The sequence below is a fragment of the Egretta garzetta genome, unplaced genomic scaffold (genome assembly GCF_000687185.1).
Source record: "Egretta garzetta isolate BGI_Z169 unplaced genomic scaffold, ASM68718v1 scaffold30, whole genome shotgun sequence".
Classification (NCBI taxonomy): domain Eukaryota; kingdom Metazoa; phylum Chordata; class Aves; order Pelecaniformes; family Ardeidae; genus Egretta; species Egretta garzetta.
This window is the reverse complement of record NW_009258383.1, coordinates 1457878-1529966: the sequence shown is the minus strand read 5'-3', so window position 1 is coordinate 1529966 and position 72089 is coordinate 1457878.

Below are 72089 nucleotides of genomic sequence, written 5' to 3'. Positions count from 1 at the left end.
GGTATTCTTGTTAACAGAATTAGAGTTGTGAAATGTGATTTTCATATAGCCTATCTGGTTGATTCACCCGATTCCTCAGCCCCAAGTGGAATGGCTTAGACATTGGTGGGTCTAGGGGGCTGACATGGACAGTCTCCTCCTGTGCTTTATCCTGATATTCCCCCTTATTTACTGATTATTTCTCCTGGTCCTTCCTCTTGTATCTCCTTTTTGTCCCTTTCTTGTACACACCTTTTATTTTCTTCTAATTTCAGAGTGATACTTCCATGCTTTTCTGTTCTTGCAATTTCTGTCTCTCCCTGTCCATTCCACCCATTCCCATAATTACCTCCTAAACCCACTTCTCCTTCTGTTTCCCCCTCATTTCACATCATCAGTTCTTTTGTAGCCAACAGCTTCATCTCCTGCACAAGATGAATTCATTCCTTGAGTACGGTCCATCTTCAGTACCGAGTCAGGGAGTTTTCCTTAGGGAAAACAACATGCAACCTGTGACCGAAGATTTTATTAAAGAGCAGATATATAAAAGTATCAGATTATGTTGTCCAAGCAGTATTGATTCTGGTGTCTTATCACTTTCTTATTCTTGACTTTGCAAATACTATATACTTTTATTGTCATTTACTAAAGTTTGGGATTCAGAAAGAAAATTTCACCCCAATCTCTGAGAGCAATAGAAACCTTGGTCTTAAATATAAAATGTTTGGAAACCTTACTTATCACAGCTGGTTCTGTATCTAACAATTCAGTAGAAACCATGGGGCAATCTAGTTTGTAATCAAAACTAATTTAGGAACAAAAAGGATGAGTAAAAGGAGTTAATTCACAGGAAAAAATTCTGAAAGAACTTTTAAAGTTAATTATGGAAAGGCAGTGTGAGAAAATGAAAACTATTCAGCAAGAAATTATCAAAAACCTGTTCTTTGGGAACAGTTACAGTCAGAGTGGAAGTCATTTTGGGGAGTATGAATAAGAACACATGCAATGTATATATGATGAAAAGCTGAGAATGTGTGAAGCTGTAACAGAAATTAGAGAATGTCATAGGCATAAGCAACAATAAGAAAATCACTGGTTTCAGAGTGAGCAAGAGAACAGTGTCTCTTTGAGGCAAAAAAGATACTGAAATGATAGGTTAGACCTTAGAAATTAATTCTTTCTTTTAGCTTTGGTTTTCACACAGAAGAAAATAAGACTTATGCCAGAAATGTAAAGAGTATAATGTTTCCAAGGGAAGAGAATGATGTACTTAAAAGGAAAGAGCAGGGAAAACTGAATTGGTATGTGTATTGTAGAATAATGAATAAAGTAATAGTTAATTCTTCAGCATCAAAACCCCCAAAATTCAAGAGAAAATAAATATTGCGATGGAACAGAAGTATCTGACAAAAGACACAGAAGATCATTCTAAATAATTGTCTAATGGTGACGGTTAAAACATAAACTGGTAATAGATTTGCCTGAAGCTAAAATAAATGGTCATTTCACTGAAATTAAAGAATAATTTGTGGAAAAATCTGAGAAACCGTCGACCATATTGAATCATACCTTCAGTATTTTGATTTATGCATCAGAACCATCTAATCTGACTTAGGGATACTTATGATAAATGTTCTGAAGTTGGAAAAATAAATAATAAGTAATAACCTTCATCTCTAAAACCCGTCTCTTGCAAAACATCTGAGCAGCCTTCATTTTATGCATTTGAATATTTAAATTTATTTTTGTGGGGCTGCTTATAGACATACACCTTAGAAAGTTCACAACTGTTTTCATAGCTAGGCCGAAATTTACACCCTCCAAATTGCACACACATAACAATTTGTGTATGTGATAGTTGCTTTTGAGCATAGCAGACCATTGGTACCTAAAAATAGGAGGACAATAACTACCATGCATACAAAATTCCTTTATCACTTCAAGTCCACTCATAAACCAGCTGTTTGAGGGAATCTAACATCATATTACTGTTTCTCTTGCTTGACTCCTTTCATCTTTAATACAATTCTGGTTCTGGCTTTCTTACTAGGGATGTAACGAATGTGAACATTTTCTTAAAATTATTCATGTGCTTCTTAACAAGCATCAAACCAAGGTGATTTTTGTGAGGTTACAGGAGCAGAATGCTGATGGCTGCAGACAGCATCTCTCACTAACTGAGAGCAAGAAATGCTGAGGTCGTTTGCCATTCAGGTTATTTTCTGAAGAGGCCACAGAGAGTACAGACCTCATGTGCAAAACCTGGCATTAAAAACCCAGGCCCTTCCTAACAGCCAGTGTTCTGATGAGGAGAAACAGGAGCAGGGGCTGCAGGGAAGGACATTGGCCTCGTCCATGTGGGAGTACAAGAGGGGCAGTGGGTCCACCTATCTATCAAGGGAAAAAAGCTTGAGAGGCTACACAAGCACACATAGTAATGCACCTTCATGCTGGTGTAGCTGTTTCTGTGTGATTACCATGTTCTTACAGCTAAATATGTGATAATTTGTCCAGAAGAAGGTTTCCTGGTGTTGCTGGGTTTGCCTAATTTCCCAGATACCAAGGAGAAATCTCTCAGCTATTGCTAAACCAGTTTCTTTTCCTCCAAATGAAAATTGTTCAGGTAATAGGAGAGATGTACCTTAGAGCCATAATATTTTGCTCCAATAAACATACAGATGCTGGAAAAACCAACCTAAATATGAACAAACAAGATCTCAGCTTTACACTCATTCCTGGAGCTTTCTCTGTGTTCACTTATCTGTGCATTTTCTAGGCGGTAGAGGCAACGCTAGCTAAAACCTAAGCATATTTGCTACCTTTGATGTTTAACGGGAGCTAAATCTCTGCCTGAATTAGAGTTTAAATCCACAAGCACCATAAAGGCTTAATGGCAAGTACCCACAGCTGTACACACTAAATCAGACTTTCATGCAAAAAATATACCCAAATGCTAGTATGCATGGATTTAAACACTGATATAGGCATGTGCATGTGAACTAGTGTAGACTGGAAGTTTGATTCACCCACTTATACAGTGCTGCCTGTTTCAATAACACTAAAATTTAGATATTTTCTTTTTATATGAGAGAATGTTCTGCATTTAACTGTACAGCTGAATTTTGACAACAAAACTGAGAGACCTGTTTTGTCATCAGAAACCCCAAGATGGCAATACAGTCTTGTTTTTCTTTCCTGCTTATTTCTATTATTATCATCACAATTATTATATTGCAGTACAGGGAACAGATTTGTGATTTTTCTCCTTTGCTGACATCTAAAAGCCTTGCTGATTGCTAAGGATTATTTATACAAAAATTGAAAGCTCCAACTACTTTGACATTAACTGAATGTATGAATGCTATGCATGACCTGGAGGTATTAAAAGATTCCATTTAATAACGTTAACCAAATAGACATCTCTGCTCAAGTTTGGCTTCCTTTTATAGATGTACATGACTTAACAACCCTGTTAAAAAATATATACTTCCATATTATTTTAAGCCTGTAACATACATCCACATATATTACATTTTCAGGCAGCAGCCTGTATTGATTATCTATATACGAATCATCTTCGAATGAATTCACACCGGGACCCTTATCCTTTTCAGTGTTCAGATAGTTTTGACAGTGCCGAGGTAATCAGTTCTGATGCGGTTAACTTCTGTTGAAGAGAACATGGCAAGCAAGTGATAGCAAGCATCATTCACCTTGATGCTTGATGAGAGATACTGCAGACCTATCAAATGTGCTACTGCCCGTGACTGCTGCCCAGAACTTTATAAAGTCATAGATTCCATAGCAAAGCAAAAACACAAAGGAAAAAAGCTGTTGATTTCAAGTGGGTTAGCTGGTATTGTGCTGGGCCAATAAGACATGTAAGCACAGGGCTATAGGGCGATGGAAGACTAGGTGCTCCCAGGAAAGTCACCCCCACTCCCACCCCAGCCTTGTTAAGTATCAGGCTTAACAACAGAGAGCCTTCGAATCAAACAGATTTTCTGAGTTCACTTTATCCAGCCTTGCACTGAAAGAAATTAATTTCCAATAACAGGTAATATCAATGAAAAATTATTATAGGGTAGCGCATCAGGAAAGATGTTGGCAACATTAATTAAGATTAATGCTGTTGAGACAACCAAAGAAATGAGAGCTGCTTAATACTCAGACAATATTATTCAAGAATATACATATCATATTAGACCCCTGCAGGGTCATTACAGTGTTAGAACATAGTGAAGATATAAGCAGGGGAGATCTTTGATGTTCTGTCAAAGTTTCCTTTGGATGCATGTGTGTATATATGTACAGATACATGTGTAGCATTTTTACCTAAATAGTATGAATGTATGTAGCATGCAGAGAGAGAAAGAAAGTCTCTCTGAGTATTCTGCTTTCGAATAACCCAACAGAGAAGAAAGACCAGCTATGCAAACAACGTGAGATTGTCATCATCACATATTCTAGTCCTCTGACCTCAAGGAAGTCAATGGCTGATACCCCACCTGCTAGGTACAAGACTCAGTACTTTCTGCTTTAACAACTGGCTGAAATAATAGATAAGAAAATGGATCACAAAAATAATTTTATAAAACCATAGTATTGGGAGATTAGAGTTATAATTCTTTGAATAAAATCTGTTTCCTCTAGAAGAGAAACAAAAGCCTTATGACAAAGTGCTCAGCGCAACATCCTTTTTTCTGCCTTTGTATCTTCTCTAAAGAGCATTGCTACTTTAATATAAATTTCAAAGTAGTAGCATTTAAATAGGAAATCACATGGGAGGATGACACGGTATTGTTACTGAGATGTAAAGACTCCCTAACTTTAGTTTACTCTCCATTAGAGGAATGATGCTTAGAACATATCTGTGAGGATGACTAAAGGTACCCTCAAATTTCTTCTGGGAAACAGAAACTGTACCTTAGGAGAAAGAAGCTTTTCTGGTGGCTACTATCCCTCCCAGAACAAACACTTTGAAGCTAAGCTAACTAAAGCTACAGGAAACCATAAATTAACTTGTTTTCTTTTAAGATTACTCTGAAAAATGTAAAAAGAATAAAGGGTCTTCTGTGACCGATTGTAAAAGTCAGACAAAAGGCTGCATCCACACTACTCCTAGAGGCAAACTAATGCTGTTCCCAGACTTGGCTGGGCAGTCAAGAAGTGAGAGGGGGGAAGAGACTGAATTACCCTGTCACATCAGGAGGGTAGCTAGCTAATCCGGCACTAACTGAGCTTCTGAACTACATCTGAAAGGGCAGGATGCGATGAGCTTTTACTGCCAGGTGACATTCTGTGTGGGTCATGCATTTACATGCAGGCTCTTAGTTCCTAGTACTATGTCTGGCAGCTTCTAAAGCACTAAATTTACCTAAAAATTAAAAAGAGTTTTATTGCTTAAATATTCCCTTTCATAACGGAAAGCTGCCAAAACCTCCCCTGCACGACAACCCAATCATAGATGGTGCATCAAGCAGGCGGTTTTATTTTGCATAAGCTGCTCTTTGCAGGGGGAGTGTGTGAAGAGGCAAGGGCACAAATGGACCCATTTGAGTTCAGATGCATTTCTGACGAGTAAAAAAAAAAAACAGCTGAAGGGTGAAAAAAACTCTTTGTGCAGCAAATGGGGATTTAGAGGGATTAGAGTCACATGTTTAGGATCTGGAAAAGCATTAGTTTTGTATTATTATAACCATTTTTATGAATTAATTAATGGAATGGTGTTGTGAGGAATTTATTTTGGTTTGATACATAAATACATTAGAGGAATCCAGCTCTGGTTTGGGAGTAATGGGCCAAAAGAGTCCCATTAATACCCATGGATAGCTGACTCTGGGCTTGAATTCAGTAGGGTGGTTCAACATGAGGGGTGGGCAGATGCTAGGCAGTCTGTTAATGCAGTGCTGTGATAGATGCACACAGAAAATCCCAGGCCAATTTACATCCTCTATAATACTGCAAAAGACAGTAAGATTGCTTGCAGTGAGCGTGAGGAGTTTTGCCTTTAGCACTGTTTGTTTTACTCAGTATTTATTCTTTCTAGTCCTCTGTCAGAAATACCAGCAGCTTCTAAATCATTCATATGTTTGCAAGGTAGTTCCTGACCCTGGTGCACCCAGAAGTGTGATCACCCAAAGACACTTACACCCTGGCAACTTGAATGCACGCAGTACATAAGAACTTGAACTGTGCAATGCATATAAGCACAAGTAGAAAAACAGGAGAAAAAGGTACATCTATGGAATCCTGTTACACGTTCTAACTTCTTGCATCCTAGATTAGCAGATATGATCTGTACATCACAGGTACAGAAATGTTCATTCCAGAACTTTGCAAACAATTTTTTCCAAATTCTGAAGTGTTTATGTGAATTAATTGCATTTTCTTTCCATAATGCCAACTGAAATACAGATTTTGTTAAAACTGGAGGAAAACTAGTATGCAGGAAGCAGACATCAAAGGATAACAGGTATATACGGGTAGGATATACCTACCACATATATAGATCTGATAAAGTTGATACAAACCCAATGACAAACAATTAGCATCTATTATCTTTTCCCAAGAATCTAACATCTTGTTCAAAAGTAGCTGTTACCTTATACTATGTTCTGCATGCAAGGCAAAATGTATTGCACCCTAAGAAACTTTATGAGGCATAGATGTCAACTTCAGAAACATGCTTTTTTAAAAAAAATAAACTGCTTTTCTGCCCTTGAAACAGCATGACCAGCTTGAAAAAGTATGGTAATATGCCTTCTGCATCCAAAAGAGGACCTGGATATTTGCGGAAGTGATCCTTCCCCCTCCCTCTAGTTTATAAGCAATTCCAAATTTCAAATTCAGTGTGAATATTGGTATTGAGCATCTATTTAAAACTATAGATGGTTAGCTTTTAGTCATAGGGGCTTAAAAGAAATTGTGGTAAAGATTAAAATAATGAATATTTTACATTTTATTTTAATGAAAAATAGCATGTTGAAGTCAAAACCATCAAATGTTAAATTGTCTTCTACTTGAAGTGAATTTAGAAAACTCCCACAATCAAGGAGGAAGGAAGATGGACTATTGTAACACGCACAGACATTTGTCAGGATTACCTGCTTGTGAGCATGGTCGTAGGAATTGATGTGGTTGTCGAATTCCTGGTGTTTGTGGTACTGCTTGTCACATAGTTCACAGTAGAAGTTAGCTTTCACATCCTCCAGAGCCTTGGCCGCAGCTTTCTCCTTCTCAGCATAGTCCTGCAAAGGCAGACGCAAAGAAGACACTTTGCTACAGATCATGAGCTCATGCTTCAGCAGCTGTTTCTGTCATTTACATTAAAAACATTACACTGTCTAGGGCTGCTAGATCACCAGGTTCCATCCTAGTATCAAATACACGGCAAGGAGGTTTTGGTCTTAAGTTGGGTTTAATAAAATAGTTGTATTTCCTGAATAATTAATCCCACTACTTGTTGTAGGTACTGTGGTAAGAAAAGTAGAGAGGTGTGGGGTGTAAAGAAGCACTGTCAGGACACTGCATAGCTCCCAGGAAGGAGAGCCAAGCAGTGAAAAAGACGTAAGCCACCAGGCAGATGTTTGCAGGGTTGGTCTGTTAACTGTTGCAGCACTGTCCCAGTTTGCACCAACGCATGTCTGCTCTTTCAGGTATTATTGCTCAGAAGAAAGAAACCAGTTTTAGTCTGATACTAAGGCAGATTTTCTTTTGTGTTCTGCTTTCTACCTTCTACAAAATATTCAGCAGGGCCAGGCAGCAGCTGGCTATGGATGGCTGAGATTTCCCTGGAGCAGAGCCACCTCAGCAGGGGCCTTTTCCATGCCACCCTGTCCTTTCCCCATGCCTGCATGAGGGGACATGCCACCCAGCCCACCCAAACTGAATGTAACTGTCACCCGACCGACACAGACCATGACCACTGACATGACATTAACTTATGTCCAGGCTCAGGCAAACACAGCTGAAAACAGAGAAAACACAATTAGTTCCTCCATAGTTCCCCTCCATGCCTCCCTGGTGACTCAGGGGAGTGCTCTGGAGAGTCAAGTACTTTGATTTCAATATATATTATTAGGCAAAAGAGAAAACTTAAAACATAGGAGCCAAAAGCTACTGAGCTCCAAGTAATGCACTTAAACAAGGGACCCGATATTCAAAATTGGCAGCAACCTTTGCCAACCTTATTTCTTTTACAAGACCTTCATTATATTATGGTTGCGACATTTTCTTAAATATTTTACATCAGAGTTTAAAGAGCAAACTTCTGACATGGAAAACATGAACAAAAAAGTTGGTCAAACTATCTTATATTCATATTGACAAGTTGATATTGCTTGAGTGTATGTATTATATTGCCAGGGATTGCAGTAATTTATCATTTGCTATATCATTTTACTCACCTAAAGAAAGGGGTACTTTCTGCCACCAGGCTTTCCATGATGTGCAGGCAGTGCTGTCTGCTGTCTACATCCTTTCATCACCCTTTGCATGACAAACTCAGAGTACACCAAACCTAGGACATATTGCGCACCTGGGACACCCTGCTCCTAGTACTTCACACTGCCCAGCACTCCTGTGGCAACCATGCCGGGTTGGAGACAAACCTTTGGGCACAGCAGATCAACACCAATGCGTATTTTGAGCCTTTCAGAGCGGCAAGGACTTTCTTAATGAGCGTCACATGTTTTGAGTCTGAGACTTGACCAAGCAGCAGAGGTGCTGGTTGTCAACATGATACAGAGCTTTGGGCAGCTCTGTGCTGTGAGTCCTTCTGCTCTGCCCTGGTCTTTATGCCATCAGGTTGGTGACAGTCAGTCTTTCTCATGTGGTAGTTTAGTGGCTGCTGTGGCTAGTGAAATAAACTTCATCTAAACTAGACTGTCTAGACATTAGGTGTATGGTGTAAGGCAGTATCCTAAGCTGCTTCTGTAAGAAATAGAAAAATGATAGCCACTGCCAAATGGTGATTAATCACATCTATTTCCAAAACCTATTTTAGGATAAGATGAAACTCTCCAGAGGTGCCATGCCTCTCTGTTGACCACTGCAAAGCTCTAAATTACTAACCTGGCCTACATCCTTAATTCTTAGATTGCTGAACTCAGGATAAAGAATTCTATATTGTATTTCTTTATATTCAGTTCTAAATCTCCCCATGAAACTTACAGGAGCTGACCTGTTTGAAAACAGGAGGTCAAAGAGGAATTTTGTGCCTGGAATTTTGATTTTACATCTTATAGATGATGCCAATGACATGTCAGTCCCTCCCAGACATCCAAATAAATCTTTTTCCTGCATGCATAAGGCTGAGGAGGTTTAATTTACTGTGGTATACTCATATTGGCCGATTGTGAAAACAGGTATCCTGAGCTAACATTTCTCCACTTGAGTGGCTGCTCAGTAATGGTGGTTAATACTTGATTGTATCAGGGGGAAATACTCTCGCAATCAAATAGTTAAATAGCTTTCATTAGTTATTTAAATCTACAAAGCCCATTAAAAAGCAATACTTTTCAGCTTATGCTTCAGACCCGTTGTTTTGCTAACATTAATTATTCACCGGGCCTTTGGTATAATTAAAATGCATAAATTAGAAAGCGGATGCAATAGCATTAATTATGCAAAGATGTCTTCCCTGGAAGTCAAGTGTTGGGAGCAACGTATTTTTATTCTAAACTGGTAAAAATGTAAGTTTTGCACTCACTGGCAGCCAGCCAAAGCATAATTGTTTTTTTGGTGGTTGGTTTTTTTTTTTTCCTGGGTCTGAACTGTCAATTAAATGTTTACAGCCTGCTCCATCTTTGCTTCTGCTGAAGGAGAAGCCTAATTGTTTAGGGTGAAGACACCACATTACTCTCTGTGAAGCACAACTGAAACTGCTGCTCGTGAGCATTCCAAACTGCCAACTTTATCTTTCTCAGCAGAAATTAATACAGTTCCCTTAGCATAAAGATGTTTTAAAATAGCAACAAGGCAGCTCCCAGGTGCATCCTAAGATAATCACAACTACCTCCATTGCCTTATTGCTTAATTATGCTTGTCTACCATGGCAAAAGATATAATTTCCTGCTTGCTTATCGATCAGATGCAGGGAAATTGAATGCTACATCACATACTTTAGAAAGGTCATGGATTTTTCTTTCTCTACAAAGACATAAGAACTTCTAGCACTACAGTAAATTGTGCATAGTCAAATGAATTTTCACATCCAGACTGCTAATATCATCTCCCTAGGACTACAGAGGCTGGTGGTCAATTCTGGCATAATAAATGCAACCACATGAAAGAAAATCTGTAGAATTACATCTGTAGAAAACACATATGATCATGAACATTTGACTACACCAATGCAGACACAGGAAAGCAGGCAAGATGCACCAATGTATTTTGAACTGGGCACCACCAATGGTAATGAATATGTGTGTCACAGTTTCATAAACTTTATTCTAGATTGTACACTTCTTACAAATGACATATAGCCTGGGTAAGCATGTGTATACTTATAAGTTAGCAGTTCTATCTTTGAGCAATGGTCAACAGTAAGTGCAAGCTGATGTCAGGGATAATGCAGTTGTCATAGGTAAGAACTCCTAAATACCCTGGGTTAACCACCCTCTACGTTGCTGGCTGCAGATAGTATACTGTATAAAGATAAATGAGTGCAGAATATACCTGAATGCATTTTTTTCCTAGAAGCCTGCAAAATGGTTCCATATTATAGATTGTAATTACATTCACATCAATTTGGCCCACAGAGGCACATAACTGTAATAAATGTTTATACATTGGATTAATTTAAGAAGAATACTTCTATTGCATGTTAGGCTGGAAGTGCTTTTGCCTAGCAGCTACTTTTGCAGTATGCTTCTTATTGTGAAAATGCAATTAATGGTATCTGACATTTCATTTTCTAATATAGGGAAAATCAATGAAAAATCCCATGTAACTGAGTTTTCTAGAATGTTGCCACTGACACCTAGTCAATTAGAAATCATTTATTAAATCCCGAGTCTGTAAGAGATATTTAATAGACTGCATGGCCATTAAAGTATGCTGATCTAGACAAAACCATACCACTCAGTAACTGGTAGTAAATATATCTGCTATGTTCAAATGGACTAAGGTGAAAAGTAGGTCACTTGATACAGTCAAACTTTCAGAGTCAGTTTTCTACAAACCCATGGATTTCTACAAATATAGTGGAGTAAATGCATGGTGCTTGTACATAGAACATGAGAAAAATGTAACATAATTAGCCCACTTTTGGTCACCTAATTTGGTCATTTCTAAATGGGAATGCAAAATTAGTGACAGAATACCTAACTCACATTAACACAGAACTCAGTAAGTGACAGACTGGTCCCTCTTTGGGGACATAAGCAGTCAGCATTGTTAGAGTTTGATAACATAAATATAATTCTGTGAACCAGATTAGACTTGAGTGCAAGTATTAAATACTGATGCAACTACTGAGGTGCCTTTGGGGATTCTCAGACTAGACGTTGAAGAAGAAGTAGGACAAATACAGGCACATGAATATGCTACAGAATTATATTCTACATCTAAGAATTTTAAGTACATTTTCATTAGTGACTTAGATGACAAAATGAACTGTGATTATGTACAAAATCTATGAATGATACTAATTAACAGCACAGGGCATACAAATACTTTAGGGACCAGGATCAGGATTCAAAATTACTGTAATAATCTTGAGATACGATCTGAAATCAGCAAGATAAAATTCAATAAGATGTGTGTCAAGTGCTGCACTTTGGAGGGGGAAATCACATTCACCAATACTGGCTTGTGAATAGCTGAGTAAACACAAATGCAAGGGAAAAGGTCCAGGAGGTTAGAGTGGAAAAGAAATTAAATGAAAGTCAACAATGAAAGTCAAGGCAAATCACTTTCTGACATGTTAATAGTAGTGTTATATGTAAGATGCTGAGGGTAATGATTCCACTTGATTCAGTATTGGTGAAATGTCAGCTGTAAAATACTATTGGATACATCTACACCAGCAAATAACTTGGTTCCTGGAACCTGGCCCTCCATCATCCCCACTCCATGTGTGATAGTTCATTCTCAGGCTTTCATTTCAGAGTAAACTTGCTAGTTCCCTTTGAGATAAAAATGAGTGCAGTTCTAGAATAACATTCAGTTCAGGGACCACACTCTACAGGCAGCAAGGATGAAACTTCACCAGGCTCTCCATGCCCTGTATAGTCTTCCAACAACCATCAAACTGCATTCCCTCAGGCATCCCTGACTCATGGCCTTCCCCAAGGCAAGCAACACCTCCATGCCATAAAAACGCATGCAGCATCATGGCACAAAAGAACTACCCAAGTAGTGTTTTAACATAGCCCTCCCACCTTTTCAGAGAGACTGAAATAAAAAAAAAAATGTAAAAATTATACCTAAGGGTACCACATAGAGACATAGGCCAAGCACGGACATAACCTGTTTACCCTGGGGTGCAGGGTGGCTGACAGTTTTTTCTGCATCACTGGGCCGAAGAGACTAGGCCTGCTTGTTGGGGCAGATCAAAGTGCAGATGTAGCCTTTGAGGCAGTTTTGGTCTCCACAATTTGAGAAAGATATAGGCGTGCTTGGGAGATCCTTGAGCAGGACAGTATAGGGATAAGGGGTTTAAAAGTGAGTTACACGCTACATGGGCAAACTAGATTTCAGTCTGTAATTCATCTTTTCATTGGATCATACATGTGAGCACTTGTAAATAACATTTTTCTGAGGGACATCTGTAGAACTGCCCTGGCTGGTACAGAACATCTTTGGGTAGTCAGGACCTGTACAGGGATGTGGAGAGACAGCAACTGTAGAACCTTCATTTTGAGTACTCATTCAGCACTTCTTCCTCATCCAGCAATTCTTGGGATAACTGCACATAATTTTTATGCCCTTATATCTTTTCTTCTGCAGCTACAGCAAAATAGATTTTAAAATATCTCTGAAACTCAGTAGGCAGGTGATAGAATGCAGGAAGTAATCAAAGTACTTTTGTGCAGTGTGAAACTTAAGAACCACACAAATGTCCTGATATTAGGATATACAACTGAACAGCAGGATGGTTAAATTAATGAACTTTTCCCTGAATGCTCTCTTTTTTACCCTGGTGGTGCTGTCTTACCTAAAGAATTTGCTAGGGAAGTTTAGCTGTGGAGGTAGAATAAAAAGAAAGTAATTTTGTTCAGCTGCAGTAGCCAGCAATACAGAAAGTTTTCATTTACCTCACGTGTGTTCTGCCATTCTCCACCTTGAAAACTCTTCGCATAGTTTCTGCCAGTGTGGGAATCGACACTGAGGAATTACAGAGTTATCTATTGGAAAGGAATTTTGTCTTCTTCAAAAGTAGTAAATACTGTCATTCTCAGCTGACTTATAAAGGGGAGCTCCTAACCTTTGCAAATAAATAATCTTCATATTTTTCATGCTCAGCCAATTACTGCAGGATTTTCAGTTGTATGCACTACCATTTGCTACTAGAATGCTGAAACCTCAGAAGTGCAATGCTTTTAGCAGGTCCTACATGCCTTTCAGAGTACAAACCTATTGGAACAAATGGGACAGATAGAGAGCTGTAACTTTAAGGAATCATGAACCTATTCCTAACTTATTTAGTATTAAAATCGTTAGCGCTGATTGGAATCAGCCTTATAGGACATATGGATTCAAAGAAAAAAGGGTTATTCAGGTTTTCAGCAAATCTTTTATATTCTAAGACGCATTGCTGCTTTTGATAACTTTCTAAGGGACTCGTACTTTGAGATTTTCTAAACACTTTTTTAACTTTATAAATGGTGCATATAATCACCAAAAATCCTTGCTGTGGATATAGAGGGCATTTTTCAAACATCTCAGTGTGGTTCAACATTTTCCCCCTCATTTTCAGAAATTGGTGGAACTTAAGCAGCTGCATCTTTTAGATTTTCTGAAAATGTGATCAAGAGTTGATCTGCAAAGGGAATTAGGTACCTAACTGAAAGTTACATACAAAATTGTATGTGTTCAGTTTAATTTCAAAAGAAATATATAATAAAGTGCATTTGAGAGTTTAGATCATTTTTCATTGCAAAGGGATATATTTAAAGAGCTTAAAGGAAGTAATTAAGCTAAATGTAATTTCTTTAAGTGAGCAAAACTGCCTGGAATGACATATTGTGCAGAAACAAGAGTTCTAGGATAAATAACCAGCTCAAAGAGGATATTGGAAATAGAATGGAAATAACATAAATAGGAAAGAAAGCTAAATCACCCATTTCAGAAAACGAAGGTATAAAGTGGAGATCAATGATGAGTGGTGTCCTCCAGGGGTCTGTATTGGGACCAGTACTGTTTGATTTCTTCATCAGTGACATAGACAGTGGGATAGAGAGCACCCTCAGCAAATTTGCAGATGACACCAAGCTGAGTGCTGTGGCTGACATGCCTGAGGGACAAGTACCATTCAGAAGGACCTGGACAAGCTCAAGAAGTGGGCCCATGTGAACCTCACAAGGTCCAACACGGCCAAGTGCAAGGTCCTGCACCTGGGCTGGGGCAACCCCCGGTTGAAACAGAAGATGATGAAGGATCTTTTCCTACAGATTAACCAACAAGTGAGACACAGATGAAAAAAAAAGAAAAAAATATTACAGGAAATGTGGAATTTAAAAAAGAGACAGGGAAATATACTTAAAAAGACCAAATGGTACATAACATAAAGCCTTTACTATATTTATGCTGGAATCCAGAAGGTTTCTCATCATCAGTGGAACAGACTTAAGAACAACCTTCACACTGAAGCAGGGGGCGTCACTTAAAGACAGAGCATGATACATTTATGAAGGGGAATGTATGATGTGGTTTGGTTGACTATGCTAATAGAAAACTAAATCCGATGTGAAGATTTAGGAAAATCTACAGTTGTACTAAATCTGCTTAATGATATGTGATGCTGCCTGATTTTTATCTGAGCTTCATTGTTAATCTATGTCCTATATTAGTGCTATGATTGGCATTTGACTTATTATTTTAAAAGTATTTTCTAGGTATGAAGTAATTAAATAACAATTTCCAAATACTAATTCTGCCATTAGAAGAAAATGAAAAATTGTTGTTATTCTGCAACTAGAGCAACAGCCCCCAAAAGATGAAGGGATGTGACTCAAAGACAACATGAGAACACAAAAGGCACCAGAACTGTCAGGGTTGCGACATGGCTGTAGAGGCTGAACCAATTTCTGGGATAACAGTAGAAACGAATGTGGTTTTATTACTGTTAAGATTATATTCTAGGCATTTAAAAGCGAATTCTAAGAGACTCATGAGCAAGACTCAAAAGACAGAAAATTACAGAGGAACTTCAGAATGTTTCCATCTATACTACAGATATGGTGACTGGTGTGACTGCTGTAAATCTAGATTCCCTGCTAAGGCTTCAGTGAAATTGTATTTCAATATGACTATCTTAAAATGTAGGTAGAATAGAAATGTTTTTTCTAAGTTGGACAGAACTGTTCCTGTTACGCAGAAGAAAAAAAATACATCACTCACTTTTTCCTTGTAGTCTTGCTTCTCTGCCCAAATGTGAGTCCTTCAGTGAATCTGATTGTGACGTTATTGTCTGCCTTCCATTTAAAGTTAATTCCTTCAACCTGTTCACTATTTCATACTACTTTCTCTCTCCTCCTCTCAAGTGATAATTTCTTTTACCTCTTTTCTGATGAGCGAGGCATTATCAATTAATCTGAAGATTTAGTCCTCCATTTATCTCTTACCATTCTCGTTTTCCTATTGCAATTTTTATAGTACAATGTATGTTCCAGCACTGCATTTAACAGATTGTGTGATATTGTATTTCTTTGTCTGCCACCTCTTTTCGGATGAAACCTACTTGACATAATTTAAGATCTTTGTATGTTTTGACCTAAAACCTTCAATAGAACACAACAGAATTTAACTTATATGCAGCGTCTTTCATATTTGAGTTAGCTAAAAGCACTTTACAATAATGATATTGATCATGCAGTAACTGTGTAGGAAAATACAGTATTTGTTATGAACACAGGAATAGTTATCACACAACTCATCTGTGGCTGCTAGAACCTTTTTTTTATTAAGTGCCTTTTTCATAAAATACAGACTAATCATATCAGAGAGCTTTTTATAGTCTTTAATACCAATAACATTAAATATTTACATCCTCTCTCTTTTAATATTGTTTGACTCTTTCTTTGTAGATCCTATAATATTAAAGCCAGTTCATGAAGAATAATTCAGTATCATAAATGATGCAATACAGTGTCTAATATCGGTGGGTTTCTATTGCTCATAGAAACAGAGAATAATTGTTAATTTTATGATAAAATATTAATAAACTTTTAGTAAATCCAGACTGGTAAATTTATTTTCTTATATTATGTATATTTGCAATCCAATTCAGAAAAATGTCTTACAAGGTAAGCATTAACCATATATTTGAATTATATCTATACTGTCCACCTTCTCTTAAAACTTCCCCATAAAATACTGCCTCATGATTGCATTATGTAGCATTTGATGACATGTTTTTAACCAGAAACCAAGGTATTTCTGCACATTAGCTTTTCATGCATTGCTTTTTGCATTTTTTTTCAACAGAAGCCCAAAACAGATTTATGAAAGCTTTGGCTTTTCTCAGCGTTTGAGGTTATCCAAGTGAAAAAATAAAGAATTCCAAATTGCTCTCAGAAGTCCAAATGGAAAAAGGAAAGTTATTTACACACACATATAGCCCTCTTCCTCTGCCTCTCCCCAAACGCATTCATGTGAGTTGCAAAATTCTATATACATTTTTTTATTAACTCTGCAGTCTTATACATGATACAATTCCACTGATCTGAGCAAAGCAAAAACATTCCTTCCATTAATCTGCCAAATGAAAGTATGAAATTTGCCTTCTGATGGAAAAAAAAATGCATGGAGGGAGAGAGGGAGGAAGATAGGAAGGAAGGGAGGGTATAAGGAAGGGTGGAAATGAGGGTGAAAGGCAGGAAGGATAGAAGGAAGGGTAGAAGGGTGGAAGGAAGGAATATTGTTTCTAGTTCTTTTTTAGATAAATGCTTATGGCTGGAAACCCACCCTGCAGCACACCTGGGAATTAAAAGTAATTTCTTTTCTAAACACAGCTGGGCACTCCATTTGTATAATGGCAATTTCCAAAGTAAAACTCTCTGTCATCCCCTGCTCAAAAGTCACCACACAGGAATAATTGCCTGGTAGTATCCCCTGCACCCAAAGGGAAACAACTACTTTCCAAAATCACTTCTGTGTGATGACTTGGGAATATGTCCATAACCAAAAGACGGTAGGCGCTGACATATCTAAAGAATTAACATGAATACTTGATAGTTGACTGTGGAAAATAATTATTGACCGAAGACATTAATTCACTCTCTGTCCAGCACCTCCAGACTTAAAATTGAATTCATGTTAACGAATCCAAAGCCTCTGTTCAATGTCTATGTTCTTGCATCACATCTTCAGTTCCAACCTTCCTCTAGGAAAGACTTTTCAAGATAAAGCACTAGTTTTTATTCTTAGCATAAGGAGGTCTCCTTAGCAGGGAGGAGTGAATGCATTAGTGAAATGAGTGGAGACACACAAGAAGCGATGGCTCAGCAGCCATGCTGAGCACTGCTGTAGGTGAATGTGACTCAAGTGCCAAGTGGTTTTCTTCAGTTTCCATGCTCAGTGTACATCAACTCCAAGATCATGCAGCAAAATCCTTTCAGCACATGGTATCTTGCTTGACTTACAGCTGATCCGGCATGACTTTGTGGCTTTGTTCGCATCCCTCCTTTTTTTTTTTTTTTTTTTTGCTCCCCCCTTTCCTTCAACTTATAGCCCATGGCAGAGATAGAACCCTGGTCCTACCTGCCACTTTCTGTGTTTGCCAGGCAGTATAGTCAGTAGAGACATTAATCAGCTGTGAGTCTGCAATGTGTTTGATTACTTAGTCATAGACAAGAAAGAAATTTAGTCAGAATATATCACTGGTGCAAATTCCTGGCCCTTATGAGAGTGTGGAGAAACCCCCACACTCATGGTTGACTGGGACACCTTGGTGCCACTTACCAACTCTTCTTTCTGTTCTGTCACCCAGGGTAAAGACATATTGCAAAAGAGCATGAAGGGCTATCTAAAAATGTTTGCCTAAAATGCTCCACCCAATCCCCACCTCGTGGTGAGGTCCCTCCCCAGAAACTGCGTAACAAGAAACCAGAGATGCAGCCACCTCTGTCTCCATCCCAGGGTCTAGCACAGTCCAGAGTGGCTGGAGTCAATGGAAGTTTTGCTATTGATTCTAATGGGACCATTAGATCCAGCTATAACACGCATAATAAGTGGAAAAACAAAACAAACAAAAGAGAAGATAAAATTTAGATCCAAGGGGATTACCTGAAATTATTAAAATTATTAAAAGGCAAGGTGAGTATATTCTTGCAGAGGCAGATTTGAAAAAAAAAACAAGACATGGAAAAGGAAAAGAATACCTCTTTATAATCAAAGACTATATTTTTTATGCTGTGATATTTTTGAGCATCAGACTAACATGATATCAAACTGATAACAAACATCTATTGTGCTCTTGAATTCACCATACATGATTGTTGGTATTAGGAATAGCATTGCAGAATACAACAAGCAGTTTAAAATAAATATGTCTGTCTAGGGCACAAAAGATCTTAAATAGATATTTTGTTGAACAAATAAGAGATAATCCATCCTCATCTCCCCTCAAATGAATAAACTGTATGACATAGAGCTAATTCTGTCACAAGTACTCGGTTGTGAATACATTACCCAGACTTAACAAGCACTTCTAGTGCTGCCGCAGAGACCTGAGGCTTCTTGAGACAACAACTCAAGCAGCTGATTACAGCTTGATGCTGTTTCACGAGGCCTCCTGGGGTGTCAATTAATCCCGTGAATTTACTGAATGTAGTGCAACATTAGAGGTTCTTGATTTCAGAAAAATGAACTAGGCTGGTGTCTCTCAACTTGAAAGAATATTTCTGGCTTCACTAACACCTATTATAAATACAAATGGGGCGTTCTCAACTCCAAGAGTACCATCATTAAATTTCCTGCCTTACTGTGTCACATTTCTTAAGAGTGAGTCTTCTTAAAAAACGGCTGAATTCATATCTATTACAGACTCTGGATTCTTCTTTACTTTTGAACCATGATTCTGCATTGAATGTTTAATGATTTTAATGCTACATAAGTTAACAAAAGTACTTTGTAACTTTGATTTTAGATAACCTGCTAGCACAGCCACCTGCGTTATAAAACAGTGCACAACCTTATTAGATAAGGTTTGACGGTGCACTTGCTTAATGAATATGAATACAAATGTGTGAGCTCTCTAACTCTCGATCTAATTAAAATAGACGACTCAATGAATTACTGACGAGACATTTCCTCCCAGTATTTAAAACGTGCACAGTAAACTGCCTGTTCTTGAACAAAATACAACAAACAAAAACCTGCTTATAATCTCACTGGTTTGCCACTGGCTTCACTAGAATAATATTCGGTTACATAACTGTATGTATGAAAGTAGAAGCAAATGAACAGTAATTTTCATCTGGATGATGTTTTTAGTCATATAGTTTAGTTTTAGGTAGTCCTGTGACAAGCAGGGAGTTGAACTCAATGATCCTTATGGGTTCCTTCCAACTCGAGGTATTCTATGATTCTATGACTCTAGCAGCAGCATAGTCCTCCAGTACACTGAGACTTCACTGAAAGGCTACAGCTTGAGAGGGTCTGGGAGCCACACTCAGTGTTTGGTGTAACGCCATATATATGCCCGTAATCAATATGAATGTAGTTTCTGAACTATATTCTAAACTCAGACTGAGTTGGTACTTGCAATATGAATGAAAAGTTTAACAAAGAGTTAATGTGGATGGGCAGGAAAAAAAAGCAGCTCTGCATAGTAAGCATATTAATAAGTTTAGGGGAGCTATTTTATATGGTGTTCTGTTAATTACTTCCCTTCTGCACAAACATTGCACTGCCTCAGTCTCTAAACCTCATTATTTTGTGTACACCCCATTGACACTTCACTGCTTACATTTTGTTTTAAAGCAACTTATTCTGGTACGTTTCCATCACTGGTGATTTTGGTCTAACTTTCATCCTGAGCAGCTTTCTGTTACGCTGTCAATATACTGTCAGAAAAACCCAATAGAAAATTGGCCATTACGAGATCTGATGTGTTAATGTGAAGCTGGATTCTTCTGAGCTGGCTCACGCTAATATCAATAGCTGTCTGACGGGACGTGTGCTCTCAGCAGTGCAAGCATTTGCAACCATCCCCCACACATGTGGGGAATAACGCAAGAAATGTCCAGGGAATAATATTTTTGTCAGGTCTCACTGCCTGTATTTAGAGATACTGTCCTCCCTTTTTAACACAAGTACTGTGCCATATGAAACGACTAAAGCAAAAGTTCTGACTCGATTCATTAGGACTATGACTAGACCATTTGGGAAGCACATCTATAGTGTTTTAAAAACAATCAGACCTTCATTTGCATCATGACAGGGGTGACCAGGTGGCACTCAAACTTCATATTAGCAGTTGTTGCTGTCCTGCAAATTTTTTCTTTTTTCCCCATTTGAGAGGAACACAGCTCTTAAATGCTGGACACTCAGCCATATTCAGTGACCTCTAAATAGTAAACTCCGGTTAGGAATTCAGTACGAGGTATTTTTCTATATTGGAAACAACCTATTCTATTCTAATAGAATAACTGTGACAAGTTTTGCCAAATTACTGTATATTTTTTATAGTAGAAATAAAAACCCAACTATGTCCATGTGTGATTTATATGGCCATCTCTGTCTTCATCTCTATTTTTCATGTGTTTGCATAAGCTTATATTTAATATTCAAAACATCATTCTGAAGCCTGACTGACTCCCACACTGAATGCAGTGCTAGGGCTTCGGCCTCACCATACTCAACTTTGCAGCTTGTATGCCCCTTGCTGTATAGTGGAACCTGTAGAGCATCACAGCTGCCTTTTGTGAACCCAGCATAAATCCAGCATGTTTAAAGAGACAGAATTAGGAAATACCAAGAGAGAAAATGGAGCTTTATGTGTCCTTCCTTCAGGGATTTGGATGCCTTCCTGAAGTTAAATAGCTAAGCAATTCCTCTTGTTGGCCCTTTTCATGTCTTGTCCACACAAGGTGAACTTGCTTATCAAGCTGGGAACATGGCACTGCATTTATTCATATCCCTTTTCTAATCACTAGGAGGACAGAGGAGCTCGGTACAACACTATATGCTTCTAGCACTATGGAAAAAGTGAAACCAGGCAGTGAGATGACATGAATAAGATTTGCCTGCAGGTTTGTGGTTGTGCCAGAAATAGCACCCCGTGTTCCAGCCTTAGCCCAGTGAACTGCATGACTACATCTTCAATAATTTTAGTGAGGGAGGATATCTAGAAAGCACAGAAAAATATGACAAAGAAGATTAAGATGGTTGGAAAATAAAGGAATGACAAGGCACAGGAGGGAGGAAGGAGAAAATATAACCATGGAAGATGAAAGAAAGAAAAACTTCACACTAATTATCTAGGTGAAGAAAAACCCCAGAACATTTATATACATGCCTTTCTATATACCTTTCTGCCTGTTTAGTTTATATAGTGTGTACAGTTTATTTAGTACAGTACATATAGTGTAACTATGAAACTATACTATAGTTCCACCTACTATATTATACATATTACATACATTATATAATTATACTATTACACCATTAGTACAGTAATAAAATAAAACCCCTACATATAATGTCAAGATAATGCTGATATTAATATAATATCAATAAATATAATATTATCACTATTGGTTTCAGTATATTATTAATATTTTAAATTAATATAACATAACTGTAATATAATATAGAAATACATTGTGTGAAATGGCTGCTGATATTTCAAGTCACAATATTCCATTACACATCCAAGTATCCATATGAAAAATTTTATGATTAATTTCTACATTAGTATCCTTCATATAGCATTGTGTCACTTAGGATAGACCACCTGCGCTGTGAACTGTGACTTTAACAGACACAGAAGTTAACATCACTAAATCTAAATAATGTTACAATATTATACTATGCCATAAGGAGAAATAGTGTTACTACTATCTCTGCTACCAACTTGGCTCTGCTAATGAGCTGCATTTTCACGAATCACTTCAAGCAAACCTATGGTTCCATCACTTCATGCATGGTATTAATATCTTGGAATTTACAGCAAAGTTCAGATTTTACTGGAACAAGTATTTTAGATTAGTCTGAATGTACAAAATTCTTGTTCTCAAGATTTTTGCTTTTATGGTTAGTGCTGAAAAACATCTTTTTGCAGTTTTCTTCATTTTTATTTAAGATGCCATAAAAAAGGAGGCTACTTACAATAATGAGAGTTTATGACAAGTTACATATTTTAATAATACCCACATTTGTCCCTTGTTTCTCTGTTTCAGATTTTAACTCAGTCTAATAATGAATATCACAATTTGTGGTGCTAGTGAAGATAAGACATGCAGAGGTCAATGAACCGAAGTAATTTCTATAGTAGTTACTTTTAAAAATTTTCTATTCATAAAACTCTTACTTAAATCCTGGCAATTCTTATCGCAACTGTTCAAGATGTACTGTTCTAAAACAAGCATTTGCTTGGTTGTGCATGCATAATAAACCCTCTGACTGAATTTGCTTCTCCTTACCACTTCTTCATTTGCAAATGTAACACATGTTTGCATGCAGAATAGGATAATGAAATTAATGTCATGCTTATATTTCCCATAAACAAAAAAGGAGTCAAGATACAATAAAATAATGGAAAACTAAAGTGACAAAGCAAACAAGATATTCATACAACAGGCACAAACCCAGCCCATTTCGCATATTACTTTATTCAGAAATTATACTCCTGCCCACAAATTTATCATCTATTGAACAAAAAAATCTTTTTTTTTACACTAATTGCTCACCAGGACATTTTTTGAAGCCACCTCATTTCTTCTCAGATCCTGCATTTGATAATTAGTTGTATTGCCCTGAAATGTAATGAAGTGACACTGGCATCTAATTTTCGATTAAATTCAACCCTGCATAGAAAACCTGCTTATGATTCTCTGCACTCCCTTGGGCAAAAATTAGGAGCTTGACTATCTCTCTGCACTGGGATGAATTCCATTTACAATGAGTGTCAGTGTGCAGATTATGAAGAAGGTTTTCAAAGTTACTGGAGGAAGGGTAAAGGCTGCATATTTTCTGACTGTACCACAAACCCTTTTGGTGAATAAATTTTTCCTAATATCCAATCTAAACCTCCCCTAGTGCAACTTGACACCATTTCCTCTTGTCCTATCCCTTGTTACTTGGGAGAAGAGACTGACCCCCACCTCACTACAGCCTCCTGTCGGGTAGTTGTAGAGAGCAATAACGCCTGAGCCTACTTTTCTCCAGATTAAAATAACTCGTTGCCTCAGCAACTCCTCATAAGACTTGTGCTCCAGACCCCTCACCAGCTTTGCTGCCCCTCTTTGGAGAAACTCCAGCACCTCAATGTCTTTCTGGTAGTGAGGGGCCCAAAACTCAACACAGTATTCGAGGTGTGGCCTCACCAGTGCTGAGTAGAAGGGGATGATCACTTCCCTAGTCTTGCTTTCTTTCAAGGGAAACTAAAGGAGAAGACCTGCCCTGGGTGCATGCCAAATGTGCTCCAACCACTAATGGAAACATAAAGGTCTAAACTAATGTCTTACCCTGCAGACAACTTTGAGCCACATGTGTGGGTGGGGACAATTGCTCCAAGTAAGCAGCCTAAAGCTAGTCCAAAGCAAAATCTCTGAGCCACAAGGTCAATGTAGGTGTCTGAAACCCAACCGTTTCAATTCACATATGCACTCCTGAGGTCCCTTCCAACCCTTGCCATTCTGTGATTCTGTGATATACCAAATTATTTGTTAATGTAGACAGGGCCTGGGTACATGCTAGTGAGAGCAGACTGTGATCCCCTTTTTGCAACTTCCTCCATCGAGTGTTCTACCACATTTGCCCTGATTCGCCTGAACTCTGTAAAGCACGAAGGTTTTGCTGCACATCAGTAGGCCATTTGTTAGCCGACTGTATTATACAGTGCTTCCTTGGTTGACAGCTGGGTTGTTCAGCTTCTCTGTATCTTTCTGAGCTTGAGAGGTTTATGTTAAAAGTGGGAATGCTAGCTTTCTGAGCTATGGTAATACAACCTCATTCCATAGCCCACCCATTAGCCTGCATCCAGCCTGTCACCAAGGAGATGGGGTCAAATATGAGGGTTGCTCTGTGCAGGAGTGTGGGACAGTCCATTAGCAACCTGCAGATTTGAAATAGCAGTGAAAAGAAAGTGAGCCCCAAAGTGAATTTGCTCCCTCTTGCATTTAAGAAAAGTGTCGTCTATAACTTATGCTTTAAGGTCACTATGTTTAGGGACTGATTTTTCTTTTCCGTCAAGGAGACATCAAATATAGCTTAGGTTCTATAAACTGAGCATTTTGATAACACTGCAGTCAGGTCAATTGAAGCAGAACAGGTACAGAAACATTATCAAGCATCATTTCAATAGCATGTGGCTGACTTCCAGGGGTGCAAATATCATTACAATATAGCAAAGTAGTCTGTGAACTGGATTAGCTGAAAATCCGTTATCAGCACTCAGGAAAATAATATCAGTGACAGTGACTTCACCTGCCTGAGTGGTTTAAATGTCCTGCCTTTCCATACTGATAACACTTGGCACCACTTGCAGGCTGAAGAAAGCATGACTTTGTTTGATCTAATTATAGAACCAGAACAATTTTTGATAGAGAAGAAAAGACATATACTCTAGGTCATCTTGTCCATCTCCTTGTAACTGCATGACAGTTGCATGCTCATGTACCTGAATAATACCTTCTTTTTGGCTCTTCGGTTCTTTTTTATTGGATTTATTGGGTGGATTTTTGGTCTCAGAGCAGCTGAGTTCCCAACAGCAATGTTACTGGAGTCTTTACATAGGACAAATAGTAGTAATTTGTTTTGGCAGAGAAGAATAAGAACAGAGATGGTATTTTTAGAACTGTTCAAAAGATTTTCCTCTGGGGTTTAATCTCCCCAGCACAGGATGTCTGTATGGAGGAGCACACTTTGGCTTGGTTCAGGCCAGCACTTGCCGGCAGTCCAAAGCTGGCAATCTGGCTTGGAGGCAGTCACAAAATGTACCCTGCCGGGTGGATTTTGAAGTGATTCAAGACAAAGAATGGTTTAGAGACAGAATCCTCATTAACCAAATTATGCTTATGCTTTCTGTCCTCTTAGTTTGCTTTACAGTATACACAGTATATGTTAAATACGCTATATACGTTATATATAGCATTAACCTATAGTCAAAGAGAATTTGTTAGATTTTTTTAAGTTTCCTATCCATCCCTGAAATTCTTTCTTACTTGGGGCAGTGCTGTAGCAGTCATTTGATTGCTACTATAGCACTAATTTTACCCTAGTTATAGAAATGGACTTTTATTAGCACAGGGTGTATATAATAATAAGGATGTACCATACATATCATGGGTAGATGATATGGCATAGAATTGATATAGGTATAACAACGCCTATCTTTTTTATAAAAAATATACCAATAAAATGCGATCATCAGCTTTGAATTGTATCCTCGGGTTTTTCTGAGGCCACCGAGAAGCATACTACACCACATTATCAGCCTGTAGAGTCACCTGCTATGTGTGCACAGTAGTAAGCTTGCACAGTTCCATTAGCTTGCTCAGTTTAGGCACAAAAAGATCCAACTACAGATTCAATACCAGGGCAAGAAAAGCTAGAAAACAGATGCTGACCTTTGGCACCCAGAGAGCATTTCAGCACTCTGCTTTCCATTATCCTGGAGGGCATCGTCATTACCAGCTCCAAGAAAAGTTTTCCTAAGAGCAGTGAGGCAGAAGGCACTGTAAGGATGCTTGCTCCCATGGACTGCCAAAGCCTTACATGCAGCTGAGTAACAGAAGATGACTTTTACAAGATAGTCACACCGAGCACAGACCTCTGTAGTCATTAGTGCAGGCATTCAGAAAGGTATTCGTTTCGCGACTAAAACACCTAAGAATGAGTGTCTAAATGTGCACTGCCTAAGCCCTCCTATTACAGTCGGTTGAGTGCTGGGGTTTGGTTCTGCTGCTCATACACATGTAGTGCTATCTGATATGTCCTTAGTACTGCTCTGTAAGACCATCAATCTGCTCCCACCCATGCGGTAGCTTTCACCCTAGATGCTGACGAGGGCAGCTGCATTTAACGCCTTGTCAGCTGAGCAAGCAGGCTGGGAGAGAAGGTTCAGCCAAACCTGCACTTGGGATCTACTTCAAAGCAACATGAGCTGTTCTCTAGACTAAATGGCCAGTGCTAGTCAGAGGCTCCATGTGGGATTTTGAGTGCCTTTTGAGATGCCTGTGGCTATCAAGACATACACACAGGGATTGATGGCTGGTGCACCGGACCCCACTTGAGACTAGCACATTTCTAGAAGAGGCACCTGAGGAACAGGTGGAATGTCCTTGGGCATTGGGAATGTTACTAGGTAAGGAAGCTCAGGCAACTGAATCCTGCCAATAGCCCATGTCTAGATGTCTAAACTTAGATGTTTCAGTCTGGAGATGAGTGTCATCTTGGAATGTTGATCAGGTGCTTACAGATAGGGAAGAACTGAAACCTTTACAAATCTTTTCTGCTGACACCTACACCTGACAACGGAAAGAGGTCAGCCTTGTTGGATTAGGACATGAATTTGGAAACATTTATTTTTTTTACTCCTGAGCTTTGATATCTTTAAAACCTGTTCTGGCTTAGGTTGGGGGAGCTTGTATCCCTAGTAAAGCATGTTAGTAAAAATTGTTCTTGCACTGTCCTGTTAATTTCACTGACTATGCGTTGAACAGCCAAAACCCCAATTTTTTTAAATCCTAATTTTCAGGTCATTTATTACTTTGAATTTTCCAGCATCAGTAGAGACCAAGCATCTCTTCACAGGCAGGATGTCCCTTGACAGCCCTTCTCCCTGAGGACGATGGAACTGTCAACTGAACAATGAGTGAGGGACGACGTTTATTCTGCAGCTGGTCCACCACATGTAATTCTCTTTTATATTAGATTAAAAGGAGAGTGACCAGTGTGACCCCTATCAGTGTTCAAATAATGTGAAAACCTGCTTCTGCAAGTTATTTTTCACCATAAAATAAAAAAAAAAAATTCAGAACTCCTCCTGTTAATACAGAGGGAGTATGGGTTTGTAATGTGCTATCACAGTAAAGTAAATGGTATTAAAAAGATACTCTTCCAAATCTTTGTCTGTAAGGATAAATTTGTTTGCGTAGCTCCACTCTAGCTACAGTGTATTTTGGTTAAAAGAAGAGAATGGACTTTTAACAAATTATAGTTTTTGCTGATATTTCATAAAGGTCTGTTGGACTGTTTGGGGGATGCCAAAGTTCAATGTGTGTTATATAATTACACAGCATACCTGCCATTTTTCCCTATGAATACTTGCAAGCTTAGCAGAAACGAAAATAGTGATTGCACTTTAGGTAGGCAATTTTCAGTTACTATGTACAATAGCCTAGATAAAATCAATTCCACATGCATTACTCCTTTAAGAAGTCTATACAGACCACTGAAGTCTTAGCCACCTTGACTGCGAGACTGCTCAAAAAGACATTATCAAGTTTTCTTTTGTAATAATAAGAAAAAAAGTGGGTTTTTAAAAATTCTGTTATCACTCAGATAGTGTTAAATATTTTGTTCAAACAAATTCCAAAAGGGTTTCTCTTTTTTCATACAGACTGAGTCAGTATGAATGGGAGTCTGCTTTTGAAAATGCAAAATGTTAAGAAAATAGAGTTCCCTCCAGAACTGTAGAGATCAGTACTAGACATGCTATCTCTACTGGTCTCCAACTTCATATGGCTGTGATCTGAATAAAAGTTACCTCTCCTTCCTAGAACCTCTGATCAAAAGCAAGCGTTCTGTTCCATGGAGGCAAAAATGGTCGGAGAATCTGAAGAAGTCTTCGTCCTGTGGCTTCAATAGGGGCATCCATTAAGAGTTCAGGCATGCAACCTGTGAGATAACACTGGCTTCGGCATTTGCAAAACTGGTTCACCAAAGGGCATTAAACACTGACAAACCTTTTGCCTGAGCTTTTCTGCAGTCCATAGGAAACACAGTTCTAGCTAGCTTTTACAATTATTCATTAGCTGTGCTAATTTGCTGGGTCTAAGACTCATTTCAAGTAGCTAAAGAAATACTACGTATACGCATTTGTAGAACATTAGGAAGATTATGTAAAACACCACAAATGAATACCAGGAGGCAAACCCAAAATTTCAGTGTAAAAAGCTCTACTGGGGACAAAAAAGGGTAAATGCCACATCCTGGGGAAAAAAGGTAGAGTGAAGAACCATAATGTAATTCAGTGATAAAATAGCTGGAAAATTACTGAATCTGGAGAGAATACAAATAATCTAATTTTAAAAAGGGAGTGAATTAAATGTGCCGGAAGGACCAAAGAAATGGACTGTTACTGACTCAGTCACTTCATTAAACTTCTGAATATTTTCATGTTTTCTAATTTAATCCTTTGTGATCCTGGCACTTTCAAGCAGGACTTTTTCTACCTTTCTCATGAGGTTTCATTTTTCCCTCAGTATGATGCCAAGACAGGCATATTCTGCCGTTACATGGTGACTGGGGCAGTTCTTCAGAGGCTTCTCTAGATCAGTTTCTTACTATTATGCCCTAATTTTTATACTTTCTTAATACTTCATAGCTGTCTTTAGTAGTATTGGGCTAACTTTGTGTAAATGCAAGCATATTTTCAACAGCAGACTGCAAAACTGGCATGCAGCTTGGGAGAGCTCTGTGAAGAACCTCTTCCACTTTTTGGTTCACAGATCCAGTTGACTTAATTGTAAAAACATGTGTGAAAGACAAAAGGAGAATTCATCCAGGCTGCTGACAGTGTGTTCCCTATCTCCCCTCCATCACTGGATTGAGCATTACACTCACTGGTCTTGCTGGTAAAAGACTCTTGTTGGAATGTATTTGGTATTGCATAATTACATGAAGATCAGCTTGATCCACAGATTGCAATTAAAAATGCTCTTATTTCAAAAGAAAAAAAAAATTGACTGGCAGTAAATTCTGTTACTGACTTTCTGTTGCGTGGGATTCGGTCTCAGAGTTACTATGAACGCTTCCAGCACTGTGTCTTTATCTGCTTCACTGCTTATGATGCTGAGAAAGAAGACAGATGAGGCAGGAACTAATGAAGAGACAGGATCAATAAACTGAATGCTGCTGTGTTGTTACATTTTTTCAAAATAAGACTGCCCGTGCTGTACACCAGACCATCTCTGTTGTTTTTAGCATAAAATACATGATCATACACAGAGATTGCTACTGTTTGTTGCTCTACAACCTTAGAAAATACTGGAAATACTTGAATTAGAGCACATATAGAGGCACTGAAGTACTTTTCTGCTGACATGCAGATTAGATCATTTGGTTTCAAGCCAATAAAGTTTGCAAAACTTCCAGCATTTCCTGATTGTATCTTTTTTTCTGAGCCACAGCATTTGCTTTCAAAAACATACAATGCCAAATCATATTTTATCCTGTCTGTTCCACAGTGCTCATCAGACTGTCACAAGGCATAAGTCTGAACCTAGAAAAATGACCAAGCACGAGAACGTTAAGAAGGAGAAAATAATTTCCGAAGCCAAAATGTGACCTACACACCAGTGCTCCATGCAGCTGCTGCTGGTGCACCAGAGGAACCAGCAAGATGTCCCTGAGAAAAACTAAGGGTGGGCGCACACACACGCAGACACTCAGAGTGCTCCTATCATGTTTCTGCCATGTCTGTGTCTCCTAGACTTGTGGGCTGCAGAAAGTGAGTCCCTTTTTAGTGCTCTTCTATAGCATCTAAGAAAATGTCAAGCCTTACCATAATGCTCCACTGCTACTTTACACATATGCCATACAATTACAGTCTCTCAGAAGTTTTTGGTGATTTAAGGAACCTCAGCTTTGAGCCAATACTAGGGAAAATGCTTATGGATAAACATCGCTTCATAGTCTGCTTCAGAGGCACTCCTGGTCTGCTTCTAGGTACACCTTGAACACATCCATACAATCAAAATGGCACAGTGGAAATTCCCACATGCTAAAACACTGGACACCACTGTGTGATGCTACTGCTGTGTAAGTACAAAGCCAAAACAGAAGAAGTTAGAAGCCTGCTTTCCAGTCCAGTAAGAGACACAAGGCTCATAGCCGTGGTCGGAAATGGCTGAAGCTGCAGACCTAGCGATAATATGGCTCTTTGAATCTTTTTGTTTTCACTGGTTCAGTACTTCCCCATTCAGGTCACTCTGCTGTATCCAATACGGAAAATGAAACAGGTCTAGTAAGTCTTATACCTGATATTACTTCAAAGCCAAATCTTGTCCAAGTATCTACCAGCAGGGAAAAAATGCTGCCATAGAAACCACTTTTTTTCTGCTGCCCTAGGAATCCCCCACCCAGCAATTTTCTATAATACACATTACAAAGAATATGCATAAGTGCATAGTTTTGCCACAATGTCTGTTCATTTATAACTAGATGAATGTTAAGAACTACCTGTGAAGACAATGGTGTCAAATCAATAAGGGACACTGAATGGCAAGTAAAGACATTGAACTATGTGACTATATTATCAAATTGATGATGCCAGGATTGTTGTTTGTGTAGTTCAATATTTTTAATGAAGTAAAACATGCAAGATTTTAGTCTAGTGTATTCTTCTATTCTTTACCCTGTATTTCATAACTTCCTTATATTTCTGGAGATTTAATGTCACACCTATAAATATGAGGTACAAGAACAAGTAAATTTGGAATAATCCATTGGTTTTCCATGCCATCGTGCATGTCCTCTTCTTGTCTCCTCAATAACCACAGAAGAAAGCCACTTCACTGTGTACCCCCAAGCCTCACAGCACAGAGACAGCCAAATGATAGCAGGGCAGCAAGCAGGGCTCCCTGTGCAGCTCTCCTGGGTGCCACAGTCTCTACAAAGTGCTAAGGAGGGAGAATCTGAACGCGCTGCTAAGTACAGTGTCATCATCTTGAAATGCATCCAGTCTTGAATGCGACCTTTGTACGTAGCAGTTCCCTCAACATTCACTGTTCAGTAATGTTGCCTCCACTGACAGTTGTAAACCACAGTGTTAGGAATCCTCAGGACAGAGATCAGGGGCATAAACATCCGCCCATCTTCGTCCTGAAATCTAATTTGCTTTACTATTTGGATGGGATGGAGTATGGACATTGCTGCATCTGTGTTGGCAGACAGAAACCCCTTAAGCTGACTAATGCAATTGCTTGCAATTTCACAATTGTGTGAACATACACCAAATTACAGCAGGTCTTCCAAAGGTACATTGTATTCTGCTCTCTGATCAACAGCAAGCCCATAGAGCTCCTCTGCTTCTTCCCAGAAACTCAGACATAGCAAAACTGGGTAAAGTTACGAACTCTGTTCACACCAAAGCCCAGTTTGTCTTAATTGCCTTTGTTAGATTCCTTATTTCACCTTCCTTCCTTGCTCAGCTGCAAAAGATAACTGCACTACCCAACAAAATATTAATTTAATTTACTTTTTCGGTTTAAAATGAGGACAAATATTACCTAAAACAAATTCCAGCACTTTCTCTGTTTGAACTACTGTTGATAATGCCAGTGAAAGGTAAGTCATGTATTAATCTTAAATAACTTGACATTTCAGTTTTATTAATCAAAATCTTGTCAATTAAATTACATTTCATCATACTTTACGGATTTCAGCAGCACACAGTACTCTTAAAATAGCTGTGGAAGTTCAGATTGAGAGAATGGACATTGTTATTTCAGCCACTGCTGCTTTATTTACATGTTTGTTCAGTTTTAGCAACCAGTGACGAATTTTAACTAACAAATTTCACTCTGTTTTAACATTTTAAAGATATCTAATCTCATACCTCTGACTATTTTTCTTCTGCCCCCATTAATAAAAGCTGAAGAATTTAGAGGAACATACAAGGGAGAAAGACAATGGAAATAATTTTTGTTTATGATTTTATTTGCGATTAAAGGCCTATCTCAGCTGTACAAAAGACATTGATAATGGAGCAGGTAATTCCTCATATTCTATTTGATATTAGGTATTCTATGTTAATCTACTGCTTTACTTACAGAGCTAAGATCAGAAGTTCACCCCTGAGGAGCAATGCTTCATGTTATAGCTTTCTGAAGGGTCTCTAGTGTATTCCCTTTTTTGGATGCGCATAGCTGTGTGTGTCAAAATTGCCCAAGCACATAGGAGAGGGATGTTTTAAACATTCAGCCCCAAGCTTTTAATGCCTCAGATCCCCTTATCTAACAGCTTTGAATTACCTTGTGTCACTTGTGTTGCAGGATGTTCTTGAGGATATAACTGATTAAATGGCACAAAAAATCTAGCAGTGATGGAGCAACTTCAACTTCAAGGTCATTAAATGGGTTCACAGACTGTCAGGCTTTCTAAAAAAAACAAAACCCTGAAGGCCAGATCAGATATTCAGTACGTTTTGAAGCAGCTTTAATGTTTTCACTCTTGTTTTGTAATGAAGCTATTGGAGAGGGCCCAGTTAATTATCCTTCAGTTATGTAACTATTTCTCCCAAACAAGTTTCAGAGCATGATAACTGGTAATTGTACAAGTCATGAACAAATTGAATAGCTTTAAAGGTTTTGGGTTTTTATAAATCCATTCTCGTTGCATATGAGCAATTACAAAAAAAAAAAAAAAAAAAGAAGATTTCCTCTTTTTGTAATTGAAAGACAAGAAGTAATTGTAATTATAATTATGTGGCAAGAAATACATTTGGCTGAATGTTGGCTACCATAGTCTCTATCCAGTTGAATGAAGCTTATGGAATATGTGTTACTGCCAAAGCTCAACACAGCTTATGCTCACGTTACATATCATCTCTCAGGAGACTGTGTTCTTCCTTGCTCTAAACCCGCAATCTGACACCATCAATGTGTATTTATTATTTTAAAATACCTGCACACTTACTTTCAGGATCTCCCGTATGAACATGCAGCAAGTCATGATGTCACTCTCCTTCACTTTAATTGGGAAGCTTCTCCTTTGCCATAATGCAAAACTATAAGGTATTTTGGCTACTGATGTTGTATTATCTCACTGTTCCTCCCCTCCCCCCTCTTTCTGTCTATATCCATCTGCTGTCCTTTGTATTTTAATTTAAATTAGAACAAATCCAGGGCAGATACCTTCTGGCTGTTTGCATGTTACTTGCCATAGAAGGCTCCAGCTCCAAGCCTAGTAGTCGCAGATGTTGCTGTAATAAAAACAATAAAGATAATCTCATAATTCTCCAGGGCGTCAGCCCTGAACCCCACACGCAGGGTGCACTCTTCTTCCTCAGCACTGATCAGCCTTTTCTGTCAAGAGAAATGCTCTGAGGCAGCAAGGACTCTATAACATTTTTATGCCCTTTCCTGAGTCTACACTTCACATAATGAGTGACAGCCGAGAGTGGTTATCTGCAAATTTACATATACATACACACAGGGACACACACACAGAGACACATGCACATATTTTCTGAGGCTCAGGTGTTACAGCAACTTACTACTCCAACCCAGATATTCAGGTATGGCAGACATTTCTCTATTACAGCATGATAAGAATCCCTACAAAGGTATACCTAGTATGTGCATATCTTAATGGAAACTGCTGAGTCCTGAAACCAGCCCTCAGTGTTACATCTCTACATCCATGGTGAAAATTCATTCGACTTATTGCTTTACTATCAGTGAACTGTGATTAATCTTTCATGGGTAGATTTACTCACCCTGATTTCAACCATCTAAAAATTAGATTTGGTCTTAGACAGGACTACTCATTTAAAATTCCTTTACAGCCAATGGAGAAATAATTCTCACCTGAACAATGGCCATTGTAAAATAGGGGTCCTAAAACAGATGAGATAAAATGTTCTTAATGCTGAGGGCCTGGGATAAAAAAATTAGGCACCTGATTTTAGATGACTAAATTTAAATGAGATTGACCATTTCTGGGATTATTGTTTCCCTTGTTTTGTCACTCCTTTAAAGATGTATAAGATTCTGTGCCAGTATTTCAGTTCTGTTCCTGAATGTCATGTTGTGAGGGTGGCCTCTGGGGAGATTATGACTTCTTGTTTATCACACTCTGTAGGAAGATTGTGATTTTTTGTTTACCACTCCATGTTTAGGCTTTATAGATGGTTATCAAACCTACCTTCTCAGACAGTCTATTTTATTTTTTAATCCTGGAAGAGTCTTTTAATTATATCTTATCCCTAGAGCTCAGTAAACCTTCATATCCCTAATACTCTTACAACCAGTTCCACAATCTAACAAGTATTTAATTTTGATCCTCTGTAAGGAATGATATCGACTTCTTTCTATGTGAAAACAACTGTAAAGATTTTTTTTCACAAAGTTTTCTACTGATCTTTCTGCATGGTTATATTGTAAAACATAGGTCACCTCAACATTTCTGCCCACACTTTGATGTCCATAAATGTTGAATATCAGGACTGTAAAAATGCTCATAATGGATAATAATTTAATACTTCTTTGCTCAGTGATAACAAATTTAAACGCATCATTTGGAAACTTAATGGTCTTCATAGGCAGAGACCGAGACAAAGCACACCGAACGTCCCCGTTTATTCTGGTATATTGCCAGTGTCTTCATAGATGAGCTCACAGGTTGTAGCACTAAGCAAGGAGGAACAAACCATTCAGGACAGCATGGCTTTGGAGCTGGATATCAAGCAGGGTGTATAAGCACCATCCTGCATTAGAGAATTTAACTTTTCTGTTAATTCATTTATTGTAAAATTAATCAGAAAGAATGAGTCATTTTTTGGAAGGCAGGTCTATGAGCACTGGGTCTTTGATTAAATGGTAAAACATTGATAAATATTATGAAATTGCAGTTGTATAGCAAAGATATTCCTTAAAAAGGTCTGTATGTTAGGAAAAAGGATATTAATAATTGGAGAGCTATATAGCTTATTGTTTGGTTTTCTTGAAGTTGTTCATAACTGGCTGTTTGATCATCCCTTATTGTGCTGGAGCAAATGGAAGATGATTGCAGTGGCAAACTCATTTGCAACCTCTAAAATTCCAGGAATGTTTATTTCCACTAATAATGAGCTGGAATGAGCTTGTCATCAGGGTATTCTGCACCAATTACACGTAAATGCCCATTTTCCATTGAAAATTCTAATCAATATTTGCATATTTAAGAACAAGGTACATGAAAGCTTAGAAATTAATGAGCAGGTTGGTCAAAACCATAGCTCCAATATGTTAGCAAAGCAGTAAATTCTATAGCAGAATGAATAGCTTCTCTGAAACCAGCAAAAACCCACTGTAACCATTTTTTAATAGCTCACTGTACCCATTGGACTTAGGAAAATTTAAAGAGAGACTGATTCCAAGACACTGTTTTAAATAAATATTTAATCCATGTCCATAACTGCAGATATTTTTCTCTGTAGGAATTCTCAGCAGGGGAAAACTCTATGTTGATTCTTGTATTTATTACCACATGTAGTTTGGCTATTGCCATAGTCCAAAGTTTTAATTTTGTGGTTTTGGTTTTAGTAGTGTTTTGTGTTTCTGACATTATTATTTCATTAAGGTTTTGAAATTTCTCATGAAAAGTGTTTACCAAACACTCTAACTTTCTATTTCCTTATATAATCTGTTCTGTATGCAACTGCCAAATCAAATTAGATGAACAAATATTTTGGTTGTAAGTACAAAATGACACATTGAAGAGCAAGTCAAATAGTAAATAAAAATAGACAATTTTTGCCAGTTTGGGGTGCCAGGCTTTAACGACATTATAAACCCATTGCTCATCCTGCATGAAGCTGCCATATCAGAAAAAAATGCAGCCTTATAAGAAGTAAGTATTTTGAGAGGTTTTTTTTCCAAATGATGGCAGGAATAATGAAAAATCACAAATTGTTTTGCCAAAAGAATGACATTGATTTTAGTTATCATTGTAATTTTGTTTCCAGAAAGCATGGTGGATCAACAGTAAATTGAATACCAATGTTACCTTCCCTGTGCATTCAAACCTTCTACTATTAGCATAATTCTAATTATTAATTATTTATATTGTGGTAGTACCCAAGAGTCCTAATCAAAATCTGGCATAAACACAGATGAACAGAGTGTTCCTGCCTAGGAAAGCTCAGGTAAGTTTTGTGAAGAAAGAATGACTACAGAAACTTGTTCCTAATTGGGAGAATTTGAGAAATACAGTGACTTTTTAGGTCTTTCTGTTGTCACAAATTTGTGCCCAAATGCAGTCAGCTAAAGTTCAGTCCAGCCTATCATTCTTCCATATTTGTTTTGCAAAGACTACCTTTGGCATATCTAGGATTAAAATTATTACAGCAAATCTCAAAGTTAAACTGAAAAGCCTTTAAAAATTTGGGGGTTGTGGCAGATGAAAAAGATCTTATGTTCATACAGTTAAGGAACGTTTTCAAGGATAACTAAGCAAAGATAAATTCGGTCCATACAAAGAGTAAATTTCAATGAAATTTGCCATGACAGACATATGATATGATAATTATTGCTATTTTCACTGAATTATTCTAAAAGAAAAATTATAGATTTAATTGACTTTTCCAATGCTAATTATATAATGCCATTTTTTAATAACATCAGGAAAAAAAAGGTTAAAACATTAGCCAAGAAGTTAAGACAATACTTTGGAAAAGAGAGCTTCCCATTGATTTTATACAGTCCTTCCACTAACTAAGGGAGAGACAAATATGTTATTGCAACTTCATAGCCACAGCAGTGCTTGAGGAGGAGGTTGGACTAGAGACCTCCTGAGGTCTCTTCCATCCTTCATTATCCTGTGGTCCTATGATTCTGTGATGTCAGCCTTCATACACATAAGTTCGAAACAATGTGAAATGTATCAAATATAAAACTCCTCAAACCTCATAAATATTTGGATCCTACATACAATGTACAGACTTGCTTAACTGCCGCTTCAGGGCATCTTGAGCTTTGTTTCTTTGCCTAACACAGCTGTAGCACTAAGCAGAGGTATTATGTAGGTTTAATTATTATCTGACATATTTATACATTCAATAAGACATTATTCTAAATACAAAAGACAATTAAACTTCAAAGAAAATTATTTACATGAAAGGAACAAATGTAGTTAGATAGATATATGGCTAAGTAAAATAAAGTTTTTATCACTTAGAAGCATGGGCTGTATATAATACAGAGCTTTGTCTTCTTTATGGCCTACATAAAGTTAAGTTACTTTGGGTGTCCTAGCTATGTATTTGCATATTCTTAGACTTTTTAACTGCTGGTTTTCTATAATAACTTGTTTGTAAGTATTTTAAACTACATTGCGATACTGCTTTTTCTTCTAGATTTAAAATACGGATTTTACCTCTTCCATTTAAAATATTCTAAAAGCTAGCAAGAAGTTATTGTAGTAGGTATTGTTTTAAGCATTTACTTGCTAACAGAAGGCTGTGAGAGGCCAACATGCATTTGGTACCATTGTGAAATTCTTACACAGTGCATCTGTCTCAACTATTAACCATATGAGATTGGTACAGCAGAGACTGCTGAAAAGGAGCATATTGACTGCTTAGCTCTGCTGTCAGAGGAGTACAATGCAGGGTATTATAATGAATGTAGATTATAGTGATTGTGGTTGAACAAGAAACTTTTGAGAGATTCTATTTATTTTAAATGCTTTAACAAGAGCAGCTTGAATGAGCCAAAACACAGACATTTTCCCCTAAATTGCTTTCCATGTTCCTGTTTTTAATAGATTTTATTTTAGAAAGTCCTGACAAGTTAGGTGGTGATGAATTCTGTACAGAATGGCAACTATGCTTTTGTGTGATAAACTGTAAAAATTTATCCATTTTATTTCAATTGACAATAAAATTCAGTATTCTGTCAATAACTCCTTCCTCACCCCACTTTTCAACAAGACCATTTTAACAGTGGCTTTAAAAATACCTAGTTAATTAATGTAAAACTAAACATGTTTATTAATGTAATGTAAGTGTAAATGTTAATGTGAAACTAATTATAACAGGTGTGACTTCTTAGGAAACAGAGGAAGAGGGACAGTTATAAATCCATTTAACATTTTAATTTATTAAAAAATAATATGAAACATGACTTAATGTATCTATCTCAGCTGTGCTACACTGAGGGTTCACAACTGACAAATAGCTCTACATGAGTTTCCATGCTTACATAATAAAGAAAAAAATATTTTTTTAGGATTAAAATAAAGAAACTATGAAGAAAGAATAGATAATTTTTTTTCTCTGTGTGTTTTCCATGTCCCACATGTGTAAAAAACCGCCTTTAGCTAAGAAATATTTGGTTGACATGACATGCATTCCTGAAAATCTTGATGAAAATTTAAATAACCAAGACACTGTATTAAATTTATTGTTTTCTCTAACTAGAGCTGTAGCAAGGGAAGCAAGATGGGTTCCCACCACAAAGATCCTATTGATAGGAACACCAAGAGAAAAACATGTCCCACCAGTTCTCCTTCCTTTGCGCTGACAACCACCAAGAAGGGCTGCTGATTTGCAGTGGTAGGACAAGGGGGTCAAGGTAACATTTGCTTCTGGAAAGAGACCAAGGAAGAAGAAGAGAACATCTGTGGAGTCAGATGTCTTAGGTATTGGCATATCTTGATACGGCTCTTCCCACAGTGGCTCTCAGAACTTTGCTTAGAAGTGAAGTTGGATTATAGTTTTGCAGAACATTCCATCAGCCTTGTTGAACACTGATATAGCACCAGTACTCTTGCAGCTTTCTGGAATATCCCTCATCACCCAACATTTATTTAAATATTTCATAGGCCCAGCTAAGACCTTTTAGCAATAAGCGGGCTAGGCCTGGTGGTTTAAGAAAGTCATGTAATTTTTGTAGATTACAGTTTGATGTTTAGATTAATGATTGGTAAAGGAATGGGTAACAATTTTTCATCTCAATTCCATTAGCTTCATGTTCATCATATTTGTTTTATGCAAATATGTGTTGATTATATTTGACTTCTCAGCATCATTTTATATATATATATAAATTCAAATGTATTCAAAATGTGTTTTTTGATACTTATAGGATATATAACTTTGACAAAATGTATTTCATTCATAATATATTTTTTGAAGCTCATAGGCTTTATATCAACAGACTGTGTTTTACCCTTTTTTTTAATCTTCCTTTAAATATTCTGTATTTTGTACTCCCACGTTTATTGGTTAATTTTTGTGTACCCTTTCTTCCACTTTCTCCTCATTGCTTTTCATTGGCGATTGCTGTCCTTTGTACTGCCACTGAGCTGCAATTCACTTTTAGAAAAAAATGTCCTTTTCAGTAAGGCAATGCAGCTTTCTATCTATTCCATAAATCCTTTCTTATATCCACTTCCACTCAAAATTTTCTGTGTACTTTTTTGCTGTTAGTCAGAATTTTCTCTTCATTTTCTCTGGGTTTCGGAAATTAGCTTCTCTGAAACACTAAATATACATCTAGCTGTCTGGAACTATCTTTATTTTCCTCTTCTGAGCATAATCATATAATTATCTCTGATGTCTAGACTACCACTAAGTTCCAGAGAAGGGAATAATTTTTACTTATTAAAATACTATACCAAAACGAACTTTAAAATTGTAACAGTGAAATGCACTCATATATCCTATCTTGTGAGGCTAGAAAGAAAAGCAATATTTTTTGCTTGCCTCCTCTAAAAGGAAATAAATCAATCTACTAGTTATAATAAAATGTGGGCCAAGTACCAGCTCTGAGTGTGCACAGAATGCTGTGTATATTGTACTTATTTTTAGTTGAATATTATCTGTTGAATACATAATTTAGAAAATATTGCTGGTTTTTGAATAATAATTTATTTAATTTTGTTGCTATCTTAGACTAGCTTTAATTATAACCCACAGTGCAGCACTGAAGCAAACAGAGATGTAAAGATAAACCCAACTATTGGTAGGATATCTAGATAGTTAAGGCATTAAATATCATCAGCCTAAGCTGAAGTTAAAATCCTGCTGTTTTCAAGTTGTACATATTCTCTCTTATTACTTCTTCTAAGTTCTTTTGGGTTAGTCTGTCTCTCCTTTTCCCCCCCTCCCTCCCTGCTTTCTGTCAGCTTTTGCCTCCATTTCTCTATCCAATATCTTCTGAATGTCCATTCTGTCTTTCCTGTGTCTTCAGTATTTTGCCACTCATCTGTCTCTGTCAATGAGCCCTCATTTATTGATATAGACTAACAGTAGTCCAGCAGACCCTTTGAGAGTGAATGGATCCTTTATAAAACACTTCTAAATTTATGAATTTTTCTCTGCTGATTCAGGTCAGTGGAGTAAATCTACACTAAAACATTTTTAGGAGCCATTTTATTTCCTTGTAGGTTTCTGGTAAATGTTTACGGTTCGATGACCACTGTGTTTTAACGGGTCCCACATGGAACCATCGTCTGCTCTTGCCTATCCTTTAACTCGGGCTAGAAAAATATCGTCACAAATATGCTGTTTGTTTGGCACCATCCACAAGTGCAAATCCATAGAGGAGAGAAAGAAATATGAATCAATACAGATCTACGCATCAACTTTTAAGCAAGCTATAAAGACAATTGTACTGAACTAAGTAAGTATTGGAAACAGGAGAGGCTGCTTCCATCCTAGTCAAGCAATAATCTATGTAACTGCTGACACACTGGAACTGGAAAACAGCTTAAATAGTAGGTACAATATTAGAAATCATTAAAAATTACAAGAGAATAGGAATTCCTGTGAATGAGTAAAATCTCTCTCCATTCCTCAGAGTGCCGTTATATGGACTTCTGTCTGTATACTAATGGTGATGTGAGCCATTTTGCTATAGTTACCAAAAAAGGGAAAGCAGATGACAAGAGCCTGGGCACTAAGTATAGTGTTTTGAAAATATTAATATTTGAAAGGTTTTCAAAAAGTATACAGGTTGCTACTATTAAAAAATCTCTACATAGCTTGTACTTGGTCTCAATTTTCATGGGACAGAATTTGTAAAGTGAGCTTTGTCTGTACTGTAAAGATTTCGTACTGGATTGTCCTTATGCAGAAATAGTATAGGAGGACTCAGATGGAGTTCCTTCTCAGCTGGGGTTCCTGGGCACTATAGGAATGCTAATGCTAATGCTAATGTTTATGCTAATGTTAATAATAATAATAATAATAATAATAATAATAATAAAATCTAGACAGCCCAAAGGATGCTCTCTGGTATTTCCAAGAGAAAATCATAGAGGTTATTGTTCTGGAGCTTCTATCTCTGATTGAACATTTTAATATAGTTGCAACTGAAACTTCGACAAAACACTGATCTTTTGCAGCAGCAGCAGCAGCGGCAGCACATGATTCACCAAGCTCTACCATGCGCAATTAAATACAGTGGAACTGGAAAGAGCAAAGTTCACAGTCAGGTATCTGTCACATGCTTAAGGTCTGCTAATAATGTAACGTATGCAAGTGTGTCTCAAATAAAAGTTTCATTAACTAAAATAAAACAAAACTCCCATTAAACAGTTAATTGCAAGAATAGTGAGCATAAGCAAACATATGTATATATATTGATATATACATATCAACAGACACAGCATTTTTCTTCTACAATACTTAACATTGTAATAGATTTAAGAACACAAGGTATATAAGTAGCCCTCTTCAAGAAAATGCTGTTCAACAGCACCAACTCAGACTACCCCAAATATAGCAGATATTTTTCCTTTAGAGAAGACAGTTTAAAGAAACCTCCTGCATTTCTATTTACAGTCCTGAAAACCTTACCTACTGATATATTATCAGCATATCTCTGCTTCTTCATCAGCAATTTTTAGACAATAATTGTAAGTACTAATGTTCTTTGAAAACTGCACCCCATTTTACCAAATGTCTATAGAAAAGGGAGAAATGAAATTGTTACACCGAAATTATTTTAAAAATAAAAATGCATTAACTTAGATAGCTATTTTCCACATATCTTCTTCATTTCCTAGCTTGTAGGCAAGGTTAACTCATTGTTATAAACATGTAAGTCATGCTTTAGGAAACTTTCTGAAAACACATCATAAAATGTTGCCTATATAATTATGACATCTGTTCTGCAGCAGAGTATTATATAGTTCAGTACCAACAGCATGGTTCGGTATCACAGCTGGACTTGTACCACAGGTATAATCATCATCCCTGTATTAATGGATTCTCTATAATAATGTGTTGTATAGTATATTGCTTGTCTCAACTTAAAGAGACAAATATTCTTGTCCAACCAAGCATTATTATATGCGCAACCAGCATAATTTTTAAAGAATATAACTGAAAAAGTAATCATGAGCTGCCCAACACACATTCCACGATTACTTAACAAAGTTTTCTTCCATTACATGGTATTATCTTTAAAATTATTAGCAATTTATCAGACTCCTCAATAACATGTGGAAAAAATACAGTACCTTGAACACTAGGTTTTCCAAAGATAAGTAAATGAAGCATAAAGGCCTAAACATCACGCATCCTTCAGCTGTACAGCTGTAGTTGGGAGCACAAGATAGTAACAAATCCACCTCAGTAGCTGCATTATGAGACCTAAGGTAAGTTTTTGAATTATATTCAAGTACCTGTATCATCTGTTAGGAAAACTGCAGTGCAGGCATGTAGCTTTTAAACAGAAAGTCAAAATCGCAGCTGACAAGCAGGACAGAAAATTGTAACAGACCTTTTCTAGTTCTCTCACCAACTGGCTGTTGAAAATTCTAGGTAGATTAAGTCATGGAAGATTAAGACAGAAGCTTTGCTCAGAGTACCTATCAGGCAAGAGAAAGCAAAATACAGCACTCCACTTACAATAATGTACTATGGAAAACCAGAAAAGCTGATTGGAAAAGCAATCATCTTAAAAATGTCCCTGACGACTATAAATATAACACTATTATATTTTATACTGGAGCTCCGTGCTATGACGACAACCCATTAACTCAATCGGAATAACGACAGGAGGGCCATCAGAATGATAAAGCCGTTCTGATGAAATGCAGACATAGATTAAAAAGAATTAAAAGTGACAAGTAAAATCCATTAAAGGACAGCCTTTAGCTACTGTAATCAAAGGATTATTACTTACCTTGTCAATTAACAGCTGTGTGTCTATGTTTTCACGCAACACAAAAGACTATGCCAAGTGTCAAAAAATCATTATTAATAAGAGGCCTTTATTTTTAATTTATTTGGCTTGTGCATGTACATTGCAAGACCTCCAAATGAATCATGTACACAATTTTAGAAGCCGTAACACACACAATTAACTACAGCGTTCTGTGCTGTTATTGCCCTTAAAACTGAGTATTACTGGAGAAAAAAAAGTAATTACAAATGAAATCAATTGCAAGTGTATTAATCAATGCCTTTAACTAGTGTCTAACATTAGGAATGCACACGTGCAGAAATGCTATATGTGTTTTTCACTCATTGCCACTATTTTACCTATAGTTTGCCACAATATTTCACATAATGGGAGATTCCAACAATGTTAGATTCTGGGAACTGCAAAGGTAAACTAATTTCCAGTTCATTAACCTGGAAAATAATGGACAGTAGAAAATAAAACTTAAGAGAAAGAAAATGAAACCTTTTAAATGCAACAGGCAAACTTGTGCCTTTGTTTGGAAAAGGAAAAAGTGTCCCCGATGGGTAACAAGTCAGCTGAGATTACTTTGCACAAACATAGAAAATTTCATTACAAAGTCTTTTAAAATTAATATTAGACAATGTATACAATTAATAATACCAATAATGTTACTAGATGAGAGTGGAAGAGGTCACAGTAAAAATGCTTTCCTTCTTTTTTTGGTGTTTATAGTATGTGACCATCAACGGTATTGTTTCCATTATCTATAGCAGCTTGTCTCTACTTTGTGCTGCTCCCAAGCAGCTCTAAGTGCTTTCAGCATGGGAGAAATCTACATTATAACTCCATGCTTACACACCCATGTCCTTTTCTCAGACAAATTACTCCTATGTGCTAAGTTTCAGTTTTTAGTCATTCATCCAGATTTGTTCAGCACCACAACTATAACCAGATGAATGGCTAAGCTGCTTAAACTTCTATTAATGCTGCATTTCTGAAACAAGGAAAATGGTTTGTACTATTCCGTAGAGACTAAGAGAGACACAATAACATGTCAGGTGCCTCCATTTCAATCTACCCACATAAAACAAGAGTAGTCATGAACAAAGCATCACCCAAAACCACATCAGCACTATCTAAGTAAATGTCAGGATACTTTGTTCTCCCAGTACTTATCATGTTCATACCTTTGGCATGCCAGGTTATACTGAGACAAATCTAAAAGATGTCTCAGCAATCCTGGCTGGAACACCAATTACATGCTTCTGAGGTTTGGCTCCAGTCACCAGTTCTTGAAATTTCAGATGTCAGTAGAGAATGTACACGTTTGTGGGACACCTTAAGTGTGGAAAAGGTGTATGGGCCATCAAAGGCATGAACATAACATGAAATTAATGAAAGACTGGAGTATTCCATTAGTGAGCGTGCATGTTTCTTTGACAAAGCAGGTATTCAACTTCCAGTTGTTAAATATTTCACTGGTCACAATAAAGCCAGTTCACTAACAAGTCTTGCTGTTTTGCTGTTTAACACCATCAGGAATGGAACTTTCCACCCAACGGTGTCATAATCAGATAAGAAGTCTCCAGATGTACCTAGAAACCTCCTGAAGACCTTTCTGTTGAGCATGAAAACACATGAGGCAGCTCCACATGTGGGTGCCCTTAGCCAGACTCTAGGTTAGAAAAAATAATTCTGTCATAAAGTGCTATACAAAGTCTTTTTCAGGATCTTTTCGGACAGCCAACAGGTCTGTCATGAAAATACTGAAATGTGAAAGATTTATGTGCTCCAATGTGAGACACATGAATAATGCTTTGAAGGCACTAAAACCTCTTATCTTGAAGAAACTCTTCTATGGAAACAAGCTCATCCCTCTAAAATCAATAAATATATGCTTTTATCAAAATCCATAACCAAATTATAGACTAACCAACTAAATCATGACGTCAGGTGATACATCTTATGGATCTCCATGCCCTTGTAAAAATTTCAGTATTATTGTGTGATTAATATCATAGCCAAGATAATTCATATTTGTTAAGTTTAGCAAGCTAAAAGTTTGGGTAACCAGTCCCAGAGAGTATTTAACCAGTGAAGAGTGATGGATACAACCACAAAGCAAATTTTCTTACTGCTCATTAATCTTTGCTTTGGGCTAGTCAACAATGGTGTAATGCCACCACAAGCCTAAGAGATACAAGGTTTTGTAAAATCAAAGTCTAGTGAAGGAAGTTCTAACATTCAAATGTTAGAACCCAACAGCTCATTAGCTACCAAACACATACAACATGAAAATAAAACCCAAGAACAAATCAATTAAAACATGTCATATCTTTCCAGTATTCCTAAGAATGTAGAGAAAGATTCTGACTATCAAATATTATTACAAATCAAGAAGTTACCTAACGTATACAAGACTAAAAGTATTCTAGTTCTTTTGAACTTGAGACAAAGGTTACAAAAATTAAGTGAATCCTTCATCAACATTTGTAAGAAGTTAGCCGAATGGTTAATTGGGTAACTTACAGTGCTCTCTGCAAAGTTGTCTGGATACCTGAAGTATTGCTTATCTCTTTCCACAATTGCTGTGGATGTGCTTTTTATTAATCACCTATGTAAAAGTAAACTATAGGTACATAAATAGCTATCCAAGGAAAACTATCCCATAAAAACATCTTTTAAGAAATTGGTAAGGATTTTTCATGCATGATATTTTTTAAAAAAATGAGAAATGTTCATTCTTTTTGAAGAAATATTATTGAAAAACACTTTAGAATCTAGGATGGTATTATACCATCCTTGCAAATTAAATAATGCAAAAAAATTGCATTTGTCACTAAAAAAATAATTAGAAATATTTTCATTTGGAAAGGATTTACTAATTTGGATTTACCCCTGGAAAAAACAAAAAGCACAAGTTTCTCAAGGGCTGATAGATAACATTCACAATTATGCATAATTGCATCAATCGCAAGTTTAATAGTTGTTACTGTGAGAGACATCTGAAAGAGAAAATATTTTCATTTGGTGCAAACTGGCTTACTAAAGGGAAGCTAGCAATGCCATTTACACCATCCAGGGATGTTTTTGTCAAACAGCACTAAGTAATACTGTATTTTCCTTGTGCAAAATTATGTTTCTGAGACCCAGTATAGGCAAGAACCCTAATATTTTCTTACTAAGTCCTATGAATATGTTGCAGTTTGTCAGTGAGTCACAACATTAAATTTTAGGTAAATCAATAGTTCAAATGCTCCACCTGACCTGTATATTTGTAATTTAAAGAACTATTGAAAGGAACTGTTCATTGCATTGAAACAGGTGATGGAATCCTGCTTCTTTACAAAGTATTTAAGTGCAGAATGTGGATTTGTCTGTTGAGAATTTTAGAAAAAGAATCTGCAGGATACTAGAAATAATAATATTTTTTTTTTTGCTAAAACACTTAATAAAGTGCTTTCTATAACACCATATGAACAAAAAAGCTTTTTTAAGCCTTACCACCTCCCAGCAAGAAAAAAACCCTAACACAAAAACCTGTCACTTCTATGAATTATTATTTTCTCCCACTTCACCTAAGGAGCAAAGGGAATGAAGCAATGATATATCTTCAAGAAAGATTCCAGAGGGAGTTCTGTCTTTTATTCTCACTTTAATCACATCATCTTTGTCTAATACTATCCGTAGCCAATGTTATATTTTCTCCTGTTTTCCTACACAGTATCTCCCAAATTCTCCACTCCCAGAGTTGTTCAAAGTGTTCTGCTTGCTCTGTTCTTGGATAGGAGTCATTTTCTGTGGCTCCTGATTCCACCATATAATGCCATGACCTTTGGAAAGCTTTTTTTTTTTCCTTCCCTTTGAGTCTATTCCCACAGCTGCTTTACAGAGGTCTGTTCGTAGTCTTTTCAGACTGCCTAGAGGAGCTTGTTCATCAGCATTTAAATCTCTGGAGACAAACCCAGTCAGAACAGTCCTGGTAAGAAACACATCCCTTAGCTGTTTATTGAGGGACATGGTGTTTCACGGAGAAATATTACAGAGAGTTTTCCATATACTACATAGAGCAAGTAGATAGGACAGTATCAAAGATGTGTGTCTCAGTAGCTTCTGGAGATACTTTTGTAGAATGAAAAACCTTTGTAGCTTCTCCCTTTCATACCTGTTTATGTCAACTTTCCCTAGCATCTCCCACTTTCTTTCAAAAGAGTGGCAATGCTATGCTGTTCTCTATCAGTGATAAAATAACGTGTAAGTGTACTAAACCATGGGATATAATGTGGGAATGTGGATAATGTGGATGTGAGTGAAATTTAGCTATGCATACTTGCTGCAAAATATTTATATATATTTATTATTATTTTCCAATTTTTAGCCATGGCATTGTTACCAGTTACAAAGTTATTCATATCAGAACATTTTACACTACTCCATCTGCAATTTCTCACTCTTAATCCTAAATGAAAGCCTATATAATACCCTTGTAAGACATACTGGGGAATTATAGTACACAACTCTGAATAATAAATGTCATGGAATCAGTAAGCGATACTGGTCTTCTGACATACTGCAATTATCTTGTATTCCACCACTTAGTATTATAAGTGATAGCTACTTCTCTGTGCCCCAAAAAAGAGGTATCGACCATCTCTCCTTTCTCCGTACTCAAAGCCCTCACTGTTCCACACATTGTAACATCTTTGTCTCAAACTAATGAATTAAGATAACTTACTTGAACTGTGAGTAACATTTCTAAGGCTGTAGTTTTTAGCCTGAAATTATGAACAAATATTATATATGTGAAAATAATCTAACTTCCTACTCACATGTTGAAATTTAGGCACATGACAAGGTTCCTTCGTAAATGAGAGTATATAAAAACTTCATTCTAACAAAGAAATGGACAGGTTTCTTCCTCTTCTCAATGGCAGAAGTAGTTTCAGTTAAGAGGATAGATGGTATAATAAAAGAGAGGCAGAGAACAGAAAACTAAAAAAATATGAGTTGAATACTATCATTAAAAATTGTAACAGTTTTAAAAAATGTTTCAATATAAACTTTTATGTTAATAACAACAACAGTAAAATTGTTATGCTATGTTTTATGTTATGTTACAAAAGAGCTGCTGATTTTTTTCTAATAGACAATGTTATGTTTTATGGTCTTTAAACAATTAAAAAGCTGCAAAGGGAAAAAACTGATATAAATAATTATGAACAGGAAGTGAAGTTATTAAGAACTTCAGATGTTCATTTTAAAATATATATCAAGTCTTTAAGATGTTTGCAAATTATGTTTGATCATATGTATGACTTTAACAGTGATATTTCCAATAGAAATTATAGGAAACTGTTTGAATAGCATCCAGACAAGAGGAGTATCTGAGAGCTGAGACTAAAACTATAGTTCCAATCTACCAGTGATGGAAGTTATTGGGTTTTGCCACAATGTCAATGACAGTAAGATCAGGCCATAGTTGTGAACTATTTTCTATGATTATGTTGACAGCAAGATAGGGCTATGTCTTTACATTACTTTCTATGGTCATGGCAATTTTGATTCCCATGCTAAACTGTGACCCTCATTACACTGTCATTGTTTCCTTGTTTTAATGGTGTTATCATTATCACCAAACCTCTCCCCATGAGCACCAGCTGAACCAGTCCTAATGACTCACATTGCTAGCTGAAGCAGCTGGCTATAAGTAAAGCAGTTCAGCACAGGCTTACCTTTAAGAAAGTAAATCATCATGCTGCTTTACTTTGCCATGTAGGGTAGCATTCATATAATCAAATTCTAGCTGCACAAAATCTTTTGAGTTTTCTCCACAGCCTGTAGAGAGAGGGGCATTCCAAAAGGCAATGCTCCTCACCTGTTTTAGACCGGGGTGCAGGGTAAACTACCAGTAAGAAAGCAGTACCAGAGTTAAAGTTATTACACATATTAGCATGTTGTGCTCCTTAAAGAGAAGCCAACCATGCTAGTATTTGTGATAGAGACATGGAAAGCATCATAGTTATTGGTGATATACCGGACCAGGCTTCCAAAGCCTAGAGAATTGCAAATGATTTCAAAAAGCACTGGTAAGTATTCAGTGTCATGAGGACAACATATTGATTTGGACATGTCTGGAAAGGTCCTGGGTGGTTTTAGTTTTTTCCATTGTCTTTTTTTTTTTTAATGCTGTTAATAGCCATCACCCAATATGGATGTCAAGGTTCCATCACATCAGTTTTCATGCACCAAAATGTACTCTGTTGCTTTGACACAGAGTTGCATGGCATTTTTTCCCCTACGGAGATTTGACTAGTGTCAGCGAGAGATCTTTTTAGATTTATTGTGCCAGCTGTTTTTTGACAGACAATTTGCTCCCTGTCTGTGTTTTACCTCAGAAGGATTAAAGGTTCTATTTATACAGGGGCTTTTTTAGATTGTGTTTTTTCTTACTGATTAAGTTTATGTGCCATCCAATAGGTCAGATGCCTATTCAACCCTAACTGAACTCTATGAGAAACCTGGACTCTTAAGGGCACATTTGGGCCAATGCAACACAAAATGTCTGCACACACAATCACATTATGTTTAGTGGGTGGCCTTTCTTGCTGTATTTCAACAAAATTTCCCTTTCTATAACAGGAAAAACTGAGGGTATGCAATAACAGAGAAGAAAGCTCATAATTTACCCGATTGTTTGTAAATCTAAACAAAGGTTTAAATTTAGACTGAAAATCTGGATCAGTACTTATTTATCCTTATTATCATAAGGATTGTCCTTTCCATATAGATTTTAAAACTAAAATGAAAAGACTCACATTGTCCTACTTCGGCAATTCCAACATATTCCCAGTAAAAGATGAACCTTCTTATTCTACTCAGCAAGGCAATCTACAGGAGAACAATCTTCATGTAAAGCATTGAAGTGGGCTCATCTCAAACAACAAAGAATCAGATTGTACCTGGTCTATACATATAGGCATGCAAGAAATATTTTGCATTATAAAGGAGGACTTCTGCAAACAGGGACTTCTCTCTTACACACTTCCAGTTACCTGCGATTCAGAAAGGAGCTGGGGACATCATCAAAGCTCACAGGTAGAAGTCAGGCTGTTATGTGATTTCAGCATACCGGACACGTTTACTCGTGCAGAATCATGCACATTTTTTTGTTGTGGAATCTGTTCCCTTCCAAGCAATGAAGACCCTGCAGGCAGCAGTCCCTCACACAAATGAAGCTGTTGATGAACGACGGGATGTCAGAATGAAATCCTCAACTTGGAGCACCTTTACTGCCTTCTGCCAAATAATCTGACACAATGCTAATTGTCAGCCACAGCTCAGACTCTTTTCTTCTGAAGAAAAATGTCATTTTTCTGCACAGAAGGAGAGAAAGCAAACCTATACGTGTCTTCCACAAATTCTAAAAATGTCCAATTTTGCTTGAGAAGAGATTTTTTTTTTCCTGGTGTTTCACTGCATTCTAAGTGAAACAGATTAGACTAAACATTTCAAAAACATTCATCAGTGAAGTAACGGTCACTTGTGAATCTGAAGTCTTTTTGGACAGGATGAGATGTCTTTGGTGTCTTTGAAATAGCTTCTGTACCTGTCAGCTACCTAGGAGGGAAATATCTGTAAAACAGAATTCGACTGGCCGCATTGTCAGAGTAATGAGCAAGGCAATTTTCTTAGCAGTAGGCAGCTATGTAAACCTGAGAGGAATACCAGTGGTTTTATTGTTTATAGTACGTGGAACCATCGGAGCTAGCTCCATATATGTTTGATCTGCAAGATCATGCACTGCTCAGGTGCAACACTGCAAAAACTTGACTGTACTGCTTCCAGGTCCAGCTTCAGCCCAGAAAGAGTAAGTCTGATTTTCTGCAGCATGGAATCTGCACTGAGGCGGTTCTGTGTGGATTTAGTGAACTTTTCTTTACAGGAAATGATCGCAAGCCCATTTACAGAGACAACGAAGTAACTGGGTATGTATTGCACTAAAATGGAGCAAAACTTACCAACTCTGGCTCAGTGCTGCACTTCTATGCCTGATTTGATTCCTATGGAGCCGTTTGAATTTCTCTGCACTATGCTTTCTGCATTCCAGTGGTCAGGCTGCCTGCATAGCTCAGCTATAGAGTTCAGCTCATATAACCAGTATTACCTGGCTCTCCCTCCCACTGACCAGTGTATCTCACTCACTTCCCCATTAAGATGGAAAATAGAAAGTCAACCAAACTTTTAATGTAACGCTATTGTAGGAACAATTTAATTATTTTTTCAAATGAAACTTTTCAATGAGCTTTTCAGGAGAAAATTGTGGGAGTGTTTGGGACAAAGAAACAAACTCAAACCGAACTCAGGCTGATGTATTCTGCTGGCTTTGGCTGGGGTGGTTAATTTTCTTCATAGTAGCTGGTATGGGGCTGTGTTTTGGATTTGTGCTGAGAACAGCGTTGACAACACAGGGATGTTTTTGTTACTGCTGAGCAGGGCTCACACAGAGCCAAGGCCTTTTCTGTTCTCACCCCACCCCACCAGCGAGCAGGCTGGGGGGGCACAAGAAGTCGGGAGGGGACACAGCCAGGATGGCTGACCTAAACTGACCAGGGGGATGTCCCCCACCGTATGATGTCATGCTCAGCACATACAGCTGGGGGAAGAAGGAAGGGGGGGACATTCATAGTGATGGAATTTGTCTTCCGAAGTAGCCATTATGCGTGATGGAGCCCTGCTTTCCTGGGGATGGCTGAGCACCTGCCTGCCCATGGGAAGTAATGAGTTAATTCCTTGCTTTGCTTGCATGCATGGCTTTTGCTTTACCTTTTAAACTGTCTTTATCTCAACCCACGAATTTTCTCACTTTCACTCTTCCAGTTCTCTCCCCCATCCCACTGTGGGGGGGAGTGAGCAAGTGGCTGTGTGGGGCTGAGTTGCTGGCTGGGGTTAAACCATGACAGTGAGTTAGCCATACAGCACACACTTTCCTTTATTGTTAATGAATCAGATCTCCTAGAGTAAGTGCCCAAGGTCCACACAGAGCTGACAAGAGAAGTAAATGTCTTTAAAGGCTTCAGACACATCCCATATCTAGCTAGGTGGTTGAAGTATATCCATAACGTTTATAAAAATTTTAACCTTCATATCAAACAGGAAAAACCTGTGAGTGAGGATGTTCCCAATTCTTCCTGGAGAATCTGAAGTGTGATCTGCACTTCCTTCCTTTTCTATTCTTTAATTTCAATATTCCTACAGTGCTTCCCGTAACGTGCTAAGAACACACTGCAAAGTAATGTTGCCCCCATATCGCAAGCACAAGTCAGGAACTAACACACAGGCACAGATAAAAAGAGCTATTTTAGTTTGTCCTGGGAGTCAGAAATATTGTCTGCCTAAAAGCCTCAATGAAAAATATTAAAACATATATTTAATTTTATCACACAACTGCACAGAGAAAAATGCTTCGGTTCATTCAAATTCCTTGCTAAACCGTAACCCTAGTACTGCAACAGCCTGTTGAGGCTGAGGTGACTGAGGCCCAAACACAGTAACGTGTTCATCATATGTATGGTCCATAACATTCTGTGATAGCTAAAGCTTTGCAATGTATCATTTGGGATTGTGATTTTTCTCTCTTACAATGCAATTTTTTGGAAAGATGAGTCGTTCTCAAGAAAATGAAACGCTTTGCACACCATTTCAGTTCTGTCATGCATTGTTAAAGGTCTGCATATCTTCATTTATACATTTTGTGTAATTCAGCCATTCTTTATGTTCCTTTCCATAAAACACATTTATGCTGCTGTCATCATCATAGTCTTACATAAACTGTGATAGTGATAAAAGGGTCATCACAGGACAGGCAACAAGGAACATCTTCATATGTGGCAAGATGCGTGATTTTTCTGACCTAAAATTACCCCACAAAGGTGTAGATACCTAGGCTATTATTTATTTGGGCTCCCTTTACAGTTATCAGAAAACATTCACTTGAGTGCTAGGACTGATTTTTAATATGATTGGGAAGAAGACTCCCTTGAGTGCTCTCTCACCATTAAATGTAGTTACGGTAGATGAGATGCTTAAAGAAAACTTTTAGATGGCTAAAGCCAGATTAAATAAATCCTCCGATAAATGAGTGTATGAACATCTCAAGATGTGGACCTTGCATTGGAAGCCCTTTCACCTCCCATTTGAATGTTATCAATAAAATTATGCTGCCTAACACTTTCTGATGGCCCATAAATTACTTTAGGTATACTGATAAGAGAACATATTGGAAAGAGTAAGTAATTTTTAAGCTGCCAGAAAGCATGTTCATACTATTCCAACTCCAATTTGCTGGCCTTTTACAGGTCATTTTTCTACTTAGCTTGACAGTGCTTATTGAACTGTGTGTCTCTGAACTTTCTGATAATGATTTTATCAACTTTTAAAACAGTGAATTTTTTCTGGCTGGAATAGCCACTATTACATACAAATACTCCAACACTGACTTTTATGTCTCTTGCATTTTTTCAGTTGTGTACATAAAATTGGTGTCAATTCCCTGCAATTCACAAACCCTGAATTTTCTTGCTGGATATCTGATATTGAATGTTATTTCATAGTAAGGAGCTCAGTTCTCTCAGATCCCAGCAGGCTCAGTAGTACAATCCAAAAGAGAAGGATGACAAGAAATAAGAAGGTTCAGCAATGACCTGTCAAATGCCAATCACATCAGCAATTTTGAACCGCACTTTCAAAGAGACTCAGGAGTTAAATGCATCAAGAGCATATTTTTGACTAACATAATGTTGTCTTATTCCTTTGTTGACAGGAAAAGATTCTGGTGGCTCTTTGGCATAAAAAGCTTTAGTCGTGATGTCTTCCTGAAAGTTCATTTGCAACAGCTCCTTCTCTGTGGTTAATAGCTAGCCGGGGTAAAACTGGTGGCTAGGGTTTATTCTCTGAGGAGAGAAAAGTGGGATACTATTTTATACCAAAGTAAACTTCAAAGCAAACTGCATAATAAAACTCATTCTTTTGCAGCTGCTGATAGAAATTACTAGCTAAACCAGAGATGAGCAGGTAGGAGACTGGCCATTATGGTTGTACCAAAAGCAGTTACGTGGCTAGGGAGAGGGCATAAGGCTTCTCTTATGGAGTGCCACACGGGCTGGGGACTCCCAGGGGCTGATACCAAAGTAAACTTCAAAGCAAACTGCATAATAAAACTCATTCTTTTGCAGCTGCTGATAGAAATTACTAGCTAAACCAGAGATGAGCAGGTAGGAGACTGGCCATTATGGTTGTACCAAAAGCAGTTACGTGGCTAGGGAGAGGGCATAAGGCTTCTCTTATGGAGTGCCACACGGGCTGGGGACTCCCAGGGGCTGGGGGCCATGGGGGCTCCCCTGAGGGGGCAGAGCAGGGCCTCACAGCCTGGGCTTGCCCCACTGCCCCAGACAGGAGCAGGGCAGCTGGGGGCAGCTGGAGCTGGGCCCAAGCTGGGGCTAGGCCAGGGTGTGGACCCACAGGTAGGCCCAGCTTGGAGGCCCAGGGCTGGGCAGGGCAGGGCTGTGGGGAGCTGGAGAGTGGCACTGCTGCAGTGTTGCTGGGGCAGGGCCTCAGCCCTGGGGGGCTGACATGGGGTCTGGGGCTGTGGGCAGGTGTGGGGAGATCCTGGGGGAGGCCGGGCAGGGACATCAGGCCTGTTGGTGCCCTCAGGGCCTAGACAGGAAGGACCACTTGAATACCTGATGTTTCCAGACATTTTCATAAAGACTTTGGTGCAAATATAACAGTGTGCTAACGAAATTTGGAAGCTTATCATTCATCTGTGACAGGTACATATATGCATATCGTACACAATATATATCCAAATGGTACAGTTGGACCATCCTGAGGATGGGAGGACTGGAAATGGGGTGAAAACAAAAGCTGCTGTACTAGGAAGCATCTTGGGATCAATGCAGAAAGACAAAGGCCTGAGTTTAATAATAGTCAGAAATTATGTTTGAGTCACCAGTTTGGGTACAATAACATAAAAAAAAATGGAACAGGCAAAAATTTTCAGCTGTCCTAGTCAAGTATTATATCACTGTACATTAGTGTGCCCACATGGACCTGAAGCCAGGCTCTCACTGGAATGGCAGAATAAAATTTGCTATTTCAGTTGCCACAAGGAAGAAAATGAGGTAGGTAGCATTGCATTGCAAAGTGACAGCTGAGAGTCATTATGACTTTTCTCTATTTTATATCGCCAGGGAAGGCAAGAACTATTTGAACTAAAGGACAATGCTAGAAGACTACTAAATGGGTACAAACTGGTTGTGGGGGCAACAAAAATTAGATATTTACACTAAGAAATCTTATTTTAGAATAGAAAAATGATGTAGCAATCAACTAACAGCAGTGGGAGAACAAAACTCAACTCTGATGAATTGGTCCCTACCATTGTAGAGGGAAACTAGACAAACCATAAACACCAAACATATCTTTTAGGGGGGCTGAAGTTAGGAGAGGTTAACCCCACCCCAAACACAATGAGGTCCAACAACTGGAATCTGAAGTGAGGAAATTCAAATTGCATGTTTCTGCAAGGAACACTTATAAGTATTAAGTTGGAACAGTTAAATTGGGCAGCAGTACATTCACTTACCGATTTTCAGATGTGAGGAAACACCTAGTGCATTTTCCAGGAAGAAATACATTGCCTTTAAAAAAAATTAATAGACTGGTAGATTGTTGATTCAGGTCTTGTATCTTTTAATCTGTAAGTAATAAGATGATATATGGTATCTATGCAACTGAATGCCAGAACAATAGCATTTTCATATCTTGAAGTTTTTGTCTATATTTTTAAAACAAACATTAGTAGCTCTTTGGAATCTTATAAATGTCCTACTGCTGGTCCACAGATTTTAATTGGTCTAAATTAAAAATTGACATGGTCAAAAGAAATACCAGAACACAATCTTTTTATATGCTGGCCACCTTAGAAGTTTTAGGCATTCTCAAATCTCAAATTGCTTTGACATCAGTGTTAGCAGAAATACACTTTTGGACATGACTTGAAAAATAAAAATTGAGTAACGTTGTTGAAGAAAAGATGCTTTTCTTGAAAGGGGTCATTAGTAGACTTAAATTACACTAGAATTTTGTCATACATTTGATGTCTCCTCAGGATGTCATAGGACATGGACCAGAACAGAATAAAAAATTTATCTTGTCCACCTCTGGTTTTCAAAGACAAGACTAGCTATGCCTGAAATGTTTTATTTTAATGCAATTTAAAAAAATGTCAATATTGCTGATTGTACCTCTTTCAACAAGCTTATTCCAATGCTTATTCATTTTAGAGTGCTTTTCCATCATATTTCATTTGTGACAATTTCAGCTCATCATTTTTCTTATATACAAACATGAACAGACAACACTGTTATTTTCCTCTCTAGAGCACATTTTAAAGGTTTTCAATGTATTTAAAATATTTAAATAATGATATCTGTCTTCTCTTCTACAGAAAAAAGAAACAAATAAAATATTTCAAATTTTCCCCCATGTAGACCTCCCACAACTCTTATGTGTTTGCTACCATTTTGTTCCAAAAGGTCCATCAATGTACTGCAGACTTAAAGTGACTTGCTTGGTATTAATTTAAAGATCATAAAAATTTTGAGCTCAATTAATAGCATTGATCAGAATAACCTGGAAAAATATTTCCTTGCCTAATGGGATTCAGTATCATTTTGACAGTACAAATCTCCACGTTACTGAAGTCTATCATATCATCAGAAATAGTGTGGCCAGCAGGACTAGAGAAGTGATCATCCCTTTGTACTTGACACTGGTGAGGCTGCACCTTAGATAGTGTGTTGAGTTTTTGAGCCCTCACTACAAGAACGACATTGAGGTGCTGGACCATCTCCAAAGAAGGGCAACAAAGCTGGTGAAGGGTCTGGAGCACAAGTCTGATGAGGAGTGGCTGAGGGAACTGGGATTGTTTAGCTTGGAGAAAAGCAGGGTCAGGCCTTATTGCTCTCTACAACTTGTAGCAAGGTGGGTATTGGTCTCTTCTCTCAAATAACAAGAGGCAGGACAAGAAGAAAAGGCCTCAAGTTGTGCCAGGGGACATTTAGATTGGATATTAGGAAAAATTTCTCCACCGAAAGGGGTATCAAACATTGGAACAGGCTGACCAGGGAAGTGGTTGAGTCCCCATCCCTGGAGGTATGTAAAAGACAGGTAGACATCGTGCTTAGGGACAGGGCTTTTTGGTGGATGTGGCAGTGTTAGGTTAACGGTTGGACTCGATGATCTTAAAGGTCTTTTCAAACCTAAATGATTCTGTGATTCTATGTTTTTATGATTCTGTATTTGAACATTACCAACATTTTCCTCTTTCAGGAAACCTATAAGCTATCTTGACTTATTTGTTTCAGAATTGCTATATTGACTTATTGAGGCACACATTTTTACCTTGTGTGGTGTCTGGTTCTGTGAATTGTCTTCTGCACATCATTTTATTACTAAATTTAAAATGAAAAGCTGAGGTCATTTAAAAGTTGGTCATTTATTGTACTAAGAAATGTAAATGATAATGGATTTTTTTGGAAGTTAATGTTTCCCAATAAAAATAGACTCATTTTAGTATCTTGAGATCAACTGGAAAAATAATTATTAATATTTCCATTTACAGTAGATATTTGTTCCCATCATTTTGATTTACACTCATCTTAGGAACTTTACAGTAAAATATTTTCATCAGTATAAAAAGAAATGGCTTTTAATACTGGAGACCTTCAAAGGTGAAAGTACTTCTGAAAAGGCAGTCTTAAAAACTCAAGTGCCTTTATCTTGATCTATTATCTTGACGTGAGCTGGACACAAAAGAATGTATGGTGTGATCTGACCAGGGTCAGGGTTTGATCTGACCAGGATCAGGCAGTTGTACTTTTCTTTCTCTCTGCAACTTCTCCAAGACTAAATGATCTTTTACTTTGTTAAAAATAGCCCCATCCTTCGGATTTTAGATGTCTGACAATTTCTACACCTCCTGCCTCATGCTATTGTGGCATTACTGTTTCCTTTTACTGTTTGAATTTTAGGAACTATTTCACTACATTCAACTTTTTCAGGACTGGATTGCTTACAACAGTGTAACACATATTTCAGTTTCGCATTTAACAAAGACTGTAACCCACAGATTTTTATTTGTCTCAGCCCTCTTTATCCTCTTATCTGTCTATCTGTCTGTCTGTCTATCTATCTATTCTTCCATTATTCCCCTGCCCACAAAACAGCTTCATTTAACTAATGCCCTACTTTCTATAAATTCCCTGGTAATTTGCCCTATAAGGCTCACTTCTTCAGCACTGATTAAAAGAAACTGTTGAAAAATAACATAAAATTCTGTCATTCTTAATGTTTAAGTTTTAATGCATGAATTAATTATATGTCTTTTGACCACAATCACCTCTTTTGCTTTATCATATTTCTTATATTAAAGCAGAGAATAAACATTGCTCTCACCAGAAAAGCAAGATTATGAGTTTTGAAGACTCAGGAGTATTCCTGACCATAGCAGAGTTATGTAACAATTTATACAAAACCATTTCTATAATCCCAAGTCAATATTTTCTGGAAATTTGACATTTTGCTTGTTATTGTCAATTTAAAACGGAAATAAGTTGGGGTTTTTTTGCATTCACCTTTTAAACAGATACACTAGGTTTATTTTAAGCCAAGCAGTTTTGTAATACTGATAAAATATACTATTGCAGCTTCCTTCTGCTAAAGTTGATGAGTTTTAACAAACAATTGAGGATGAGGTTCCTTTCTTGTTTTTCTTGAATAATGGCTCATCAACTGGTTAAACATTATTTATTCTTTTAATTGGTTAAAACCCACAGGAAATTCACACTTGATTAAGTAAATCTTTGTAAATGCAACAACACAGTGGAAATACCTCTATGTCATTACCTGTTAATTCTAAAAAAGGAATACTAATAATTTGCTATAATGAAAAAAGAATGAAAATATATTTTCCCCAAGAATAACTGAGCCACCACCACTTCACAGGACAACACTGCCAATGAAGTGGTTTGATGGAGTAAGCTGCTGAGTGAGCAGCATTCATTCCTCCTGACCAATTTCCAGGATATCTTCTAGACAGCTTTGATGGTGGCTTTCCCATGTACCACCTTCAAGTGGTGACCCTAGTGCTTACATTGCCCCATGCTCCCACTGCCTTGCAGGACTTATGCCTTGTTTAAATTTCCCTCTTGGGCTCATAGCAAACTGCAGAGCATTCTGAGAAAGAAGAACAGTACCTGACTTTTTGTGGCAATTTTAGGAGAGAGGAAAAGTAGCCAGAGATTTTCATGCAGGAGATGGATTTAACTTGTGTAGATTCTTTCACAGACATATGGTGCTTCATCTTCTTATCAACCTTGGGTTACACAGGCTGCATTTATTAGTGGCTAAGGCTTCTCTATGCATATCTTTAAAATGACCCTCATTTTACTTCAAGACATTCAATTGTTCCTTGTTTTCCCTATTAGTATGCCCCAGTGAACACCAGCATTCATCAGTAGAAATGTCAGACATAACCAAGAATTTCTTCAAAAGCCACTTTATTACATACACACAAAAAGAAAAAAAAAAAAAAAGAGACAGAAAGATATGTTTTATACGGCTTCAGTTTTCTTCAACCTGTCCTTGATTTATGGTACAGTTGTCCTTGATTCCTTTGTTTATGTTTTAAATGAGTACCTGCTATGTAAAGAGTGTGCAATATTCTTTACATGTAGATACGAACAGATCCTCCCATGTGCTACTTAATAGAGAATTAAAAGACAATGAAAAAATACACTGTCCTTTCACACTGAAAATCTCACTGTATTATCAAAACTGACTTACTTCATGTATGCAGTGTGCATTTTGTTAATTAGCTTCCTTCTGGCACCTCTGAAGCACAAATCAATTTTTCACAGGATCATTTTTCCCTCCTTGTAATAAGTAACATTTAGTATTTGCTGGTACTGTGATAAAATGTATTTCAAGGTATTTTTATGGAGTATCAAATTAAATGTTTCAATTAGAGCTTCAGTGAGCTGTTCAGCAAAGATTTGAATGAACCCCTGTAGGCCAACCTTAAAAAAAAAAAATTCCAGGCCTATATTTCCATGCACTCTATAAAGATGTGTCAGACTCGCAATTAAAATAATTCGTTTTTCTAAATGAGCCGAGAGAGATCACATCTCTTTTGCTCAATTACTCCCATTTCTACTACTTTTTCTCCTATGTTCTTGTGCCCATGTGACTTTGGAGCAAAAAGTAATGTGAGACTTTGGGTGTTAGGATCTGTGAGCTTCAACTTTGGCATATGAAACAGAAAAGGTCATTTGGGTTGTTTTTCTGAGTTTTCCCAACAGGCAAACCCCTTCAGCATCCATCAGCTGAACATCTGTCTAGACTTTCTCTATTACAAAGCATCCTCAGGGTCCTGCCATAAGATACTTACCCCAGTTCTTGCCCTGTCTTTTTCCTTTGGTCTTTAGGCTTGTCATCACCCCCTTGAAAATGTTTTTATCTGCTGTCATTAGGAATCTTCCATGTCTGTCAAACTAGAGCTTTGAACACTGCAAGCCTTGTGAGAGAGTATTCCTTACTCTGTTTAGCAGAGGCAGGGAATATTCCTAACATCTTATTTCATTTCTTTAGTCTCTATTTTTTAATTATTGGAAGCTGAGGATTGTGCTAAAACAGATGATTCCTGTGAAATTCTTAATCAATTTGATATGAACACAGACACAAAAAAAAAAATTATCAAGACATGTAACATACTCATAATAAAACCAAAATAAGTTTGAAACACTTCCACTTGTCCCAATCATGTCTTTCGTGACTAAATCCCATCAGCCTTCAGAAACACAAAGCAGAATAATTTTCTCAAGCAACTTTTCCTTTGGAAAAACTATCCCCAAATTAGAACCATTAGTAATGCAAGAAGAAGAAAAATATTGCCAACATTTTTGTCCAAAGTATTATGTAATTTTATGTAGTTTTATTAACACTCGGGCAAAACAAAGCCTCCAGATGTGAGATGTGTTTCTGAGATGACTCAGTGCCACAAGTTCAGATCTGCTAGCCAGCTATGAGCATCATGCCCATCATCCTTTTGGTACGAAGTGTATTTGAAAGGCTGCAAATTTTGACCATTTGTCAATCATTTTTAGGGGCATTTTTTTGTAAGATCAGATTTGGGTGTCTTTTTTTTTAGCCTGGCTTACATTAACTGTGCTTTAGATGAGCACTCAGACACATACACAACTCATGGATTCCACAAGACCCTGGCATATATTCATGCTTAAATATGTGCTTCTTTGCTGTCCCGAAGGGCCAGAGTAGAAGAACAAAAAAAGGAGGCAAGAGGCAGAGTGAGGCAATTTACTGTTCATTTCCTCTCCCCTCCACTTAAAAGGGCATTTTCTAAAGCCTCTGTGACAAAATCAAAGGTATACACAACTTGAATAATCATGAGGTCAATAAAAAATTCAGCAGCTTTTACAAGCCTTCAGGTGACATTGTAGAATAAAAAAAGTTTATGAATGAAATGGTATTGAACTAAACTGGTAGCTTTCATAATGGTCTTTGAAAGATTCTAAACAGATTATAAAGCAGAACAGTCATGAGGACAAAAATCATAATAAACACAAAATATAAGCTAAATACAAACAACATACCCAGAATAAACACCAGCATAGTCGTTAGACAAATAACACTCTACTGTGTAATATCTTCTGATGCTGACTAATGTTTTCTTTCTGCACGGGTAGCTCATAGGCTCTCTCTAAGAAATTATTCTGTTTAGAGAAACTCAAGCAGCAAATAAACTTCAGTTGAGTGCACTTAGCTCTCAGGAAGAACTGTAGTAGAAATAAAAAACAAACATTATTTAAATATCTAATCAGATAGATATCTAGTATACGTGTACTGCACTGTAAAATTGACTACATCAGACATATAATATATGTCCTGTTTGCCTTGCATGCCAATGTTAATGTGTTGGTTTAGCACACTCATTTAATCTACACATTAGAAAATATACAAAAGAAACAATTTTCCACTTTGATGAAATGTTGGGTTCAATTCATTCTTTTGTGGTCCAGGCAATTACACCAGTCTTGAAAATGTCTTGGTCATTCTGTCTCTCAGCTTTAGCATTTAATTAACAAAAATAATTTCATTTATATTGTATCAATATTACTTTACATTGATAGAAGAGCTGTTATATTCTCCAAGAAAGTACTATTTTCATTGGATACTTTCTAAATAAAATGCTGCTAGAAATATGGCTGAAATCATAGTTAATTATAAATGTAACTAAAGGGGTGTCACAAGGTTAGGAACACCAATAAACTATGTGTCACACAAACATCACACTGAACATGCTTTCAGGATTTAATTCTAAAGATTTATATGTCACTTGACTTATTTATTTCATTTCAACGTCTGCAAAAATCCCCTAGGAAATCATCATTATAAAAACTGGATATTGCTGCTAAAAACAATAGAGGATTTTGTTTTGCTAATAGCACAATTGATTCCCCAAACAGGAAATTAGAAACAGCACCCTTAGGAGTATTTTTGAACTGTGAAATGAAATAAAACTCTCTTCATCATTATTGACAGAACCTAATAAAATGTTTCATACTAAATTGCCTTTGATACATCTGTACATAAAATTAATTATGCAAATAATATAATATCTTATCTCTATGGATAATTACAACAGTAATCATACTTATGCTGGGGCTTTTTTCTTCACACAGGTGAGTATTTTCTAAAAGTGGTGTCAAAAAAACCTCTGTGACTTTACCTACATGAAAATGAAAAAGCTACTGAAATCCAGGATTTGACTTCTTGATGCAAAGAGGAACCCAGAGCAGCTGCCTGACTTCTCCTTGTGGTGGCCTGGTCTACCACAGAATGATTCCTAGAATCACAGAATCATAGAATCCTAGGTTGGAAGGGACCTCAAGGATCATCTGGTCCAACCTTTCTAGGCAAGAGCACAGTCTAGACAAGATGGCTCAGCATCCTGTCCAGCTGCATCTTAAAAGTGTCGAGTGTGGTGGAGTCAACCACTCCCTTGCGGAGATTATTCCGATGGTTGACTGTTCTCATTGTGAAAAATTTCCCTTTCATGTCCAGTTGGAATATCCCCAAAAGCAACTTGTGTCCATTCCCCCTTGTCTTCTCCATGTGACTCCTTGTAAAAAGGGAGTCTCCACCTTCCTTATCATTTAGGAAGGTACATGGTGATGAGATCCCCTCTAAGCCTTGTTTTCTCTAGGCTGAACAAACCCAGTTCTTTCAGCCTGTCCTCATATGGCAGGCTTCCCAGGCCTTTGATCGTCTTGGTGGTCCTTGTCTGGACCCCCTCCAGCCTGTCCACATCTTTTTTGAATGGCTGATGCCAGGAGGCTCTGCTGGAGACCATCCAGTTTAATGCTCTGCTCTGGGCAGGGTCAGCTGGAGCAAGACACTCAGGGCTGTGTTCAGACAGATAGTTAATATGTCCAGGGATGGAGAGTCCACAACATTTCTGAGCAACCTGTGCCAGTATTGGTCACCCTCACAGTAAAAATAGTGTTTCTTAATATTCAGACAGAACCTCTGTTGTTTCAGTTTGTGCCCATTGCCTCTTGCCCTGGCACTGGGCACCACCGAAAAGAGCCTGGCTCTGTCTTCTTTGCACTCTGCCTTCAGGTATTTGTACACATTGCTAAGATCCCCCTTGAGCCTTCTCTTCTCCAGTCTGAACAGTCCCAGCTCTCTCAGCCTTTCTTCGTGGACAGTCCTTTAATCATCTTTGTGTCCCTTTGGTGGACTCTCTCCAGTATGTCTGTGTCTCTTTTGTAGTGGGCAACCCAGAACTGGACACAGTACTCCAAGTGTGGTTTCACCAGTGCTGAATAAAGGGGAAGGATCACCTCCCTTGACCTGCTGGCATACTTTGCCTGACGTAGCCCAGGATACCATTAGCTGCCTTTGCTGCAAGAGCACATTGCTGGCTCACCAGGACCCCCAGCTCCTTTTCTGCAAAGCTGTTTTCCAGCTGGGTGGCCCCCGGCGTATATTGGTGCCTGGGACTGCTTGTCTTGGGGAGCAGGACTTTACACTTTCTTTTGTTGAACTTTGTGAGGTTGATGACTTGTGCATGTCCAGTTTGATTTAGCGTTTCCTAATCTGGTCCTTCCCCTCCTCCAGGCTCCCAGGGGCCTGGGATTCCTTAAGGCTGGTGTTACCAGTAAAGACTGAGGTGAAGGAATCCTTGAGATCCTCAGCCTTTTCCATGTCGCTTGTCACTAGGATCCCATTCCTATTCAGCAGAAGGCCCATATTTTCCCTAGCCTTCCTCTTGTTACCTGTGACATCTCTTGCCAAAATTTGAGCTCCAGGTGGGCTTTGTCTTTCCTAACTCAATACCTGCATTCTTGGACATTCCTTCTGGCTGATCTGATCCTACTGCCATCTTTGTATGATTCCTTCTTATGTTTCAGTTTATTCAGGAGCTCTTTATTCAAACCTGCAGGCTCCCTGCAACTTTGCTGGACTTCCTGCTTGATTGTTCTTAAGTTTGGATGGTCTATCCCTATCCCTCAGCACCAGAGCAACTCGGCTCTTAAGCATATGGTAAGAAGCCTCGTGTAGATGGTGTTGCAAGCGCACGATCTCATGCAGAACACAATTCTCCACTGAGCAGCTCAGAACATCCAGGACAGAAGTTATCTGCCCTTTTTTACTGGGAAGACCATCTCATATATCTTGCTCCAAATCCTCCAACTCCAACAAAAATGGTTTCAATGTGCTGCCATTCCAGACACTGCTCATGAGTTTTTCTGTGTCTCATACACTCATTTTAAATGACAGTCAAGAAAAAAAGGAACAGACAGGATACGTATGTAATGAAATGCATCTTTCATAATCATGGAAGTTTTGCCTTCTGCATTCCCTCACCTGCTGTCTTTGTTTATTGCTGTGTTATGTGCAATTTGGATCGCATGCTCCTTGAGGTAAGGAGCTGTCAGTTTTTATTTGTCTGTACAATGCCATACATACCTGTAGCACTATAGAAATAATTAATATTAACAATTTGTGACAGACTACATTGTTACCAATCATCACATATTGTGTGAACTTGTGTAAGACAAGAAAAGCTTGTGGAATAACATGCCCTGTTTCTTGAAAGCTGACTTCTTAATATATTCTCTCTATGAACATAAAGGATACTGGAAGAAAGCTTATCTGTTTTTTCCAAGTTTATATTTTAAAAAGATTAATTTTTCCTGCAAAACTTGCCTTTTTCTTTATGTCCTGAAGCTATCACAGCTAAACCAGTTCTGCCAATACAAAGATACGACTGTTACCGGCATGGCATGTAACATGGATTTTCCATACAAAACTCTTCACATAACAGGAGAGGAGGAATGCAGTAATCATTTGATGTATGCATATGGGAACCAAAAACCAGGAGTCCTAAGTTCTGCTGTAGATTAAATTAATTCCCCACAAAAATTAACAAAGTTTTTCATGTACTTCAGCAGAAGAACAAAGTCACCTTATCCTCTGAAGAGTCTGAAGAAGTTACCTTCTTTTTTCTATATAAATAGAAGCTACTGAGTTGTTCTTGTAGCTAGGAAGCTTTTACATCTACGCTTTAAAATTTTGGGGAATCTGAAGTCACTACTGTGAAAATGATGGTATCATGAAATGCCTCTCTGCATCTCATTTTGCAGTCAATAATTACATTTACCCACTAGTCTAGAAAAATGAACACAAATTTCACTTTGAATAAATACAAATACACTAAAGAATTTTCTAGGCCAAAGAGGACATGGTTTGCCACTTCTTAGGGAGGGGTTTGCAGAATGGAGATTCCCCCAGCACAACAAAAGCTGAGACGTGACAAAACCTTCCTTTCAGAAACACCGTGCAGATATATAAGCAGGAAGACCTTGAAACTGAAAGAGCTCCAAAATTTTCTAGGTGTGCAATAAGCTGTCTGAATGGAGACTACATTTTCCCAGAGAACCTGATCAAAAATTCAAAATACAAAGAATGGCCTCCAAGTACATCTGGAGTTTCTTTTCTGTGGACCTACATATTTCTTGTGCTTTCAGATTAAAAAAAGGTGTTTTCAGAATCACTACACAAAGCTTTGTTACATGAAATCATGTTCCTATGTTACAGCTATTGTGCATCCCTGAAGAGTTAAAAATATAAGAATGGATCACTGACACATTAATAACATTGCAGAGGAAAGTCTCTAATAAATCCAGGCAAAGTATCAATTTTAAGCATTTTTAGAAAATTCTTTTTTCTTGCATTATTTGTGAACAGTCAACAGGTTTGCTTTTATAAATGCTTTCATTATGTGAAATTCTACAGTTCAGTTTGTACAAACATATTCTGAGCTGCAGGTTCACTTTTTACCAACACAGTTTGCTACTGATGGCACATGGTGGTGCTTCCTTGGTTGGGTCTCTTAGATCTGGCACAACAATGCCTTCACATATTTCAACGGTCTTTGTAACCTCTTTGAAACACCAATAAAAATGAATAATATTGACCTTTATGAAGTACTTTGACTTCTGCAAAGGCATGAAGATTACTCTCTACAGGAGTCCCATGTACTGCTTGTAAACCACTAAAGGGAGATTTATTTTAGTTCCTTCACATGGGCTGAATTTCACACCAAATTAATTTTATTAACTCGTAACATTAATTTTATTTCTTGTTCAAATGAAATTTAATGTCTCTCCGTTCTGTGGCATAGACTGTAACAACTTTAGTCACACAAGCTGTACTCTACTGTGTTTTGGTTTGGGCATGAACACATTTGCATTTCAACTACCCAGCAACTGCTTGCACACACCTAAACAACATACGCAATATATTGCATGTTTGATCTTTGATTGAGAAAAAACTTATCAAAAGCTGAAATTAAAGAGTCTCATTTCACCATCACATTTTTACTTTTTTTGTGCAACGTCTGTTACGTCATTTTTTTCTTGTCAAGCTGATCACCATACATGTCCCTAGCTTGAAGTGTGGAAAAGAAACAGCAAGAGACCTCTGTGCAAGTTGCAATCTTCAAGAACCTTGGGAGAAACAGTTATCCTGTTACACAGAGCAAATAGCTCCCTTCCCCCACCTCCCTTTCCTTCTCCTCTCTGTTCCCCTCTGCTCACGATCCCGCTCCCACTCTGTCTCCTCTATCTGTGTGACCTTTCAGGAGCCACAATTCCTTGTATTGCAGGAATCTTTCAAATTTACATTTTTCTAAGCGCCCAAGTCTGACATTTCCATGCTTTACAGTCCTGATTGTCACAATTTTATACGCTATTTTCAAATTGGAATCTTTATTAAAAGTGTTTTAAAAAAATGCTTTCATCTTATTAAATGTAGCAACTTGTGGCATCTTTCAAATAGGGATTGTATTATGTACTGGGGGCACAAGCTGATGTTTTATTGATATTTCACAAAGGAAACTCAGTTCAGAAGTGAGAGGTAATATGCGGGTGGCCATAATACCAGAGCACAAATGGAATGAATACTGAAGATACATAAACATATAAGCACTGTTAAAATGTCTGCTTATCAACTGAGATTTGCTTATTACTTACTCCTGAAAGAATTGGGGGGAATAAAAGTGTCCTCTGAACAAAAATCTGAACCAAAGTAGCATGTACAATATGAGTATCAGATTTGACCCACACATAAGGAAAACTAAAGTAAGCAACAACTTTTTGCTGAAGTAGGTAGAAATTGAAAAACATCAAGGATATGTACATCTCTTTCCTAACTGTAATCTCTGCTGCCGTTTGGACAGAGCCACCTCTGGGCAAAAACAAGGCTGGTGCTCAACCATATATACAAACACTCATAAACAAATTAGGATGGGAACTGGATCCTTAAACTGGAGTAAAGTGGAACATCTGCATGAGGTTTACCTATGTATAATACATTCAGTGTGGTAGGAACATTCTCTGGCACTGAAACCAACTGGCTTGAAACAGCCCATAACTACCTTATTCTCCAAGACAGAGACAACCTAGTCTCCTCCTCCCAATAACTCTCCAAACATGATCAGGAACTGTACAGGGAAATGTGAGCTGGCCTGGGCCTAAATGTGTGCCAGGAATCATTCCAAAATTTAATAGCAGAGAAGATTGCACTCCAGTGCCTGTGCGTGTTTCCTGACGCTATTTGCTGTACTGATACAAACACAGCAAAAATGTCTGGTTTATGTTTCTCAGGGCTTCTATGCAAATGCGTGTAAGGTCTTTTAAATTTGATGGTAAATACAGATTAAGTGACAGGTTTGTTAAGTGATAGGTTTGTTTCTTTTTTATGTCCTCCATAGAATATTTAGAAATAGTCCTTAGACCTAGTAGTCTCCATGTCAGAAGCTGAAAAGCAGTGCTTCAGAATAATCTGACATTAGTATACAGATAACGAGAAGGAAATGATGTATTCCTTTTACGGTAGAGGATTCACTGGGAAACTACAGTACATGTTTGGTCTTTGATTTTTGGTAGCCCAAACTAGGATTCAATATCGAAGTCATAACCTGATGCTGCTTTGCATGCTGTGCCATACTTTAGAAAACGGCTAGTGGTCAAAAAAATGGCAAGGAGAAGCTGTCTTTGCTTTCACATGCAAAATGAACATAAGTGCTAGACAGCAAAAGTTTCTTATTTAAAAACATTGGAGGACATAATATCCTTATTGTCACCATAGCTATTATCTCCTTCTAAGCTGAATAAATTTGCATGCAGTGGAAGTTAGATTTTATTTATTTATTTCTTAATCAGGTTTCAGATATTTAGCAGGAGCTAAGTTTAGCGTTTTTCAAAATCTGCTCATAGAATGAGCAGTTTCAGAATTGTCTGTCTGAAAGGCAGAAAAAAGCAAGGAGAACTTAATCCCAATTTTTGTGAAGGCACAAACAGAAGATCCAGATCTAGTCACAGGCAGGGCTTCTTTTTTGACATCTGCATCATCAGACCAAATTCAGTGTTGTTTAATTGTATGTTTCTCACTAATACAAGGCCTGAACTTAATGACTTTGCACCCTGAGCCTGTTAGAGCCAAGGACTGACTCTGGGATTCACAAGGGAACTTAATTTAAAAATTCACAGCCCTAAATTAAACACGCTGCTCCCACTTTACACTCTAAGCAGGATATCCGTGGATGTGGGATACATTTACACAAGGCAGTAAGAGGTACATGGTAGAAATTCAGGCCTCGGACACTGCGCAAATAATTCCAATGTGTTTTACTTTTGCATTTACAACATAGAACAGGGAAGACCTGACCTCAAATAATGGAGGAGAAGTCAGCAGCAGGGGAGAGTGCTCAATGGGAAATGAGACACTTGGGGCACCCAACTCAAGGAAGAGGCCAGAATAGTGAACCTCAGTTGGAGGAAGGTGTCGTTACATTCCCATAATATCACGCAGGTACAGCCCTGCCTCCCTAAAGAGGACAGGACACAAGTCATATCCCTCTCAACAGCATTTTCTGTTGATGAGCTAAACTCACTTACTTCTAAGAATCTCCCCTCCAGTCATCCAGCTCTTTCCAGGTATTGTGAGGAGGCTCTAATGGGAGACAGGAAATTCTACTTGATAGGTGAGTATAAAAATTAGTAGGTGGGTTTAAACCTTAGACATTATGTGGCTCTAAAAATCTTTGCTTATTCCTATTCTATAGCAGTTTCTGATATTTCAGCAATGTATGAGCACTCATCTTCATGCAAAACCATGCTGCTCCTCAGGACAAGCAAGACTGAGCTCTTGACCAACAGCAGGTTGTTTTATGTGTTAAAATGCCTGGGAAGAACTTGTGCATTTTTTTCCAGGCAGATCTGTGGGGATGACAGAGTGAAAGGGCTGGCATCTCTCTGGGCATTGCTTGGACAAAAATGCCATATATACTCAGCTTTTCTACATGCCACAGCTGTTCCTATCAGAAAGGAGAGATGCTGGTGTGTGATACTACCAGGGACAAAATTTCCTTATCACTCCCACGAACACCAAAGATGTTATAATTTTTTTTTTTGTGTACAGAGACAGCACTCATAGCACTTATTTACTCATTTGTTTATTCCAAATCTAGTAAACCACAGCATTTGGTTGTAATACCCCAAGATTTGATTGACTCTTTCACAACAGGCAGAGAGCCCCTGCATGGCAGAGACCAGTTGTGCAGATGTCCTACCAACCCCGCTCTGCACTGGGGTCCAGAACAGCATGCAAAATGGGACAAGCCAGGGATTCAAGGGTTTAGCCCAATTGTTTATTAAGCAGTTGAACATGAAGCGTCAAAAGATTAAAAGTGTTGTGAGCTTGTGTACTTTTGCACCTTACTGAAATACTGGCTTCACCTCACTGCTGTGGAATTCAGAGTAAAAAAAACCAAAACCCTGAGTTTATGGAAATGAGCATAGCTCATCACCTGTGTCTGCTTCATGTTGCTAAGCTCTTAAAAAGAACCCTGCAGAGTTGATTTTCTTTGTCATTCCAACCACAGGAGTCTACTGAGCCTTTCATAATGGGGATTTTGTGGAAAAATAAAATGTTAAGGTTCAGGTTGTCTTTACTACATATCAACTACTAGTGGAATGTTCCGTATGCTGTACAGCATGTTATGGTGTTTGGCCTCACCTCTGGCAAAGTCACATGCCTCAGCCCAGCAATTCACACAAACCAGTTGTAACAAAACCTTGCACAAAGAAAGTACCGGTGTGGCTGCTTCAGTGCAGTTCACGGATCCACCATGCTGCTATCTTTGCTGCAGCTGCCACAAATGAGTGCATTGCCACATCTTGCACTGCAGCAGCAGGATTCTCTGGGAAAGAAAATCCATGTAAAAGGCATTTTCTGACTTGGAATTTCGTCCTTTAACATCTATACCCAGATTCATCTCCAATATTCAGTGTTACACAAGCTCCCAGTTACTGAGGTATATATCTAAAGGGTCAAGTTGTGAGAGATTCTGAAATATTAACATCTTGCTTTACAAACACATGTACTCTATGGGTATATACAAATGTAATGATTTATATTAGACGTTCATTGACTGACCAAACAGCTACAGGGAGTAAAAACATTACTGACCCCACGTATTCCACACTAGTTGACCCAACACTAGTGGTTACTGCATTCACAGCCAAAGCAGAACAGAATCTGACTGCTCTCCAGCCACAATGCTCCAAAGTCTCACAGCTTTGGGCAAACATGTTCCCTTCATAGATGAAATCAAGCCCTGGAACTTTGTGCTGAAACTGATTGTGGCAGTTCAAGCATGCAGCTGCTTGTTTACTGCCCCCACAATGGGATGAGGGAAAGAATCAGAAGGGTAAAAGGGCGAAAACTCATGGGTTGAGTTAAAGACAGTTTAATAGGTAAAGCAAAAACTGCATGCACAACCAAAGGAAAATTCATTCACTGCTTCTCATGGGCAGGCAGGTGCTCAGCCACCTCCAGGAAAGCAGGGCTCCATCACGCATAATGGTTACTTCGGAAGACAAATGCTGTCACTCTGAATGTTCCCCCTTCCTTCTTCTTCTCCCAATTTTTATTATTAAA